Raw genomic sequence first — 69,892 nt, 5'->3', positions numbered from 1 at the left:
CTCAGAAGGGCACGGTCCCTGTTGCTGTGTTTTACAGGGGACTGGAGAGCATGGGGTAAGTAGAAGTTGGTTTAAAGGAGCTTATAGTAGTTTGTTTTTATCTCTTTGTGGAAGTATAATGGACATACAAGGAACTGCACATATTTAAAAAACAGAGTTTGGTAAGTTTTGACATGTGCATACATATACCTGTGAAATTGTCACCACAATCATGATAATTAATGTATTCATTACCCCAAAAGTTTTCTACTAGTTTTTTAGCTAGCATTTTTAAAGCATTTACTATGTGTCAGCTTAATGCTAAAGATTTTTCATCCATTTTGTGATTTGTACTCACAGCCACACTAAGAATTATCAGCCCCATTATACAGATGAGAAAACTGAGGCATAGGGAGGCAAAAATGAAATGATTTGCCTCACTTTCTGATCACACCCTTTCATATGTACTCAGTTCTTTTTTCTTTTTCTTTTTTTTTTTTTTTGAGACAGAGTCTTGCTCTGTCATCCAGGCTAGAGTGCAGTAGCACAATCTCAGCTCACTGCAACCTCTGCCTCCTGGGTTCAAGCCATTCTCCTACCTCAGCCTCCTGAGTAGCTGGGACTATAGGTGTGAACCACCACACCTGGCTAATATTGTTTTTTTTTTAATAGAGATGGGGTTTCGCCACGTGGGCCAGGCTGGTCTCAAACTCCTAACCTCGGGTGATCCGCCCACCTCGGCCTCCCAAAGTGCTGGGATTACAGGCCTGAGCCACTGCGCCTGGCCACGTGTATTCAGTTCTGACAGTTTTTTTCACATTGCTAAAATTGGAATTTTGATGAAATATAGACTAGAGAAGCCATGATTTTTTCTTTTTTCTTTTTATTTTAATTTCTTGTGAACCCAAACTGACAGAAAGCATGATTTTTAAATGTGTTGTTTTGTAAGTTTTTAACTTTTATTCTGAAATAATTTCCAACTTAACAAAAACAGTTATGAGAATAGCACAAAGATTTCCCATATACTCTTTACCTCGAATCACTCATTGCTAACATTTTGCCACATCTATTTTAAAATTCTCTCTCTCAGATAAATAGATAGTGTAAACGAGAAAAAAAATGCTAAGTCCCCCGCCCCCAACCATCTGAATGGACTTCCCCCTCAGCCAGGGCTCTTCAAATTTAACTTGAGGGACTGTTTTGGGACGTGATGGGAAGTGGGAGTCGAACATGCCTCCTTATACCTCCCCGGCATTAACATCAACACAGACTTTAAGTCTGATAAGAAACATTTTACAACCTGTTCTCTCTCAAGCCTGCTTCCTGAAGGCTTCCTCTGCAAATAAGAACTTTGGTCTCCACAGTATCTTAACCCAGACATTCATTTCTATTGATCCCAGGTCTTTAGATAAACTCAACCAATTGCCAACCAGACAAATTTTAAATCTACCTATAAGCTGGAACACCCCCCTACCCCAATCTCTGCTTCAAGTTGTCCCATCTTTCTGGACCTAACCAATGTATTTCTTTTTTTTTTTTAAACCATGAATATATCCAGTTTATGATATTTTGGGTGATTTTCATTGTCTTTTTGTTGTCTTTATGCAGTAATTTTTTATTGTTATTTTGTAAAATTTTAAAAAAATGTATTTCTTAAATGTATTTGATTGAAGTCTCATGCCTCCCTAAAATGTATGAAACCAAGCTGCACCCCGACCACCTGGGTCACATGTTCTCAGCACCTCCTGAGGGCTGTGTCACGGGCCATGATTACTCATATTTGGTTCAGAATAAGTTTCTTCAAATATTTTACAGTGTGACTCTTTTCATCCATGATTGATTGGTAGATAGATAGATAGATAGATAGATAGATAGATCAATCTGAATCATTTGAAAGTAAGTTGCAGACATCATGCCTCTATTTTTCTAAAGATTTCAGATGAACAAGGATCTAGTCTTTTGTAACCGTAGTATAATTATTAAAATCAGGAAATTTAACAATAAATAATATACTATTATTTAGTTTATCGTCCACGTTCAAGTTTTGCCAACTTTCCCAATAATGTCCTTTGTAGCAAATCTTTTCTAGTGCAGTATTCAGTTCAGAATTACATGTTTCATTTAGTTATTATATATCTTCTGTCTCCTTTAAACTGGAACAGCTCCTTTCTTTTTCTATCTTAGAAAAAGGCATTTTTTAAAGAGACAGGCCAGTTATTTTGTAGACTGTCCCCAAACTTCAGTTTGTCTAATTGTTTTCTCATGACTAGATTATGTACTTTTGGCAGGAATACCAGAGAAGTGTGGTTTGTCCTGTTATTGGTGATATTAACTTTGATAACTCAGTTAAGGTGCAGCCTGTCAGGTTTCTCCACTATATTGTCATTTTTTTCCTTTGTAATTAATAAGCTGTTTGGCATTCAACTTGTAAGGAAGAGTTCTCCTTTGCTCCCATTTATTTCTTTATTAACAGCATAGACTCATGGATTCTTATTTTATTCAGTGTGTAATAATGTATTACTATCATTATGCTGATGTTTCATTGTCACAAAGAGGCAGGATTTGAACCCAGGTCTTTCTGATTCCAAAGCCTATGTTCTTAATGTCTGTATTAGTCCGTTTTCACACTGCTATAAAGAACTACCTGAGACTGGGTAATTTATGAAGCAAACAGGTTTAATTGACTCACAGTTCCACAGGCTTAACAGGAAGCCTGACTGGGAGGCCTCAGGAAACTTACAGTAATGGCGGAAGGTGAAGAGGAAGCAAGGACTTTCTTTACATGGTAGCAAGAAAGAGAGAAAGAGTGTGAAAGTGCTACACCCTTTTAAACCATCAGATCTCGTGAGAACTCACTCACTATCACAAGAAAAGCAAAGGGGAAATCCGCCCACATGATCCAATCACCTCCCACCAGGTACCCCCCAAACACTGAGAATTACAATTTGATGTGACATTTGGGTAGGGACAGAGACCAAACCATATTAACATCTATGCTACTTGCAGCTGTATTACCTTGAGCAAATCACTTAACCTCTCTAAAACTCAGCTTTATTGGAAGAGGCATGTGTGGTGGATGACAAAGATCCTCAGGGGAAAGTCTGTGTCTTTTACGCTCAGCTATTCTAGGACTAACTCCCTCTTCCCTGCCAGGACCTCAGCACAATTCTGCTCAACCACCTTCAAGCTGCACCAGCCCCTGCCTTGTCCATTGATAGAGGCTTGCCACACACCAGTGAGTCATACCCAGCCCTTGCCAGATCTGAGGCTGCTCCATCAGACTGGGTCCCAGAGTAAAACAGCATGGAGCAGATACCGCTGAGCTGCAATGCACATGTAGCATGAACGAGAAAGAAACATCTGTCGTCATCGGCCACTGAGGTTCTGGAGTTGTTTGTCCCTGCAGCATAATTTCATCTACCATTCTCTGTGCTAGGTTCTGGAAGTACAACAGGAACCAAGACAAACAGCCCCTGCCCTCATGGAGCTTACAGTCTTCTTGGGAAGACAGATGTTAATCAAATGAATAATTATTAAGTCACAATGATATTAAGGGCTACAAAAGAAAAGGACCTGGTACCCGGACAGCATCTGCCAGGGATACCAGCTTCATCAGGAGAACCAGGTAGGGATTTTAAGGAAGCAACATTAAAGCTAAGACCTTAAAAGTGAGCTGGAGTCAGCCAGGCGAAGGGCAGGCAAGATCCTCCAGCAGAGGGAACAGCATGTGCAAAGGCCCTGCAGCAGGAAGAGAGCCTGCTGGGTTCCTGAGCTTTCCAAGTTTGCTTCTTCAATTGCCTCTCAATTCCATGAGCCCTAAGGTCCTGCTGATACATTTCCTTTGTACTTAAATTATCTGTTTTCCACCAAAGGAATAAAATGGGTACACTTAATATTTTAGGTAGGAATTTGGGGCCACATTTCCTACACACTTTTGTGGGAATCACATTAACCTGAGTCTTTCAAATAAATTTCCACCTCAATGGACTCATTTGCCAGAAAGAAGTTCCTATTCTAATGCATCTGTGGGCCCATCTGGCTTCTCCAAGAAATAATCAAAAGTATCCTCTTGAGCAATAAATATTGAAAAGCACTCTGATTTCTGTTATTCTTTTGTTGACTCTTCAGAAAGAGTCATTGGCACTATCCCATACAATGGCCAGGGCAGCAGAAGCCCAGGGGTCTCTTTGAGCAACACTGACACCTATTACCGCCTCCCATTCCTGTGTCAGGGGCAATCTCCTGGGATAATCTGAGACAAACAGAACAAAAAGGATTCTCCATCCTCTGGGCAACTGAACTCAAGATAGTCTGCCTAAATCTGCTCTTCCCTAGGTTTTACTCATTTCAGTAAATCCATCTATTTTTCAAGCCAAAATTCCAAGATTGATCCTTGAGTCCTCTCCTTAACCCATCAAAGATAAAGGAATCTGAGGGAGCACAGATGTAAGCCATCATGGCTGTTGCAGAGACCAAAACAGCAGGTCAGTGTGACTGAACCTCTGAGAATGAGAAGGGAGCAACTTGGGTCATGGTCATATCACACAGGGTCTTACAGGCCAAGGAGAGGAGCAAAGGATTGATTTTGTTACTGGTGGTGAATCCATATGGGTCTGCAGCAACTTCAGTTCTTGCCTCCTCAGAAGACAGAACTCAATCCAGGTGGCATAAGTGAGAAACCAAGGCAAGTTTCCAGAGCAGGAGTGAAAGTTTTGTAACTGCCCAAGGGGTTCACCTTGCCTGCTGCCTAGACAGAACCGATATCAAGACACAGGAATTGAAATTGAGAAAGTAATTCACGCGGAGCCAGCTGTGCGGGAGACCGGAGTTTTATTATTACTCACATCAGTCTCCCCGAGCATTTGGGGAGCAGTTTTTAAGGATAGCTTGATAGGTGGGGGGAAGCCAGTGAGCCAAGAGTGCTGATTGGTCAGAGATGAAATCATATGGAGTCGGAGCTGTCTTCTTGGGTTCAGTCAGTTCCTGGGTGGGGGCCACAAGATCAGATGAGCCAGTTTATTGATTTGAGTGGGGCCAGCTGATCCATCAAGTGCAGGGTCTGCAAAATATCTCAAGCATTGATCTCAAGAGTTCAGAATCTTGAGCCTCCAGCTGCATGACTCCTAAACCATAATTTCTAATCTTGTGGCTAATATTAGTCCTACAAAGGCAATCTAGTCTCCAGGCAAGAAGGAAGTCTGCTTTGGGAAAGGGCTGGTACTGTCTTTGTTTAAACTATAAACCATAAACTAAGTTTCTCCCAAAGTTAGTTCGGCCTACACCCAGGAATGAACAAGGACAGCTTGGAGGTTAGAAGCAAGAGTCTGTTAAATTGGATCTCTTTCACTGTCTCAGTCATAATTTTGCAAAGGTGGTTTCAGGTTATTAAAAAGCTTCAGAGCAGGAATGAAAGGAAGTAAAGTACACTTGGAAGGGGGCCAAGCTGGCGACTTGACAGAGTCAAGTGTGTGGTTTGACCTTTGACTTGGGGTCTTATACGTTGGCATGCTTCTGGAGTTGCGTGACTTCTCCCCTGATTCTTCCCTTGGGGTGGGCTGTCTGCACGCACAGGGGACTGCCCACACTTGGGACAGGCCGCATGTGCAGTGTGTTTACTGCAGTTGTACACATGCTCACTTGAGGCGTTCTTCCCTTACCATTGGAGTGTTCCTAGAAGGCTACGTACCACTTAAACCCCACCATTTTGCCTCATAGTACGCATTCTTGAGCCCACTCACCCAACTCCTGTGATCTTATCAGGAAGCTGCTGATCACCAGTTTCAGGTGTTTCAGTCTACCACCTTTTCTGATGCCAGCGGCAACCAATTATTATTTTAGAGAGACAGTTTTAACAACCACCTGACCATCACCTGATGGTCGCCTGAGAATCCTGGTGGGTGGGGAGGCAGGGGGAAGAGCTCTCCTGCCCTGACCATGTCTGACTAACTACCTACTGAACAATTTAACCCATCAGCAAGTCCTGACAGCCCTGCCTCCAAAGAAAGTCACAAACTAGCCTACTTTCCTATATCACCACTGCCTTCATGCTTAACCAGGCTACCACCACCCAGACCTGCCTCCACCTCCCCACCACCTCACCACTTCCTCTCTCGCTCTCCAATCCATTTACATCAGCTACAGTGATCTTTTAAAAATGGAAGTCGTGGCCAGGAACGGTGGCTCACGTCTGTAATCCCAGCACTTCGGGAGGCCGAGGTGGGTGGATCACCTGAGGTCAGGAGTTTGAGACCAGCCTGAAGTCTGGCCAACATGGGGAAACCCCGTCTCTACTAAAAAAATAAAAAAAAATTAGCTGGGCATGGTGGCAGGCACCTATAATCCCAGCTACTCATGAGGTTGAGGCAGTAGAATCGCTTGAACCCGGGAGGTGGAGGTTGCAGTGAGCCGAGATTGCACCATTGCACTCCAGCCTGGGCAACGAGAGCGAGACTCAGTCTCAAAAAAAAAAGCAAGTCAGATCAGATCACTTTCCTCTTTAAAACCTCCCACTGACCCTCCCATTTCTTTAGGAGGATTTAGATGGACTGGAGAGCAAGAGAAGAAGTGGGAAGAGGTGGTGGGGAGGTGGAGGCTGGTGTCTGGGTGGTGGTGGCTTGGTCAAGCATGGAGGTAGTGGTGATATAAGAAGATGGGCTAGGTTGTGACTTATTTTGGAGGCAGGGCTGTCAGGACTTGCTGATTGGTTAAATCAGTCAGCCTAAGCTGTGAACTAAGACAGTTCACACAGCTTTCAGTGTCTGGCACATGGTAAGAGCGTGATATATAGTTATTGCTTGTACTATTAATAGGTTGATGGAAGTTTAGTAAGATCAGGCAGTTCCCCATTTTACCATTAGGTGTCACCACAGACCTGGCTAAAATAGCACACTTGCTTCCCATCTGAGAAAGCCCTGAGAAGTGTGGAACAAAAGGGCTTTAGAGTTGGGAACATTTCCCAAGGTCAGGAAAGTAGGTCAGGGATTTAAACCCAGTTGTCCTGACACCTTAAAAGCCATGGTGGGGAGAGGCCCTCCCTGCCAGGGCTCCCACAGTGCCTCCAGTCCCCAGGATAATTTTACATATTTGTAACAATAGGTAATTAAGGGTACTAACTATGTAACCCGTGCTAGTCTTTTATTTTTTGAGGTGGAGTTTTGTTCTTGTTGCCCAGGCTGGAATGCAATGGCCCGATCTCTGCTCACTGCAACCTCTGCCTCCTGGATTCGAGTGATTCTCCTGCCTCAGCCTCCCTAGTAGCTGGGATTACAGGCGTGCATCACCACACCCGGCTAATTTTTGTATTTTTAGTAGAGACAGGGTTTCACCATATTGGCCAGGCTGGTCTCGAACTCCTGACCTTAGGTAATCCACCTGCTCTGGCCTCCCAAAGTTCTGGGATTACAGGTGTGAGCCACTGCACCCGGCCAATCAGTGTTATTCTAAGCATTTTATAATACAAACTCATTGAATTCCCACAAATGATCACATGAGGTAGAGTCAAATGTGTCCCCATTTCACAGATGGAGAAACTGAGGGACAGAGAGGTTTATTAACTTGCTCAATGACATACAGCCAGTAAATGTGGAATGGAAATGAACCCTTGCATTCTGGCTGCAGTCTGCGCCATCCTGGAGCTTACTCCATTCTCTGGTCACCTTTGTAATAATGTTTTTTATCCCTTTTAAAATCTTTTGATATCACATAGCTTCCTTAGTGCTTTAACATTTAACTATTGTTCCATTACAGGTAGAATTTCCTGAATATATAAGTATTGGTAAGGAGATAATGTTGATTTTTTTTTAAAGTAATTGTCAAGCAGACTGATGTATAGGAAAGTAAGTATTATGATTTCACAAAACATTGTTCTATTCATAACATAACCATTTCCTGATTCTTTATCATTTAGCCCCAAATTTGCCATCCAGTCCCAACTGAATTCCATAGACCTGGTTACCAGCTGAATCAGAGACTTGGAGGATACATGACAAAGGGAGGAGCTCGGTCTAGTCTTTCAATCATTCACTTATTCATTCAACAGTTACCGCCTCTTCCTTCCTACCAGACCCAAAATGAACCCTGCCCTCCAAGAGCTCACGGTCTCATGGGGGTTAACAGACAGAAAATGCACATGCATTGGCATTGCATAATTGCCCATCTCTCCAGACTGTCTGTAGTGTCTTTTTAGAAAACATCTATATATTCTTTTTTTTTTTTTTTTTTTGAGATAGGGTCTCCCTCTGTCACCCAGGCATTGTCACCAGGCACTGCACCCAGAGTGCAGTGCCATGATCATGACTCACTCGCAGCCTCAACTTCCCGGACTCAAGCAATCCTCCCACTTCAGCCTCCCAAGTAGCTAGGACCACAGATGTGCACCACCACGCCCAGCTAATTTTTTTATTTTTATTTTTTGTAGAGACAAGGTTTCACCATGTCGCCCAGGCTGGTCTCAAACTCCTGAGCTCAAGTGATTCACCTGCCTCGGCCTCCCAAAGTGTTGGGATTACAGGCACGAGCCACTGTGCCCAGCTCTTATTCTCTTTTCTATCTTCCATGCCTAGCACAGTGCCTGGCACATTTTAGGTAACCAAAAAATATTTGATGAATGAATGCAAAGGCTTCATGGAGGAGGTGGCATTTGATCTGGGCCTTTAAAGACTGGGGAAGATCTTGACAGATGAGGACAGGGGACAGGGGACACCACCTCAAGAAGCGTGACAAGGTCATTTTACAAAGATCATCCTGGGCCAGGCATGGTGGCTCATTCCTGTAATCCCAGCACTTTGGGAGGCCAGGCAGGCCGATCACCTGAGGTCAGGAGTTTGAGACCAGCCTGTCCAACATGGTGAAACCCACCTTTACTAAAAATACAAAAATTAGCTGGGCTTGGTGGTGCGCACCTGAACTCCCAGCTACTTGGGGAAGCTGAGGTGGGAGGATCGCTTGAACCTGGGAGGCAGAGGTCACAGTGAGCTGAGATCGCACCACTGCACTCCAGCCTGAGCTACAAAGTAAGACTCCGTCTGAAAAAAAAAAAGAAAAAATCATCCTGGGTGGAAGATGAAGGTTCTGGGTGAGACAGGCAGCAGAGGGACCAGTGAGGAGGTTGCTGCAGGGTTCAGGGGAGAAGGGATTGTGGGCTGGACCAAACTTTGGCAGTGGGGACAGAAAAGGCCTAAAGGAAATTCAGGAGCAATGGGCAAGAGTTGAGGAGTATGGAGCAAGAGGGAGCAGGAGTCATGGGTGACTCCAGGTGTCTGGTGGGTGGGAGCAAGTTGGGGAAGCCTTGGTAGGAAGTTGAGTTTGGCTCAGCAAAATTTTAGGGCAGAATGACCTCCCAGGTCTCTCAAGTCAAAGCCGGTGTTGATGGTGTTTCCACAGCCTGGAACTGAGCTGGGAAGGTGAAGCAATCTTGAGGACAGAGGGGAAAGGGTCCAGCTGAGCGGGAGCGAGTTCCATGTGCATTAGAAGCCCTGCCTCAGCTTCCCCAGTTTTCTGGGCCCCAGGGAGAAAGGGTTGGCCACTGAGGCCTTGTACATGCTAACACAGCCTGAAGTTACTGGAAGGTGGTATCCCCACAAAACAGACCTGATCCTTGTTTAGCAGCATGTCACATTCCATGGGATGGCAGGACCCCTTCCTTTCTTCAATTTTTCTTGTTTTTGTTTTTGAGATGGAATCTCGCTCTGTCGCCCAGGCTGGAGTGCAGTGGTGCCATCTTGGCTCACTGCAACCTCCACCTCCCAGGTTCAAGTGATTCTCCTGCCTCAGCCTCCCGGGTAGCTGGGATTACAGGCGCGTGCCACCACACCCAGCCCATTTCTTCTATTTTTCTTGAGGTATAACATACGTAAAGTATATAAAGCCCCCAGTCTTTTTTCTTTCTTTCTTTCTTTCTTTTTTTTTTCCCCGAAACAGGGTCTCATTCTGTCGCCCAGACTGGAGAGCAGTGGCACGATCTTGGCTCACTGCAGCCTCTGCCTCCCGAAGTCCCCTAGTCTTATGGTGAATTTTTACTTGATGAATTTTCACTTACATAATCACCAGCCAGAAGAAGATATAATCCTTCCAGCACCCCAGAAAAGCTCCTCTTGCTCCTTTCCCATCCCTACTCCTGACCTGACCCAGGTAACTACCATTTTGATTTCTAACCCTATAGATTAGTTGAGCTTTATATGAATGGATTCATATGGTATGTACTGTTTTGTATCTGGCTTCTTTTAGTCCACATACTATATGTGAGATTAACTGGTGCTATTACATGTAACAGTAGTTTGTTCTTTTATATGTAAAACACAGTATTCCATTGCATGAACATGCCACAATTTATCCATTCTCTGGTGAACTATTTCCAATTTGAGCTATGAATAAGTCTGCTATGAACATTCTTGCACAAGTCTCCATGTAAACATAGGCACTCATTTCTCTCGGGTACATACCTAGGAGTGGAAATTCTAGATCACAGCATAGGTGTATGTTTAGATTTTGTAGATACTGGTTTTCCAAAGTGGCTGTACCAATTTCCTCTGCCGTCAGCACTGCAAGAATTTGTTGCTCCACAGCCTCTCAACATTCAGCTCTTTTTCTTTTTTTGTTAGTTTTTATTTCATAATCATAAACTCTGCAATCCACCTGGGCATGGAAGGGAACAAGGAAAACATGAAACCCAAAGGGAACTGCAGCGAGAGCACAAAGATTCTAGGATACGGGGAGCAAATGGGGTGGAAGGGTGCTCTCCTGAGCTACAGAAGGAATGGTCTGGTGGTGAAGATAAAACACAAGTCAAACTTATTGGAGTTGTCTACAGTCAGCAATGGTGATCTTCTTGCTGGTCTTGCCATTCCTGGACCCAAAGCGCTCCATGGCCTCCACGATCTTCATGCCTTCTTTCACCTTGCCAAAGACTACATGCTTGCCATCCAACCACTCAGTCTTGGCAGTGCAGATGACAAACTGGGAACCGTTTGTGTTGGGTCCAGCATTTACCACGGACAAGATGCCAGGACCTGTATGCTTTAGGATGAAGTTCTCATCATCAGATTTCTCCCCACAGATGGACTTGCCACCAGTGCCATTATGGCATGTGAAGTCACCACCCTGACATATAAATCCTGGAATAATTCTGTGAAAGCAGGAAACCTTATAACCAAATCCTTTCTCTCCAGTGCTCACAGCACGAAAGTTTTCTGCTGTCTTTGGAATCTTGTCTGCAAACAGCTCGAAGGAGTAGGGGCCTAAGGGCGCGTCGTCGACAGTGATGTCAAAGAACAAGGTGGGGCTGACCATGGCTGATAGTATGGGGATCCCAGCGGCATCTGCAAAGCCAGCTCTCTCTTTTTCTAAACAAGAGCTTCCACTACAAGACTCCTCTTGTCATTCAGTGTTGGATACTGGGTGTGGCTGCCATGGATGCATTGATCCTTTAGCCTGTAAGCAGCAGGATGGTGGGAGGCCACATTCAGGCCTGTTTTGAGTCTCAGCTGGAGGAGAAACGGACATCTCCTTGCTTTGGATGTGACCTCAGGAACTGGATAGCCATCTTGTGGCCATGAGCATAAACCAGCACAAGGACAGAAGATAAAATGAACCTCAGTCCTTGATGACACTGCCTAGCCACTGAGAGGCAGGCTACTTATTTTTTTAAGCCACTTGATGTAGTTGTGTGTTTAACTTGCAACATAAAAGATACAGTCCACCAACCTTCTTTATTCCCAAACCCCAACGGCTCCATTTCTGTTCTCTACAGCATTAGCCCCACTGAGCACTCCCTCCTTCCTGAAACCTCCCCTCTAGAACCCACACTCACTTGGTCCTCTCTCTACCCCACTGGCCACTGCTTCTTAGTCTCCTTTCCTGGATCCTCGTCTTCTTTTCTCTCCACCTTCTTTCACTTGCATTCTCACCCAGCACCATGACCTTTGTATTGATGGCCCCCAAATATGTATCTCCTGCCCCAGCCTCCGTTCGCAGCTCCTGTGTCACATAAACCTGCCTACTCACCCTCTCTGCCTGCATGTTGCCCCGACATTTCAAACTTAACTTCTCAAAGCCGAACTTGATCTTCCCCCTCAGTCCGTTCCTCTTTCAGGCTTTATTGTCTTGGTCAAGGAATCTTTTACCCTTTCATTTACTCAAGGCTAAAACCTAGCGAGGAGTTATTGCCAATGCCTCCACATCCACCCACGTCCAATCTTCCACCCTTTCCTTCACCTCCCCAAGCCACCACCCTGTCTGAGTCAGCATTGGCTTTTGTCTGGAAAGCTGCAACCACCTCCTAACTGGTCTGCCTACACCCACTCCTGAGTGCTTTTCAAGCCATGCGGCCTGGGTGGCCTTTCAGAAATCCAAATTTGCTATCCTTTTCCTGATGAAAATGGCTTCCCCTGACTCTCAAGAGAAAAGCCAAATTCAGTATGTAGCTGACCTGTTTTCTTCCGTGCTCACCTCACCCCAACTCTGCCGCTTCCCAGCTCCAGATCTGGGACAAATGTTCTTTCTGCCTAGAACATTTCCCCTCTCACTCTTACCCTAATCGACCTTTCTTTCTCAACCTAAATGCCATCTTCCCAAGGAGGTTCCACCCTTTCCCTACATTAGTACTCCATTAATTTCTCCTAACACTCTCTACTTCTTCTCACAGCACTTCCCATGATGTGTAATTATGTATTGATTAAAGTCACTAATATACAGTGATCATATGACTGTCTCCCCGCCTACCCGCCATTAGACTGGCAGCGCCTTGAGGTCAGGGACAGACCCAGGTTACCGACTCTACCTGCCCTTAGCACTGCGCTTGGGTACAGTAAGCGCCCAAGGAATATGCTTAATTAGCTAATAAATGACTACACGGACTCATTCAAGCCTCATAAAAGCCCTAAGGTGGGCATTTCATCAGAAGCCGGGTCGGAGTGGGCGAGGGGCTCGCTGGCCCAAGGTACCGGGCAAGTAGGGGAGCCGGGGCCTGACCCAAGGCAGTCCCAAGTTCTGAGCCCGGACCTTTCAGCTCCTGAGCCTTGGCTGCATGATGAAACGCTAGGGAGGGGGTGGACTTTGAGCCACGAGAAGGTTTTCCCGGAGTCCACGGACCATCCACGCGGGCAAGAACGAAGCTGGTTCACCAACAGGAACACAACCCGGCCCGCCCCGTGCTCACGGAGTAAGGATCACAATCTGCTGCATATGCATGAGGGGACCCGGCCGCGCTTCGGGGCTGTCCACACTCCGCCTGATAAAAATTATTCGGGCTTGAGGACCTCGGGGCTCCCAGAGTTTTGTAAAAGTGCGTACAAAGTCCTCAAAGGTGGTCTGTGGCGGATATTTATGGGAAATGGGGCGAGGGTGAGCCCCCTCTTCGGGCCGTGTGATCAGGCGTTTGCGGTAGACAGCCCAATCCCAGGATGGGTCCTCGGCCGGCTAGACTAGAAGACTAAGGGGGCGTCTCCCCGGCTTCCTGCGGCGTCGGTGGCGAGCTGAGGTGGAGGCAGGCTGCGGCAGACGGCGACAGTGGCGGCGGCGCCATGGCAGGGCTTGCAGGTACCGTGGCATCAACCTGCTTGGGGCGGGATGAGAGGCCCTCCATGCGGCCGCGCCGCCATATTGTCCCTTCTGGGTCACCTTAGGCGTCGCCGGGTCCCCGTCACTGGGGTTTTCCTTCCGCATACCCCGGGAAGGCAGGGCGCCCGTGTCCGGCTTCAGGTGATTGCCGTGATTGGACCTAGCCTGGGCCTTGGGGGTCCCTTCCCAGCCCGGAGGTGGGTCATAGTACTCCTGGGTGCTGTCTCTGGCCTTGTCCAAGGTCAGCGCTCTTGCAGGATGAGACAGGCAGAGCCGGGGGCACGGGGCTGGGAGCGCGACCACCATTTCTGCGGCCCCGGGTTCCACGGCAGGGTGCCCAGCTTGTGAGAGGCCTGTCACTCTGTCCCCATCAGTTTAGTTGCGTTGCTTTAGTTGCTTTTTTGGGGGGGGGGGAGGTGGGGGGACGTGGGGGTGAGGGGAGAGAGGGTCTCCTGAGGCTCCGCTTCGGTGTCTGGGGTGATAGGCTGACGCTCTGCTAAGAGTCGCGGGCGCTTCTTACTCCCTCCAACTTTACATCAAGGGTGGACATCCCTTCCCTTTCCTTCTATAGACGTGGGGAGTGGCCCTCAAGGGCAGCTGAAGGAACGGAATGCCTGGCGCACTAATGGCCTGGAAAGGAAGCATGGGGGATGGGGGACAGTTGTTTTTTCCTTCCCCTTTCCAAATCTCCTTTAGTTTCCTTCCAGGCCTCTGTGTCCCATTTCATCGCTGAATGTTGGGAGACTGGGGTCTGTCCTCGGAAAGAAACAGCCTTTCTGTTTATAGGTTTGGATCGTCTATCCCTTTCAGGGAACTGGTGTGTTGGGGACGGCTTCTCTGCCCTGCCTGACATGGTCCAGTCATCCCGTCAGCCTTCTGGACGGCAACACCAAAGCTGGGACCAAAAAAAAGTTCCAGCTTAAGTGCTAATGCCAAGTGTTAGATCTTGTTTGCTTGTTTGTTTTAAATCAGAGACTAATTAATGTCAAGCAAATCTGTTAAAAGATTTGATCACGGGAAGCCTGGTCGGTTTCCAGTGACCAGGTCAATTCCATATCTGAAATTAGTCTTGTTAAGAGTTGCTGCCAAAAACAGTTTAACCTTTAATCTGTAATATGTTGTTTCAAAGAGGAATCTGGGTTAGGCTGTCTTTTTTTTGTTGTTGTTCTCCTATCTTTGAAACACATGCATTCCATTTCAAGCCTGTCCCTGTGCGATATACCAAGAACCACGCGTTGCCTGCCTCTCTGACTTCCTGCTCTGGAAATGCTCAGGAATCTGGATCCTGCTGGGGCACGCATGGGCCCTGTGGGAGGGCAAGTCGGGGAGGGGAGGATAAACAGGATCACTCCCAGGGAAGATGGTGACAAGGTGTCTCTGGGGCATATAGAGGAAGTCAGAGGTTACGGGGGGGGGGGCGGGGGAAGAGATTGTTGTTTGACTAGTGTTTTGTGTATGTGCATGAGTGCACACGTTTAAATCTCTGAGGCGGGGTGGGGGCGGTGGGGGGGGGGAAGTTAACTGCAAATTCAGAATCTCCCTTTGGGGTGTTGGCTCCTGAGGAGATACACATTTCAAAATAGATATCTAGTAAATGGCTCACAGCAAACTGCTCCCCGATCGAACAGTAATCCGTTGCCCAAGCTCAAGGAACTTGCCCCTGCCCTTCCCTGACAGCAGACATCCCTTCCTTCAGTGACAATTCAAATATTCCACAGATAAAGGTAACAGTGTCACATAGCACCCTGCACCCCTAAAAGTCATGGTACCTAAACACCTCTGGACTTAACTTCAGTTCGTTAGGCTAAGAAACTAACATCCTGGAGTATTAGTCTCAAGGGTCTCTCACCTGTTGCTGGAGTCCCACAGAGCTATTCCCAAATCCTTCCCAACCGATCTGCTCTGTCCTTGGCCTTGTGGGGGCAAAGTCTTCTGGGAGCAATGATGGTTTAGGCAAAGGGGACATTCAGCACTGTGACTAAGGGCTGTGCAGTAAAACACTAGTCATTTTCAATTCTTCGCATTGCTCTCTATCAGAATAAAATGTTTGATGGTATAGTTTGTGGAAAAAATTTTATAAACAAGGTGTGTTTGGACCATCTAGGCATTGCATGGCATTGCACTGGATGGAAAGTGAATGCACTGTCTTCTCTGGTGGGTTAAGTTTGCTGCCAGAACATGAGGTTTTGTGGGTGGAGGATGCAAATGGGGAGTGGACATTGCACATTGAAGCCCACACGTGCAGGTGCAGGCCACCAGGGCAGCCCTTGCCTGGAAATCTGTCATCTCACCTTGCCACACTCACAGCCCTGCTGATGGACGGATGGAGGAAAAGGGCTTTGCCAAGATGATATGGAAAGCTCTGGGGCTACCAGCAGCCTCTTGTCTTCTAAGTGGGGGCACAGGAGGTGCTGTGTCCAGAGCAGCCAGCTCTTACCATTGCTGCTTTGGCCCACCTCCCTGAAATCTGCTACCTTGTCACTTGGGCTGAGGTTAGAGCAGCAAGGGCAGTGGGGCTATGGGCATACCCCTCAAAAGCTCCAAAGGGAGGGTCAGCCTTCATGGAGAACACATGTTGGTATGTTCATGATTCTGTGGGTTTAGTGTGGAAAACCACAGAAACTCCCAGTTTTGAGGCCTGCCAAGATACGGGGTTCAGAAGGGAGGAGATTGGGCATTGCCTGCTGATGAGTCACACTGGGGCGAGAGGAGACCTGCCTCACCTTCAGGCTATGGTAGCAGCTATAGCCACCCAGCCTAAGAAAGATGAAGTCTCAGATTGCGCATCCTCTTCAAGTCCTGATGAGTCCTGATTGCCACTGCGATGGCAGTTTCTAGCGTGTTAGGGTTTACTGGCATCTCAGAGGCCCTCTTCGAGAGGGAAACTGAAGATGAAGGGTACAAGGTGACATGTCCAGGTTCCCTAGGCTGATTGATGGCAAAGTCAAGACCAGAACCGGGATCTGCACCTCCCCACCCCTATAATTCTCTGATACCGAATGAAGTTTTAGATGCCTTTAGAGGTGCTGGTGATTGGGCTAAGAAACTTAAGGGCTTGCTTAGGGGAGGGAAACATGATCAGGCTTAAGGGGGCAAGGTACTTTGTGCTCCAGAAGTATTTGTGACAGCTGTGACTAAGGGATTCGAAGAAGTGGCGGGAAGAGAGATTTATGGCCCTCCAACTCCCTCCCTTGGTGTTGACCCAGCAACAGGTGTGTAGTGACAGGGACACATAAAGCCAGAGACAAGGCTGAACAGGCGGCAGGGCCATTTGGTGAGACAGTCAGCTGACCCCGTGTAGAAAGAGCCCTGACTCACTGGGGAGTGGAAGAGGAAGACAAGTCCGAGGCCGAGCACTGCCCACCCTGACGTGATGGCAGGGGAGAGCCCAGGGCCACGGACCTGGTAAGCGTCCCTAAGAATAAGGAGGCTGGTGCTGGGAAAAGCAGAAACCCAGTATTGGGGAGAGAGGTTTCTGGGGTGAGGTGGGGCCAGGAGACCCTGCAGAGTAGCAAGGCCAGGCAGATTGTCTTTGTAGTGGTCCTGGTGGATGTGGGGCCTGCAGCATTAAGCTGGGTGAAGAAGGTGCCACGCTGCACCTCTTATCCCATACTCATTGTCTAAGCCACTGTCCACCCTGCCCAGTACTCATTTCCTTGGGGCTCCTGGATGGAGACCTGAAGTAAGGCTTTGTGTTCTGAAATCACCCCCTTGGTCCCTAGTACCTCTTTGGAGGGCTACTCCCACCTTTTTCCCCTCCTCTTATCTTTCCCAAAGTGATACCTGCTTTGGCCCCTTATCCTAAGACCACAAGTAAAGCACCTATCCCTTTGGGGAGGGGGAAGTGGTCCCTTATTCCAGGACCACAAGTGAAGATGTCAGCCTTTCTCTTTGGGGAGAGGGGGAGATGGTCCTTTATCACAGGACAGCATTGAGATGGGGTTGGGTGTGTGAGGGGCCCAGCTTATTGCAATTTTGATGGCCCTCCTTTTCCTCCCTCCCCCAAGCAGTGTGCCTGTTCCACAGTGGGCACATCAGCTGAGTCTTAGAAGTGTATGTTGATGCCGCTAAAGAAATCACAAGAGACAAAGTTTTGGTGCGCCTCCACTGCACCGCAGGGTCCTGGGACACTGTGCGAGACAGGGGAGGTGCTTTTTTTATTTTTTGTAGAGGTGGTCCCTGTCCTCCAGGAGCTTACAATCTAGCTGGGGAGACACAACTAATGCACACTTAAACAATCAGTACAATTAGCGATTACCACAATATTGACCACAACTGCATGAGACCAGGGAAAAGCAAGATCAGTGAGGGGCAAGGGGGGTTCAGAGAAAGTGTTTTAGTAAAGGTGGGATTCATTTACTTTTACTGCTTGAATAGTTCCAAATCAAGTGACACATTATTTTGGAGTAGGGTGGGCTTGGGAGGCAGTGAGGAGGAAAGGGGAATCGAGAGAGCAAATGCAGCAAGGCTGGAATGCAAGTGCCCTGGGCAAGGGACAGCGAGAGGGCCCCACTGTATTTCTTAACCACCCTCCTTCCTCAACTGTGCCCTCCAGTCCCGCCACACAGGCACGCGGTTGGTGCTGCACCAAGATTCAGGGCGTTGGCTGGCGATGTCAGAATGTCCATTCTGCTGGCTGGTGTGGTGTTTTGATTTCCATGGTGGGGCCTGCTGGCATGGCCCTGGCTTCGGGGCTGGGATGGTGCTGTCCCGACTTTGTCCAGATCAGAATGCGGTGCCTATGCCCAGATCTCAGGGGTCTGCTCCCCCTATCCCCCCTCCTCTCTCGACCCTGCCCCTTAGTGGGACCGGTGCAAAGGGGTTGGGAAGGGATCTGGTATCTTCGTCATTGTCGGTACTGCTTCTCCGGGGGTCTACTGGCCCCTCACTGACCTTGCCAAGTGCTCCTCTGGCGAGGGAACACAGGGGACCCCACATTCCTGCGCGGCACTGGCTCCCGTGCTGGCCGAGATGCACAGGAGCACCTGATGATACGGCCGCCCAGGGCTGGGAGCTGGGGCCTCAGTTGGGGGCTCGCTGCCTGCGCTCCCCCAACACCTGCCGCCCGGTCCGCGACACCGTGTATGCCAGCTTCTGCAGGGAGTACCTGAACACCTGCGACGAGAAACCCAGGACCCACCCTTAGTGGAGAGCACCCACAGCATGTCTGTGGTGCTGCCGTGCCCACCCCCGCCCCACCCCCTGCCCCGCCCGCCCATCCAGCGTAGGCTGGAGAGGCGGGCGCGGGCGCAGCTTGTCCACGAGTCAGGGCAGCTGGAGCTTTTCCAACTGTGCTGAGAGCTGCATGGCGGCAAGCTGATTGGACCCACAACTTAGGTATACCTCACTTCTCGCAATGGGCTGTGTCCCTGGAGGATTTCGAAAAGCGAATCCTACCCAGTAAATGCAGCATTCCAGGAACACCTTGAAGGAAATATGCGATTCCTTTGGCAAAGGATTCCTTTAGCAGGGAATTCTTCCTGCAAAGGGAGCTTTTAGGGTAAATGATTTTATGGGCAAAGCGCTTTCTTCTGATTTATCTCTTTTTACACAAAGCGCTTTTGCCTCTTTTTGATTTTTTTTTTTTTGTAAAGCAATTGTCCTTTTTTGGAAGTGCTTTTTTTCCCCTTCTATTTTTCTCTCGAGGGGCTTTTTCCTCTAATTTTTTTCTTTAAAGCGTTTTTGCCCGATCCATTTTTTTCCGTTATCTCCCTTGTCTAATTTTTTTCTGCAGTGCGTTTTTAATCTAATGCATTTTTTTCTGCCAAGTGCTTTTCTCCGATTTATTTTTCCTGCAATGCGCGTTTTTCTGTTTTCCTGTGAACTACTTTTTCTCTAATTCGTTGTAGGTTTTTTTTTTTTTTTTTGCGAAGTAATTTATTTTTTCTGAGAAGTGCCTTTTTCTAACTTATTTTTTGTTCCACCCCCGCAAGCGCTATATGTTTTTTTAAATAAAATTTCTCCGCAATGCGCAATTTTTTAAGGTGGAAAATTTTCATTCTGCGAGCTGTAAAGTCTTGCAACACAGTAGTGCCCCGCCTCCCTCCTGGGGTCGAGTCCTGGTGTAGCGGGTTTTTCTTACCGCGTAGGTCTCTAAATGCCTGGGTGATCGTCCGCAGCGGTCGCCCGCCGCGCCCCGAGTCTTTGTTCCCGGGCAGGCGCGGGCGCACTAGGGAGGGTCAGCGCGAGGAGGACGGCGCAGGGAATGGGCAGGGGGCGCGCGGTGCCGGCAGCGGCACTTGGGCAGGCAAGGATCGCGGCAATCGGAATAGGACGGGTCCGGGAAGCGGCAATCGCGATGCAATCTTGCGGGTTCTAGGGGCGCGAGTTGGGAACCCTCTCCCACCCGAAACCCCGGCAGACTTACCTGCAGCAGCACGCGGAAGATGTACCAGCCGATGATGAGCAGTTCAGCCGAGGCCGCCGCCACTGCCGCCATGGTTCCAAGAATGGTAGGTGGGTGGTCGAGAAAAAGGGTTTGCCGAGATCCGCTGGTCTCGGAGTCCGCTGTTGGGCGCACTGCCGCAGCCGCGGTGGCCGCGCCTTAAGTACCCGCCCGCCACCTAAGTGCGCATGCGCGCCTTGGGGGGTGTTTATGAGGAGGGGTGGCTGGGGGCCCTCCTCATTCGCCAGGAGAGGAAAAAAATAATCCATCTGCTCTTTCCATACCGACCCCCGCCTCTTGAGTTCCATCTTAGCCCCCTTCCAGAAGATTCCGCCGTGCTTGCTTTTGGATTTTGCTTTAAAATGGGGGGGTACCACGACTCTGGGTAGAGTACAGGGCGAGGATGGGGGTGCAGGTCTCTTAGTGTGGCGCCCTTCTCCCCAGTCCCTGGCCTGCAAATTTGAGCCCAGTCTCCGGTGCCACTCCAAAGCCTACCTTGGGGATGGATGGAAAACCGAAATTAGGGAGGGGTCATCTGCCCCATAGAGCAAAAAACGTGGTGCCCCTTTCAGAAGCTTTGGCATAATAGGCCCGTGCTCGGCGCTCTTTTCCTAATACTGAATGAGTTTTAAGCCCAGGTCCTTTGCTTCATGAGGGTGCCTGAGCGCGTAACCCGGCTGATTCTTTACATCTCTCTTACGGTAGCGAGGAGATGAGAATCTGCGGTGGAGGTCGCTAGTGTAGGGAGCTGAGCCAGAGCACTGCGCTTTGGGCGCAAAAGCAGTAGTCACCCGGTATCTGTGGGAGGGATACAGGAAGGATTGGCGCCCTTCGTATGCACGGAAGGAATGAGCTCTACGGAGAAGTGGTTGGAATATGCTCGGGGATAGTTTTCTGCTGGACAGGTCGTTTCGACGTCTGTCTTCCGCTCCCCTCCCCCAAGCCCTGGTAGGTCGGCCTTAGCCAGTGGGGTTCTTTGTACCCGTTGCGCTGTGCGGCTGGATCACTGAACGGGGTTACGCTACCGCTACCGGAGGGTTGTGGCTACCGCAGCCCCGTTTCCAAGTGAGGCGGTTCCCTTTCAGACCGCCAGTCTTGTGGGTCCCTCGCACAGCGCGGATTTTCGGGCGGGAAGACCGGAATGCGGTTTGTGAGTGTGGTCCCCGCGCACCGGTAGCCAGCCGAAAGCACCTCTTTCCAGCAAGCTACCTGGCCCAGGGACCAACTGGCATTTGCCCGTATGTGGATAGAAAATTAATTTTCATTAAAAGCTCCCAGAGGTCAGGTTCTATACAGTGCCAGCAGCAGATGGAGGTGTAATGATCCAAACGAGTTCAGTTTGGACAAAGTAGCATAGTGACTTTTTTTCTACATTGACTTTCGGAGAAGTTGGCAGATTCTGGCAAAGTGACGCCGGGCTGTTTGAAAAAGGCAAGCTTAGCCTAGGCTGCCATCTTAAAATATTTCGAGGCTGTAGCTGCCTCAGGATCCTTTGCCTGTGGTCTGGTGGCCGGCAGTGCCCCGCTAACAGCTGTAACTCTGCACTTAGTGCCTGAGCACCTATGGCTGTGAGAGATGCTAGATACAGAACCCTGTCCTTACCACGTGGGGGCACAGCAGGGAGCCCTTGGTCGTCCTTTGGCAACCACTGGGCGGTATTGTGAGGTCTGGGCCCCTTGAGGACGGGCTGCAGCCCCAGGAGGCGATACATGATCTCTGCTGGGCAGGGCCCAGGCAAAGCCAGCCCACTGTGTGAAACCGTGCCAAAGAGCCCTCTCCCCGATCCCCCAGGAGAAGCCCCGGGGAGACATCCCAGGAAGCTTCCCGAATTAGTGACTTGGAAAGGAGTAGAACTTTCACGGGTGGGCAGGGAGGAAAGGGCATTTCACATTTGCTGTTGTTAACCATGATCCATTTTCCCAAATAAGTATACATTCTGTTCCTGTTTTTTTTTCTTTTTCTTTTTTTTTTTTTTTTTTTTTTTTGTCTGTCTGTCTGTTCTTTGTCTGTTTGTCTGTTGTGTTGACTTTTCTCTTCAGGATCCCTGCTGCCTTGGTGATCCCGGGCTGACAGCCAGAGAGCACAGCGGCTCAGCTCCTGGAGAGTGAGGGTTGAAGAAAGCGGAGGGCAGCCGCCTGCGCCCGCTGGCTCCCATTAGGTCGGTTCCTGCAGCGGTGCCCGGCAGCCTTGGTGAAGGCCCTGCCCGGCAGAGATCATGTATTGCCTCCAGTGGCTGCTGCCCGTCCTCCTCATCCCCAAGCCCCTCAACCCCGCCCTGTGGTTCAGCCACTCCATGTTCATGGGCTTCTACCTGCTCAGCTTCCTCCTGGAACGGAAGCCTTGCACAATTTGTGCCTTGGTTTTCCTGGCAGCCCTGTTCCTTATCTGCTATAGCTGCTGGGGAAACTGTTTCCTGTACCACTGCTCCGATTCCCCGCTTCCAGAATCGGCGCATGATCCCGGCGTTGTGGGCACCTAACGGCCTGCCCTGTTAGCTTTCCAAGGAAGCAGAAGACGGGAGGGGAGGCATTGACATAGGTCATAAAGCATTGGAGTTTCAAATCCCGCAGCCTCGCGGGTGTCACATTCCTGAGGGCGCCTTTTTGGCCTGTGATGTTTTATCCTTACAATGTGAATAATGGCACTGACCGGTGCTTTTATTGTAAAGTCCTATAGTCGTGGGTGGTCTTGTGGTTGTGTGTGTTCTGACCCCATCTAGGTCTTGGCTGGCCGCATGACCACCCCTCTCGCCTCATTACTGCGAGGAGTCTGGGTCCATCCTGGTCAGCCGCCCCAATGTGACCTGGGGCAGATAAAATGCCAGTCTCATTGTCACCTCTGTGACCCCTCCTTGTCAGGGTCTCCTTCCTTCCCAGAATGTTACTGACTCCTCAGTCCCTCTTCTGGTTTCCCTTTATTTCTCTTCTACCCTTTTCCTTTTTTGGGGAGTACCTGTCCAAGACAGGGCTCATTTTTGCACTTATCTCGAATTTGAAGAGATTGCTGACGCCCGAGAGCCTCGCTTTTTCATCCTTCTTTCCTTGTTCAGCAGGCTAGACAGAAACATGTCTTGACTGTTAGTTGTCCACAAATCTTCAGTATTTTCTCCACTTCATTTTTAAGAAAGGAAGCAACAGATAGATGTTGCTCTTTCACCTGGGTGTCTGGGCTCAAGCTTTCCCGCCCAGCCTCACTTCCTTTGCCCTTCCTCCTGCCTTTCTCAACTGTCCCAAGGAGGGGGCCTCATCGTGTCTCCCGTGCATGCTCTGCAGCATTGAAGTATGGTGTGTTCACGTAGTTCTAGCAGTCCCCAGCTGAGTGAGTGGGAGAGTACCTGTGTGTTTTGTAATGGCCATGATCCCCTTGATAGATGTTTGGATATTTTTTGGTGTGCCCTGTGCGTGTGTGTTTACAAATACATGTGTATATTCCTTTTAAAGAAGCTTTATCGAACGTGTTCTGATTTTGAGGTTTAGCAATAGCTAGCTATATATGGTAGGTGCCGCTACAGTTTTTATTTAGCATGGGGATTGCAGAGTGACCAGCACACTGGACTCCGAGGTGGTTCAGACAAGACAGAGGGGAGCAGTGGCCATCATCCTCCCGCCAGGAGCTTCTTCGTTCCTGCGCATATAGACTGTACGTTACGAAGAATACCCAGGAAGACTTTGTGACTGTCACTTGCTGCTTTTTCTGCGCTTCAGTAACAAGTGTTGGCAAACAAGACTTTCTCCTGGCCCCTGCCTACTGGAGATCAGCATGCCTGTCCTTTCAGTCTGATCCATCCATCTCTCTCTTGCCTGAGGGGAAAGAGAGATGGGCCAGGCAGAGAACAGAACTGGAGGCAGTCCATCTAGGGAATGGGACTGTGAGGCCATACTTGTGAAACATTTGGACTGCTATTCTAGAGCTTTTATTTGGTGTGTTCGTTGCACAGCTGTTTGAAATGTTTAATAAAGCTTTATAAACTTTACTTCGTGGTTTTATGTGGCTGCAGTCCATTTGGGTCGTGGTGTTGGATTTTGGAGTTGGTGGGGGGCAGGGAGAAGCATGGAGGGGCTGAGTCTTTGGCGCCAGAGTACCTTAGCCTGAAAATTTGATCTGCTTTCTGGAGAGCAGATGGTGGGGATGGGGGAGGGGGAGCAGGGGGCAGGACAGGCGGTGAACAGGAGGGAGTCTGAAAGTTTTCAGAGATGAGACATTTGCGTTTCTCAGCTCCCATGGCTTCTCGCCTGAAATTGTTTCCCTCCATAGGAGATTTGAGTAACCGATCCCTTAACAAACAACTTAAGACAGCTGGAGCTCTAATCATCAAGGATTTTTATGGTGCTGCTTTTGAAGTAAAAATAGTGAAACCCCTTATGGCATTTCAAGTGGAAAAATAAATAAGACTGGCTGTCCAACCAGCCGGATGTAAGGTGATGGCTGGAAGTGCCGAGAGTGGTGTGGTTCCATGTTGTAGGTATGCACGTGCTCCCATGGCCATGACCTTTGAGACAGTGTAGGCTAGTTTGTCAGGTCCTGTGCTGAGTATTCACCTCTGAATCTCCTTCTTCTAGAAAGCATGGTAGGAATACTGCCTGTCCAAGGCACAGGGCTGTCGTGAGGTTTTATTGAGTCACAGTCGTGAAGGGCTTTGGTAATTTCATAGAAGATCACCTGTTCTACCTAGGCTTTAAATTTGTTGCTATAAAATTGAGTATGGTTTTCTCCTGTTCACTTAAGTCTCCCCATTGTCACTTTATTCCTTTTTTCCTTCAAAACTTGCCAAAGATTTGTCTATTTTAGAGGTATTTTCAAAGAACCAAACTTTTATTGATCATATCTGCTGGGTAATTTTCTTATCTGATTCTTTTATGCTTTTATCTCTGAATTCTTCTTTTCTGTGTTTCTGGATAGATTTCGTGGTTCTGCAAAGTCTTGACAAGCTGAGGAGTCATACCTGGAAAGGATGGTTTGTTCAACAAACATTGAGACCCTGTACTAGGCTTGCTGGGGATTTCAGGGGCAAGACTCAGGCCTGACTCTTCAGGAGCTCATGATTGTAGCCTAGTGGGAAGACTTAACAAAATAGACAATTGCAAATTCCAAAAACAAAACAAACAAAAAAAGGCTTTTGTGTCCCTACTCTCCTGTGGCGACACCTGGATGATAAATGAAGCCAAGATTATTGCTTATTTTGCTCTCCCTCGGAAAGCAGCTTTCTGTTTTAGGTCAAGCCCGCTTAAGAGTCACAAACAGGCCTCCCTCTGAAAGATTTGTGGCCCTTTCCAGCAGGGAGCCTGCAGCCCACCCCTTCCCAAAGTGACTGCCAAATCAGCATTCTGTCACCCCACAGTGCTTCCTACCTTGCCAGGCAACCGCCCCCTCTTCCTGAACTGCCTTTTAGGAAAATGAAAAGTAGATACCTTTTCTGGAAAAGAGTAGGGGCAGCAGGCCTTAGAAAAACACACAATTACATTGGTCACTGTGGCTCAGTGTGAGATGGTTGCCCACATGGTACCTAGTGACCACAAGACACCATAAGGCCTAGGTCTGGGCTTCTTTAGGAACTGGTCCTTACCCTGCTGTGGGCCCCAGTTTCCAGAGAGGTAAAATGTGGTCTTTGGAGCAGACAGTTTTTCTAGTCCTAATATCCTGGGAGTTCTTTCTCCCAAGATCTGGGGTCTTCCTGGACCCATTTAAGGATGTTACCTGGGCTCTGAGTAGGTGGCAGTGCACTTTCAGGATAGCATGGGCTTTATGCTTTAGTCAGTGTACCACGTGAGCCCAGGTACTTCCTCTGTCAGGAAGCTTCCCTGGGTTTCTTCTCCCTGGGGATCTACTTGACTGGAGCATTTCACTCAGCCTTCTGTTGAGTGCTACTGCTAGTGTTACGCAGACTTCCCCTTCTGTAGCGACTGAGTTCATGGGCTCCTCTTGTCTCCCAAGGGGGCCTGCATTGTCAGTCATTTGGCTGGTATTTGGCAGAATCCCATGGAGGAATAGGCCTTGAGACTACAGGGTGGACAGTTCCTGCCATTAGGGAGCCCTCCAGGCTAATGGGAAAGGGCACAACATTGAGCAGATAATGCCAGCGATACACAACCATGGACTGTGTCAGCTGCTAGAAGAGAAGGTCTAAGAGGGGACCCAATGTAGGCCTGGAAGGCTTGACTTTCAGGTGGAGCCCTGAAGAACAAATATAAAGGTTTGAGCAGTGAAGTAATGAATGAGATGTTATTATTATTTTACCATCTAATCAAGCATCTCTGCTTACAGATAAAGAGACTGGGATGAAAGTAAAATGAAGGACCACGACTATCTGGCTGCCCTAGAATCAGAACCCAAAAAGGCTTTTTGGGATAAAGAGGTCAGTCTATCTAAAGCTAGCAAATTGTTGGGAGATACTAAGGAAATCTAAAGCTGAAATGCTATTGGCAGGCCCCTAAACTCAGCCCTGAGAACTCTTCATTTCCATCCAACTGGGAACCATCACAAACGAGGATCTGGTGGGAGTTGGGGAGTAACCCAGTCAGAACAGCCTTTGAGATGGGATTCTGTCAGCAAGAAACAGGACAGCATTTGAGTGGTGAAAGTAGCAGGGCCATGGAGAAGGCTACTGGCTTCTCTAGATCACTGGGAATGGGGAGAAGTAGACATAAGGAGTGAGTGTGGGTGAGGCAGGGACACAGGAGAAAAGGTAGGCTGGGGAGAAGGAAGAAAGATGATAGAAGGAAAGCCAACTCCTATTGAATAGCTGCAGGAAAGGAGGCCAGAGAAGGGCTGTCACCTGTGTCCATTTGGTGGGCAGAGCCAGAACCCTGTCTTCTACCATCCAATGCAAAGTTCACTCCCCAACGCACCAAAATGTGTGAAAGGGCCACTGTTCTGAAAAGAGGAATGACTGAAGAAGTGCTCTCCGTGATGGAAGATGGTCCTGCCTAGGGAGCTTGGCCTGTCTCAGCCCAGCAACCCTCCCTCCCCAGTATCTTCCTAAAGTCCCAGGAAGAACACAGTTTGATCTGCCAGGCTTCAGGGGGAGAATGAAGTATGTTGAGAAAAACTTCTATTAGGCAGGCTTGAGGTAAAGAAGAGAACCTGGCTAAGCAGCAACTGAAGGCTTCAGACAGAAGCCTTGGGTCTCCCTTTGGGATCCTGGAAAAGGGACTCAGAGGCTGGGCAGAGATAGACTTTAAGGACTGAAGAACCTTGATGCAAGGCTTGAGGGAGTCCCAGCGCTTACGCCCTGCCTTTGTGACTATACCTCACCTGTCTCATAGAGAACGCACCACCACTACAGCATCTGCCCCAAGGCACAGTCTCCATAAATGTTATTTCCTCTGTTTTATGGCTCCCTGCCACTGGCCTTTACTAAGCTCCAGCCTGTTAGGGATGTGATCTGATCCCCCGGCTCTCCCTCTTATTCATTCATTTGAGGAGCATTTGCCAGGCTCTTTTCCAAGCTCTGAGAAGCTGGTGCAGAATGACTGTGCCCTCCTTGAGGAGCTCAGATCAGCAGGAGGGAGGGCAGAGTAATTCTTGTGGGTAGATAATACCAGGTTATTAGGGCTTTAGTGGAGTTAGGTAGAGATTATTTGGGAGACCATATCTCAGTACCTCTGTGTGAAGTCCATTAATTATTTTTTACCTTCTGCAAAGGCAGTATCCTGAAAAGGAAAACACCAAGGTGTAGCTTTCTTTCCGGGAGACCAAAGTCCTCAGTTTGAGCCCCTACTTAGCCACCAGTTTACCCAGCAACCCTCCATGGATTTCCCTCTCTTGGAGAGTAACCCGTGTCTGTCCAGCCTCCTCCCAACGAGGAACCAGAGGAGGCATATATTTGAGAGCGCTTTGTCAAATATCCCAAAGGGTCAGATATGAGTCTTCTTCAAAGACTAATCTTCTGGGTGGTTCTGGCCTCTCACTACTTTTCCTGAGCAGCTTGTGTGGAGCCTGTACTTGGACAGCTCAACACCTTTTCCAAAGCCAAACCCTCTGCCAGCCTCCTGCCCCACACTGGTAGTGGTGACCCTCCAAGGAGGGGGCAGGCAGGCAGGTGCTAAGGCCCTGGGACTGATTCCCATCCATTTTCCATGTGGCTTTGCTCTCCTTACTAGTCTCTAGGCCTCTGTTTCCCCATTTATAAGTCAAGGAGGGGGCTGGACCAAGATATCTTTAACATTTCCAAAGCTGTCTTCTGTGAAACATCAGTGACATTTATCTCCTTGTTATTTTAGTCTTAGAGATAGTGGTTGAAAGAAAGTGTATTAAAACAATCAAGTGTTTAATCAAAGGATCTTTTGCATTAAAAAATAAACTTGAAGTCTCTTGGGTGAAGAACTGTCAAGGATCTTAGCTTAGAGCCAAAGAAGACATGGAAGTGTCTATGAGGCAGGAAAGACAGACAAAGCCCTTCAGTAATTCCATATTGTTTATGGGCCCAATCCCTTGGCTTGGTCATCAAGGCCCTGCACAACCCTTGAAGATAAGGGGCTTAGTCTTTGTTCCTTGACCAAGCACAGAATTTACCTGACCAGGCCTGGCATAGTACCTGCTGGTTGGCTGACCTGGTGGCTAGATGAATAGGTGGTTCAATCAATTGCTAAGAGTCCCTAAGTAATTGGGTGGCCCAGTCTTTCCTAGAAGGAAAGGAACTCTGCTTGCCTCCCAAATCTCTTGGCAACTCTGAAGTGACAGAGATTATTTTCCAGCCTCCAGACTAGTATTGTGAACAAAGATATGCGAGAAGAACCTTATAAAAGACTGCCCAGCCTGGCATCCTCGCTGTGGCAGCAGCTCACATGTGGTTTAGGAGTAGCCCCACCAGGTGGTAGACACCCTGTAAGGTCTGGATGTAGGTGGACTCCTGGGTCACTTGTAAGCCAAGGGGATTCCCTCTTCTTCCCTCCCTCTACCTTTCCCACACCCTAACCCTGCATATGGGACTTCCCCAACTTTCCCGCTTTTATGAATTCCTCCCCATAGGCTGGCAGGCAGGTGAGCTTGCAGGAGTGCAGATCGTGAACTACTGTTTCACAGAGAGTTGACCGAAGCTCTGCTGAGAGGTTTCTTGACTTGCCCAAGAGTTCACAGCTAGGCCAGGCTGGCCCTTGATTCCTGAATTCTGATCACATCTTAGATGGTCCTCTGCCTTGCTCATTTTCCCATTTCCATCTCCTCTTCCCCTCCTAGATCATGAGTGTCCTCTTTAGAATAACAGTCTGAGAACTCCCTGCAGCCGGGCCCCACCGCCACACACACCCATATGAGCCCATCACCGGGATTTAAGTCCTTTCGTCCTATTCTCTCAGACCATTCCGGGGAAAAACTGTCCTCAGTCCAACCCCCAGACTCCAGCTACAATACTGTGGGGGTTAGACTACTATTCACAGATGGAGTGGGCCATTTGGGGGGCTGCTTTTTGGTGGTTGGCTTTTGGTTTTGTTTGTTTTTACTTACTGGCCAAATAGGATCCAGTTCTTCTTTCCACCCTCAGAGCCATTTTTATGAATGCCATATGGTTCCATTTTGTACTGACAGGAACTGGGGACCACAGGCACATAGCACACACCACAGCTACTGTGACTAATAGCCCTGGCAGCTGTGCCCTCCTAACAGTCTGGGTGTGCAGTATGAGTGATGTCCAAAACCAGCAAGATTGGATTGGGCCTCCCGATCCCTGGTCGTGATGACACCACTGCACCTCTAGTCTTGTCTCTCTGGTCCCTTGATCTTTCCTATATCCATCTCCTTCTTTTAATTCAGATCATCTCTTGCTGAACAGTTGCACCAGATGTCTCTCTGCTTTCAATCTTGTCTCTTTCAACCCATCAACCTAATGGCCACCATTGGCCATCTTTACCAGCTTGGGTCATGTTCTGTGGCTCTTGGCTTAACTTCGTCCTTCCCTATTGCCTAGAGGATGGCATTCTCTCTGTTAATGGAGCAGAGCATTTCACAGCCTGGTTCCCTACCCCTAGGTGTTCCTGCTCTGCTTCTGCAGGTGCCCAGCCAGAGGAGCCCACCCGTCCTCCCGGAAGAGATGGCCCCTTTCACTTGAGATTCCAGGAGATTGCCCAGGGAGAAGGTGTGGAGGGAGGGGTTTTGAGAAGGAATATGAAGCCTCCAGTGGTAAGCAGCACCAGCAAGACGACCAAGAAGAGGCAGTTGGGTTGGTCAGTTAGGAGGTCTTGTCATCCATCTTGGGGTTGGCAGAGCAATAGAGACAGACATCACATCACCATGGGAAGAGAAGAGAATAAGAGGAAGAAGTGGAGATGAGAGGAACAGGTCACCTCTTCCAACTATGAAGGGAAAGAGGTGGATGAGTGGAAGTGACACGTTTGGACTGTTCTTTTTTTATTTAGCTAATATTTGGCCGGTGCTTTTCTGGATCAGGCCCTGATGAGCATTTTGTCAACAATATCTCCCTGAAACCTTAAGAGAACATCCTAGGGTTGACGTGGTTTTGCCCACTATACAGAAGAGCTTCAAAAGATGAAGGCACTTTCCCAAGATGGGGGGCAGAGCTGGGATTTGTGTCCCATTCTGTTGTCCTTCAGAGCCTCACTTTCACCACTGTCCTTGTCTTGCCTGTAGTCATGAGGGGAAGAAGGAGGTGGAGGGCTGCCTGCAGTTAGGGAGCTGGGGCAAAGGCACCAGGGAGGCTCCCGGTGCTCAGACAGGACTGGAAGTCTGGGACACATCATTTTTCAGACAGGGAAGAGGCCAGGGAAGAGAGAGGCTATTTTTAATAGCCAAATAGATATGAGCCCATTAAAAACCAGGAGGAAAGGAATAAAATGTTTAATAAAATCTTTAAGTATCTGAGTGGAGGACCTCTCTAAGCTGAAAAGCAATGAAATGACATCAAGAAGAGAAAGGCCAACAGCGAACAGGGATAAGTGATGGCCTGTGTCCCAAGTGGCCTGGAGTGGACGGCACTAGATGGACAGGTAGGGGCTTAGCCTTGGATAGCAAGCATGCAACGACCCACCCACCCAAACCTGGGAGGCTTAGCACTCGGCAGGTGACCTCATCTGTTCTCAAGCCATCACTGGGAGGTGCTCAATAAATATTTGCTGGGGTGAGATAACTGAAATGGGAAATTAGATCAAAGAGGAAAAATACCAGCATTAAGCTATTGATGATAGAAGAAGAAGAAGTGTCCAGGTGCCGTGGCTCACGCCTGTAATCCCAGCACTTTGGGAGGCCAAGGCGGGTGGATCACCTGAGGCCGGGAGTTCGAGACTAGCCTGGCCAACATGGCAAAACCCCATCTCTACTAAAAATACAAAAAATTAGCTGGGCATGGTGGCATGCACCTGTAACCCCAGCTACTCGGGTGACCGAGGCATACGAATCACTTAAACCCGGGAGGCGGAGCTGCAGTGAGTCGAGATCATGCTGCTGCACTCCAGCCTCAGTGGCAGAGCGAGACCCTGTCTCAAAAAAAAAAAAAAAAAAAAAAAGATGATAGAGGAAGGCCAGGAACCACCCTTGGCTAGTTAAGTCGGGCTGCCTGGAGTATCACCCTTGGCTAGTTAAGTCGGGCTGCCTGGAGTATTGAGAATTGACACCTACATGGTGGCCAGTACTAGGATGACCAGCCTCTCCTATGGGCACAGTTCTGTACAGTTTACAAGGGTTTTTTTTTCTTTCTTTTTTTTTTTCGGGGGGGGTGGGTCTCACATACTCATGGTATTACCCATTTAGGGTCTTGAGGTTTGAGGACCCTATGTAGACTTACCCTCAGTCTGTTGGGTGAGTTTGCTTCTATCATCTTGGATTCTTGATTATCCCTATTTTTTAGAGGAGAGAACAAACTTCAGTTCTTCCAGAAAGAACTGGCAAAAATAGGCCTGTACTCCTCTGACTTCACTGTCTTCTTTACACACCATGCCACTTTCCTGAACAATATACAAGTTTACCATGTAATTATTTTAGAACCCAGGGTCCAAATATTTTTGTGGTCAAGATTCGACGGGCAAAGTCCTCACACTGAGTTTTCCCAGCAAGGATGTTTTCCCCTCACTTGCTGGATGGCTGTGGATCACCTCCTCTCACTGGGCCTTGGTTTCCCCATCTGTGAAATGAGGTAGTTGGATTAGATAATTCCACAGTTCCCTTCCAGCTCTAGCATTACCCTCAGATACCCTGGTGCCTAGAGCAGTAATTGAACAAGGAGCATGGGGACCCAAGGTTCTGGGTCAAGAACTCATCTTGCAGCATGGAGGAATCGTGATGATGGCTGCAGCCACCAGAAGATGAACTTGGCAGGAGCTGGCTGAGATGATTTTTCTGCTGATGGTGAAATGTGCTGGCAGAGTCTATACAGGTAGGTTGGTATAGGTGAGGAGTGGGGTGGGCACTTTGTCTCTTGTGACCCCGAATAATGTTTCCTTGCAGAATTGGAAGCCTCTAGGACAGGTGGATGCCAGCTAGATTTAGCCATTCACATTGGCAAAGTAGGTGATCCATCTTTCCACACACTCTTCTGTCAGGCTTCCAAAAAGGCTTTCTGCTCCCATCCCTTAAACACCTCCCTGTGTTTCACTGTCACTGTGCCTGGAATCATACCTTCCTGGAGCCTTCCAGTTCCTGTTTAGGTGTTATGTGCTCTGAGAAGGCCGGGACCATAAATGCTGTAATCAGCCAGGAATAGCTAAGCTCAGAGCCAGAGCCAAGAAGGAAAGGGTTACCCAAAATTGAGGCATGAACTGTTGATTCACTAAAAAGAGAAAAAGTCCATTCCAACTTCACCTCAGAGCACACACCCAAATTCAAAAATTATTTTCAAAGGTCAAAAGGAAAAATGAGCCCATTAAAAACCAGAGGGAAAAGGAATATTTAACAAGTGACTGAATGAGGGAGCCCATTTAAGCTAAAAAGCAGCAAAATGATGTCAAGAAGGCAAAGGCCAACCAATTTGACTACATTAAAACTAAATATTTTCAAAGTCAAGTAATATCACAAACAACCAAAAAGCAGAGTGGTTGCAGATTCTTAATGTATAAAAGAACACACCCAAAACTTTAATAGTAAAAGCAAAACAGGTAAATGTGTGTAAGTCACCTAAATTGAGTTTACAGGAAAAGAAATGGAATTGACTGAAAAACTTTTTGAAAAAACATTCAACTTCACTAATAACCAAAGATCAACAATAAAAACAACAAGGAAATACAAATTTTCCCTAACAAATTAGGGGAAGAAATTTAAGAATACCCAATGTTGATGAGGATAGTGGAATAGGCACTGTTTCACACTACTGGTGGTAATGTGAATTGGTGTACACTTCTTGGAAAGTTGGAAGAAGAGAGAAGTTTTCAGAGAGAGTAAGTGGCCTGTAAATTTACTCAACATTTATTGAGTATCTACTTTGCGTCAGGCATGATGATAGGTTTTTAAATATTGGCCAGGCACAGTGGCTCATGCTTGTAATCTCAGCAGTTTAGGAGGCCAAGGCAGGAGGATTGCTTGAGCTCAGAGGTTCAAGACCAGCCTAAGCAACATAGCATGACCCTGTATCTATAAAAGTACACACACACACACACCTGAAGATAAATTTGATCCTTGCCCTTGGGAGTTCAAAGAGTTAAGAAAAACACACAAACAGACACTAAAATGATACATAGGAAGGAGAAGGCCAGAGAGGTGCCTGGGACATGGAAGCATGGGCAGCTGGGGTTGGTGGTGCAGGTGTGAAATTTCATGGGAATATCCAAGGAGGTTCCTAAGAGGTGACTGGATGGGTAGGAGTTACTCAAGTAGAAGGCAGAGGCAGAGGTGAAAGGCATCATGGATGAACTCAGACAGCTGGGGATTGCTGAAGCATGAAATGAGAGGCTAGGGGTGGAGAAAGCAGAATCAGATCACATAGTGTTACTATGTCTAATTTAAGACTTGGGTCTTCAATTGCAACAGGGAGCCCCTGAAGCATTTTGTGCAAGCAGGTGCCATGGTAGGATTTCTCTTTTGAGGTGATTACTCTGGTTGCTTGGAGAAATTTGGAGGCGTGTGGGCCAGAGAGGAGATGATTGCCTTGGTCCAGGTGGGTTCCAGGAGGGATAAGGGTAGGGGCCAAGAGGATGGAAGGAAGTGGTCAGATCCAGGAGGTGAAATTGGGAGAATCTGCTGACTGGTTGGTTGCTGGTGTTAAAGAAAGAGAGTAAAGGATACCTTTCCTGTTTTCTGTCGTGAGTGACTGGGTGAATGGAAGAACACCTAGGAGAAAGAGCAGGTTTGGGGGCTAAGAGAAAATTATTGAGCTCAATTTTGGACAGGTTGAGTCAGAGGTGGGCATCCAGGAGGAGGTGGCCTGCAAGGAGCTAGATAGAGGGTCTAGATCCAGCAGGAGATTTAAACAAGAGATTTGGATTGAGACTATGGTCATTGTAGCCATGGGCTTTGGTGAGCTGGCTCTAGCAGAACGTGTCAGCTGAGAAAAGAGGGGTCCAGGAACAAGAAAGAGCCTTGCCCCCATTTAAGGGGTGGGCAGAGAGAGGGGAGCCCACAAAGGTGAAAAAGAAGTCAGAGAGACATAGAAAAAGCACCTGTAGCCTATGTTGGCATGGAAACCTGGGGATGTGGAGCACTTCCAAAAGAGAGCCAACAGACAAAAGAGAAAGGCCAGCTAGACAGGGACCGAGAGCGCACTGGATGTAGTAATTAGGGGCCACTAGACCCTCATCAAGAACAGTTTTCTGTGAGAGATGGGGCAGAGGAAAATGAAAGGGCAAGGAAAGCAGGCAGCATGGCCACCTCTCAGGGAAAGCTGCTAGAGTAACAGTTTGGGCCAGGGGACAATTTCTGAGCTGGCTCTGGACTGAGATGACGTAAGGATAGATGTGATAGGAGCAGTCCAGAAGGCTATCACCTAGAGTCCTCCCACCTGTCTAAGTCAGAGGCAGGAGCAAAGGGTGAGGGTGGGCAAGGAAGGAAAATGTGCATAGCTGGCATCAAGTAGGAAAGTGTATGTACCTGTACCAGTTGGGAACCCACCAAAGAAGGGTGAGCATCTCAACAGGGATAGATGAAGAACCAGAGATGCACTCAAAGAAGGACAAGGCCAGAAACAAGTTCGTGACATTTTAGGAATGGGTACAGGAAGAGAGTCCTGCTGAGGAGACTGAGAAGGAGGGGCCAGAGGAGAAGACCAAAAACATGGGGTTCCTAGAAGCCAGAGGAGAGTTTCCAAAAGGACAGAGTGGCCACTGGTGGGCCACATGCACAGAGGTCAGTGGAGGCTCAGGCATCTCCTAGACCTGGCCTTTGGGGACTTTTGTCACAGCAACTTTGGGGCACAGGGCAGAAGCTCCTCTTGGTGTGGGGGGAATGAACTGGGTCTGGCTGAAAAAGGAGGGAGGGAGAGTTGGAGCAGGCAGCAGGTCCAGGAAGGAGGTGATTCTTCCAGGAGACATGGGAGGGAGGAAGCAGTACAAGCCCAGTTGGAAGGGCAGGGCGGGGCGGTGAGAGGGGCCCTGGAGCTCTGGGATTAAGTGTAGAGGTGAAGGGATTAGCAGTGTTGGTGAAAAGGGACAAAAGTAAATTATGTACATATTAGCAAGTAACCTGATCTCCACGTTCTTTGGGAGGCCTTTTCTCTGCCCTCTGGGTACTGACTCCAGCTCTAATTAGCACGGGTTTGTCTGCCTCGTGGCTAGGGCCATGTCTTTCTCATTTTCTTGTACCTTTCGGCACCTAGCAACAGGCAGCCAGCTAGGTAGGGGCAGAATAATTATTTTCTGCTTGAAATCCAGTGTCTGAAATAGAGATTCAGAAATTTTTCTTTGTATCAAAAAGACTTTGTGACAATATCCAGGGAGCGATGAAGTAGGTAAGGTCCAGGTCACAGGCTTGAATGGGACATTCAGGGTCTCAGTAGCAGTTCTATTTGTTGGTATTGCCTAGACATCAAAGAATTCTATTTCTTCCCTATTTGGACAGAAGTCAAAGTCCAGAGAGAGGCTTGGTTTAGCTGGCTGAGCTTGGGCCTTGTGCCATCCCCGATAGGACCTGGGTGGTAAGAGGCAGGACCTGGAGGAGGGGCCTCCATAGCTTCCATGTGAGAGAACGGCCCAGGTCCCACCACAGCCACATAAGATGGAAAATTTCCCTAAAAGTAATAAGGGGCTTCAGGGAGGAATAAGGCATGCTAAAAAGCCAAAACTCCCAGATATCCATTAGAAGAAGTAGCCAGCTCAGAGGCAGGAGACTTCCAGGTAAGAGAGGGGAAGGCCTGAAGTAGACCAGTGGGGATGGAGAGAGATCAGAACTTGTGGTAGATAAAAACCAGAAATAATTAGTGAGTACTTATCTGTGAGAGTGAGAGAGAAGGTCAAGCCAAAGGTAATTCCCATGTGTCCTGGTTTTGTTTGTTTGTTTGTTCGTTCATAGAGACAGGGTCTCACCATGTTGCCCAGGCTGATCTCCATCTCCAGGGCTCAAGCAATCTTCCCACTGTGACCTCCCAAAGTGCTGCAATTACAGGCATGAGCCACCATGCCCAGTCCCATGTATCTTGAGTGGAGTCCTGGGTGGATGGTGGGTAGGCCCCTGGGGTGGGGAACACAGCATGGAGAGCCAGTTTGAGGTACAGGATAGTGGACTCAGACACAGCCAAGTGGGGCCCAGCAGACACTTAGATCCTGGTGTCCAGGGCTCAGGACGAGATTTAGCTGGAAGCACTAGCCCAGGGCTGTCACCACTCAGAGTAATGGGGACCCTAAGCATAAGTGAGATTACCAGGGAGAGTGTGTAGAGAAAAAATGGGAGAGGGCTCAGGGCAGAATCATGAGTCATAGTGACATTTGAGGAGCCAGGTGTGGGCAGGCAAAAAAGGAGAAAGAAAAGGAAGGGCCTGAGAGATGCGACAAACAACCAGGAGAGGGGGTTGCCATGACAACCAAGGTAGGGAAGAGTTTCAAGGAGAAAGTAATCAACACTGTCAAATGCAGCAGAGAATTCCAATAAGATAGAGAATTTTTCCTTTGGATTTCATGATTAGTAAGTTTTGATGGCCTTAATAAGAGCATGTTGAGGGAGTGATGGCCTAGGCTGGAATAATGGTGAGATGTGAGAGGACATGGATCTGTCACTAGGAGTCCTCTAAGGAGTCCAGAAGGGAGATTTGGAGATGTGAAGGGTAGGGGCTGGGAGGCTGAGGCTAGGAAAGATGAGCAGGTGTATAGGCTCAGCTCCCAAAGTGTTAAGCATCCATTGTTTAATACGAAAGTTGATACATTCCACATAATTCTCTTTTAGCACCTAATTGTGTGCCCAGCCCAGCAGTGTGCCTAGCACTGTGGATACTTGGGTGAATGAATTAAAATAGTCAGAATCCCTGTTCTCATGGAGCGGGCATGGTAGTAGGGGAGAAAGACATAGTCAGATAGTCACATATGTAAATGTACAATTTCCAACACTGATAGGCACTCTGAAGGAATGGTACTGAGTACTGAAGGGTGTGCCACCAGGGGACCTGCCCTCATCTGACTCTGGGAGGCTTCCCTGAGGAGGTGATCCTCCAAACCAAGATAGAAAGAAGAGAACAAAGTTGACAAAGCAAATTGGAAAGCATTCTGAGCAAAGGGCCTGACTAGGGAGGAAGGAGAGGTGAGACCAGAGAGACAAGCAGTTCTGGCTATACAGAGCATTGGAGACCAGGGCTGAGCTCCTGCCAACATCCTGAGAGCGAGGGAAGCAGGGGATGTGACCTGCCCTGGTATGTTGCTGTAATCTGCCTGGGACTCTGGCTGTTCTGTGGAGAAATCATTAGAGCAGCATGGGTAGACAGGGAGGCTAGTTCGGAAGCTTTGTTGTAGTGGACAGGATTTGGACATGATCTGCATATTCTGGTTAGTCTTGGTGCTGGATGGAATGAAGAGGGGCTGGAAGAGGGCAGCGTTCAGGATGACCCCTGAGCTTCTGGTTTGCCTTACTGGTGAGATGGCAATGCCATTTTCAGAGCTGGGGAGCCCTGGAAAGGGGCCAGGTCTGTAAGGTAGACCCCAAGTCCAGTGGTAAAAGCTGAGACATCCCAATGCAGATGGAGAAGAAACAGCTGAAGGCACAGCTCCAGAGCACAAGGTGAGAAATTATGGAGACCAGTCCAGGGCTCCAGGGGGCTCCCAAAATGGAAATATGGATCCAGATGTTGACAGGCTTCTGGGGCATTTTTAGGCGAGGGGATGGCTGAGGACAAGGAAATCAAGCCCAAGGAGCACCAACATTTGGAGATTAGAAAAGAGAAGAAGAATCCTCTGAGAGCACTGAAAAGAAAGAGCCGGGAGGTGTCTCAGCAGAAAGACAGGGTGGTCAGCAGTGGGTGTGTGCAGAGAGGTCAGGAGGACCAGGGCAATCCCTGAACTCCTCCAGTGTGCACCTGCACAACCTCCGTGGTGCCTCTGGAATTGGGTAGCATGGTGGCCCTGCTGATGAGCACCCCAAGGGGCCATTGGGGAACCTCTGAGAATCTCTGCCAGAGCAGTTTGGGTGGGAGTCGATTAAGGAAAGAAGCAGCAAGATCCAGGACTTTTAATCTTAAAAGAGAGAGAAATGCTGGCAGATGAACATTCTGAGGATAAGGAGCCTGAGTAATTGAGCGATTAGGGATGGAGACAATTAGTGAGATGAGCTCCCAAAGGGGCTGGGATCAACTATGGAGGTGGATAAATGAGTTTGGGGCAATAATGTGTATTTGACTGAATGGGGCAAAATTAAATTATGTACCTTTTAGAGAGTAACTTGATCTCCATGTTCTTTTGGGAGCTTTTATCTGACCTGTGTACCGACTATAGTTCTAATTAGCACCAGTTTTATCCTGTCTTTTGGCTGGGATTATGTCTTATTGTTTTGTGTGTTTCTCAGCACCTAGCAACAGGTAGTAAGCTCCTTGGGTGCCGAATCAGTATTTTCTGCCTTGGAATCAAACGTCAGAAGTCAACACTCAAACTTCTTTTGACCAAAAAGATTCTACGACAATTATCCAGAAGTTACAATGCAAGGAAGAAGAATTGGATGTTAAGTCTTGCATAGCAGGGGTTATGGGGAGTGGATCAAGACAAAGTAGAGGTATCTGCTCCCCTCATCCTTGTAAGCTCCATGCCATTTATCCATGCTCACATTGATCATCTCATACGAGCTTCACATTTCCCCACAAGAAATGGAGCGTTACCCTATTACCTACTCATAGAGGAGGAACTGGAAGCCAGAGAGGGAGATGCCTTATTGACACAGAGCACAAGTGGCAGGAGCTGGCTTCAGACCTCAGTCCATCCGGTGTGGCAGTCCCTCTTCCCAGGACCAGGTGGAGCTGGAGAGAAGGAGGAAGAGGAGTCTGTGAGGTCCAGATGGAGATGCTCGGCAGGCCCTTTTCAAAGGTGGGAGGTGAGGTCGGCCTGGAACCCTACTGGATGCTTAAGTGTCCTGCCGCACTGCTGATGAAAGCAGGTCCCCACCGCAGTGTATATACATTGTGTGTTTGCATCTAAAACGTCTATAGTTGTTTGAAATGTTTAAATCTTTAACCCATCTGAGATGTATTTTCATGTATGGTGTGACACAGAGCTCTAATTTGCTCTTTTTCCAGATATCCAGTTTGCTAAGCACCATTTATTGTTCCAACACCATCTTTTCTCTCAATTCCCTGTCTAGATTCCAGTTCTGTTGATCTATTTGTCTATTTCTGAGCCAATAGTACATATTAATGAGCAAAGCTTAATAAAGTGTCTTATGGCTTGATAAGATAAGCACTCCACCCTTCCCCCAAGGCCTTTATTCCTTTTTTTCTTTTTGAGATGGAGTCTTGCTCTGCCGCCCAGGCTGGGGTTCAGTGGTACAGTCTCCGCTCACTGCAACCTCCGCCTCCCAGGTTCAAGTGATTCTCCTGCCTCAGCCTCCTGAGTAGCTGGGACTACAGGCACGCGCCACCATGCCCGGCTAATTTTTGTATTTTTTGGTGCAGATAGGGTTTCACCATGTTGGCCAGGCTAGTCTCGAACTCCTGACCTCAAGTGATCCACCCATCTCGGCCTCCCAAGGTGCTGGGATTATAGGCATGAGCCACCGTGCGCAGCCCCTTATTCTTTTTTAAAATTGTCTTGGTCATATTGCACATTTACTTTTTCAGGTACATTTTATAATCAGCTTGTCAAAGTTCTGTGAACAAAATATCTGTTGGAAGTTTGAGAAGAATTGCATTGAAGGGGAAATTAACATCTTTAGAATATCAGTTCTTCCCATTTGTGGACATGGTGTCTGTCTCTTTTTAATCAGAATTGTATTTGTTTTGTTTTGTTTTGTTTTTAATGCCTTTTAATAAAGGTTGGTTGCTTTTGTCATAAAGATTTTTCACAGTTCTTAATAGGTTTATTCCTGAAAACCTTATTAGTTTTGTTGCTTTTGTGAGTGGAAAAACTTTCCCTTTTTTCATTTTGCTTTCCAAATTTTAATCAGTTTACTAATCACTATGCTTCATTCACAGACACACACACAGCAAATGTGCTTTGTCCCTGGGCACACAAATGAAAACACAGCACACATGTAAATCAGAGCTAATTGGCTGAAAATGAATTAGAATTTTTGAATTAAATTTTAATTATACAAGTAATACATGAATACATTTTCCTTTAAATAAAATTAGAGCATTTCAGGTAAAGAAGTCTCTACTGGCCTCCCCAGCCTGACCTCAGGCCCGTTCCCCACTTTAGAGGTAGCTGCTGTTAGGCATTTGCTGTTGATCCAAAATGTTTTCCTATGCGCATTGAAACATGTCCTGTGTTCTATTGTTGCTTTTGTTTGCTTGCATAGGTGTGGTGGTGTACACACTGGAGGTGCTGCTCCTGAGCTCAGGGCGCCTTACGGGACTCTCCTCATGTCGCGTGTCACCTGCCGCAGCTGGCTCCACTGCCCCTTTCAGCTGGCCGCTGGCAACCAGAACTGATTGGGCTATGATTTATTTAGTTGTTGCTTATTGATCAACTATTAAAAGGCTTCCAGTCTTGTTTCAATAAGACAAACCTGTAACAGCATCCTTGTATATGCCACTTTTGCTCATGTACAAGTGTTTTTCTGGAGCAGATACTTAGAAACAGAATTAATGGGTCATAGAGTCTACACATCTTAAATTCTAATAGTAACTGCTAAAATGTTCTTCAAAGTACCTTTCTGATTTAATTTCATGCCAGCAGTATGTGTGTCCATTTCTCCAGACCATCTCCAAGTTTTACATCTTAACCAATCTGGTGGGTGAAAAATAATATCTTGTTTTAGTTTGCATTTTTCTGAATTACCAGGATGGCTGAAGTCTGTGTTTCCTATCCATTTATATTTCCTTCTCTGCATTACTTGTCCAAATCTTTTGCCCATTTCTTTTTTTTAGGGTATGTTGTCTTTTCCTTATTGATTTTTTAGAAGTTCTTTATGTATTTTGTATACTTTATGTGTATTGCAAATATTTTCTGTATTGTGATTCTTGTCATTTAATTGTATTGTGTCTTTGGAGAAATCTTAAATTTTGATACAGTCAAATCGATCTATTTTAATTTTATGTCTTTTTTTCAATTTTATTTAAGAAAGCCTTTCCTGTATTGAGGTCATAAGCATTTTTCCTGTATTTCTTCTCTAACATTTATCATTTACATATATGTGTGTGTGTGTGTTTATGCCTTTTTTACCACATGCAAAAAATAAATTCCATATGCATACATGAATCTTAGGATCTAACTTTAGTTCCCTCTCATCTCCCCAACAATGGTTAAATAATTTTAGTCCCAGTACTACTTGTGGAATTCTATATCATTTCCCCACTAATTTAAAATTGCTACCTTTGTCCGATACTAAATCCCAGTAGGAAATCTGGTCCACTGATCTATTTGTCTGCTCCTGAGCTTGATAATATGCTTTGCTAACTGGCAGGACAAATCTCACCCTCTTTGTTGTTTTTGCAAAATGACCTTGGTCATTCTTGCATATTAGTCCTACCACATGAATTTTAAAATAAGCCTTTCAAGTTTTGGGAAAATTTCTGCTGGGATTTTATTGGCGTTACATTGAGTTTATGGATAATTTTTTTTTTTTTTTTTTTTTTTTTAGATGGAGTCGCGCTCTGTTCCCCAGGCTGGAGTGCAGTGGCATGATCTCAGCTTATTGCAACTTCCACTTCCCCGGTTCAAGCGATTCTCCTGCCTCAGCCTCCCAGGTAGCTGGGACTACAGGCGTGCGCCACCATGCCCGGCTAATTTTTGTATTCTTAGTAGAGACTGGGTTTCACCATGCTGGCTAGGCTGGTCTTGAACTCCTGACCTCGTGATTCACTCACCTCAGCCTCCCAAAGTGCTGGGATTACAGGCATGAGCCACTGCACCTGGCCTGAGTTTATGGATAAATTTAAGGAAAACTGACATCTTTATCATATAGAGTCTTCCTACCACGGCACATTGCTCTATTCTCAATTCAGGTCATCTTTTACATCTTTCAGGACAGTTTTACGGTTGTCTCTGGTTAAAGTCTGACATATTTCTTATTGAATTCATTCCTAGGTATATTATAGGTTTTGCTATTAACTGTGAATAGGTTGCCCTCTGCTCTTATTTGTTTGGCCCTTGTTTTTTCATATCCCATTTCAACCTGTTTACTAATCACTGTGCTTGATTCACAGACACACACAAAGTAAACGTTCTCCCTCTCTGGGTACAAAAATTTGAGCACAGCCAGACTCACAGAGGCAGCATAATTGGCTGAAAACAAATTAGAATCTTTTCAAATTATGCTTTAATTAAACAAGTAAAGTGTGCATACATTCTCCTTTTTAAAATAGGACAATATGAATATAACTGTAGTCCCCTTTGGCCACCCTCTGGAGTCCTCATTTCCCACCCCTTCCACAGTTTTATGTGTCTCCATCCATAGTAACACATAGTCCTGATGTATTTTCAATGAGTCATACCACATTATAGCGATTTTACTATAAGCTGCAGGTTTTTTTCACTCAGTGTTAACATTTTTACAATATATTCCTATTGCTACACATAGCTTGCTTTTGCCTTTAATAGCTATGTTGTATTCATTCCCATGAATGTACCACATTTTATCTTCTGTAAGCTCCATGGACATTTAATTGCTTCTTTTTCTTTCCTCCATCATGAGCAGTGCTGCAGAAACCACATTGCATGTTCCTTTGTGGTGGGATATCTCTGGGAGTGATTGGGAAATGGAATGTTGGGTCTCAAGATGTCCACAGTTTTAGTTTTAGCAGATACTACCAGTGTCCTCCATGATTTCTGTACCATTTAAGCTTCCAGCCAGAGGGTATGAGAGGGCTGTAATCCCCACACCTATAGGCGGTTGTTTTAAATATTTGCCAATCTCATGGGTGAAAAATTGAATCCTTTTTAAAATTTGTATTTTCCTGTTTGCTTGTGAGATTTTCATATGTATATTGAGCATTTGTATTTTCTCTTTTCTGAATTGCCTGTTATTTTTTCTCATTTTAAGTATTAGGTTGTCTTTATCCCACTGGCTTGTGGAGTTTTGTAATATAATCTGGATATTGATCTTTTGTAGATATGTGACAAATATTTTCTTCCAGCTTGTCATTGCCTTTAACTCTTTGTAGAATCTTTTGTTAGAAGTTATTAGTTTTGACATAATCCAATTTATCAATCTTTTCCTTTGATCCTTTTTTATACAGATACCATGTTTAGTCCTTCCCTACTCCTAAGATTTAAATATATTATTTCTTCTTTTCTAATAATTTTATAATTTTGTTTTTATTTGGTTCTTTATGCATCTGGAATATATTTTGATTATCATATTGATATATGATCTAACCTTTCTCCAAACGGGCAGCCAATTATTGCAGTATGAGGGGTTGACTAGTTCTTCCTTTCCCCTCTGACCTGAAGTAAAACTCCCTGATATTCTGAGTCAGGTGGATCTGAAGCCCCTGTTTTTCCCAACAATCCATTTATTCCTTTCAGTACAAGACTGTTTTCTTTGCTGTCCCACCTTTTGGTATCTGTGAAGTCAAATGCCATGTTTCGTTGTGCTTCCTTCTCAGCTCTCTTAGCTAACTAGTACCGCACACTAACTCCTCCACATGAATTGTAAAACCGGCTTGTCAAGTTGGAGAAATTGACATCAATACAATACCGAGCCTTTGAATTCATGAATACAGTAGAGCTCTACGTTTATTCTTATTATCTTGTATGTCCTTCACTCATGCACTGTTGTTCTCCCCATAAAGAACTTGCCCATTTCCTAATGGGTTTATTCCTATAGTTTTTATTATTGTTGTGAATTAGTTTTCTCCAGCCCTCTTTTTTGTTTTGCTTTTGCTTGCTACATTTCTTTTTCATCTGCTTACTAATCACTCTACTTCATTCACAGGCACACACAAAGTAAATATTCCTCCTCCCTGGGCACAAACACGCAAGCACATCCAAACACACGGAGCCCACGTTATTGGCTGAAAATAAATGGTAATTTTTTTAAAATTGAAGTCTAATGACACAAGCAAAACATGAATACGTTCCCCTTTTTTAAAAAAGAGAACACTGCAGATGAAGCTGGAGTCCCTTTTGGCCACCCACTGCCACCCTATTCCCTTCCTCCTCTCCAGAGGTAACCACAGTAATGGGCTCAGTGTGTACTTTTCTAGACGTTTCTAAAAACTTACATATATAGATACCCAGAGGAAATATACGGTATACTTAAATAATGAAAATGTTATCTTTCTAGTTTTCATTAATATTCAACTTTTGTATTGACCTGAATTTTATTATGGTTGCAGAATAGAATGTCAACATTATCATCTGTCACAATGTGAAAGTAAAGATATAAAAGTTGGGAGGTAGCAGTGAAGGGAAGAGGGTAGGAAGGTTGACAGGGACAATAGTGGGGAGGCAAGAGCTTCTGTGGACATGTGGTAGAATAAGGAATGAAGGGGCAAGTAGGTTTCTTAAAATTAAAAAGATAACCAACAGAGGTACTTAAAGACTGCTTTAGGAGAGGTAGGGATAGAGGGGAGTAGTTTCCAAGTGACCCAATGCCTAATCCACTGGGACATCAGTGGATCTTATGAACTAGAAATGGGGTGTAGCAGATGCTGTCTAGAGGGCTCCCATGACCCAATTTTGACTTGGGACTTGTAAGGGGATATCTTCAGGCAGTTTCAGGGAAACACTTTCCTCCCTAATTAAAGAGATGCATGTGTGGCCAGGCACAGTGGCTGTCGCCTTGTAGTCCCAGCACTTTGGGAGGTTGAGGCGGGCAGATTGCTTGAGCCTAGGAGTTCGAGACTAGCCTGGGCAACATTGTGAAGCCCCATCTCTACAAAAAATACAAAAGTTAACCAGGCATGGTGGCATGCACCTGTGGTCCCAGCTGCTCAAGAGGCTGAGGTGAGGAGATTGCTTTAGCTTGGGAGATTGAGGCTTCAGTGAGCTACTACCATGCCATTCTACTCCAGCCTGGGTGGCAGAGTGAGACCGTGTCTCGAAAAAAGAAAAAAAGAAAAAGAGGGATGCACTTGGAGAAGTTTCTTGGCTGCCCCCTTTCTTTCTGCCTAGGTGCTGTTGAGTGAAAACATAATGCTTGGAGCCCTGACAGCTATCTATCTTGTGACCAGGAGGGGAAGGCCAGGAGACTCATGGTTCTCTGTTCACTCAGATCTCAGATACCTAGAACCACTGACTTTTGAACTTTTCATTACTTGAAATAAATGTTCTTGTTGTTTAGCCACTTTTAGGTGATATATTACGTTCTGGTGAAAGCATTCTTCCTAATACAAGCTGAGAGCTTACAGCTAGGAGACAACCTCCAGGAGCAGAGATCACACACTCTCGGGTAAGAGTTTGGGGTTGGGAGAGGGTCCATCCCGAACTTGCCGCTCTTCATCAAAAGCCCTTCTATTCTCTTGGATTAAAAAAAAAAATTCTGATAAGCCAGGCACATCATGCACATGTATTCCCACCTACCTGGGAGGCTGAGGCAGGAGGATCACTTGAGCCCAGGAGCTCAAGGCTGCAGTGCGCTATGATTGTGCCTGTGAATAGCCACTGCATTCCAGCCTGGTCAGCAGAACCAGGCACTGTCCCTAAAAACAAACAATTCTGATAAAAAGTGTGTCAAGATGTGAACAGTGGTTGCCTCTGGGTACATTTGGATACTTTGCAGTTTTCTAAGATGTTGTCAAATGTTCTTAGGAGCTGACACATAAGAGAAGCTAAGTTTTGACTCCAGAAAAGGAAGGGCCCACAGCTGGTGAGACTGCCTGGGTGAAATCCTAGATGGATTCAAGGGGCGTTAGAGCTGGGGATGAGGAGCAAGCTGTGGGTGGATCTCACCTCACCTGATCCTGGAGGGCCAGCAACCTTCCTGGGTTCTTAAGGGAACTGCAGGGAGTCCAGCCGATTTGAGACACACAGGGTTGGGGGCATGGGTGTGGCAGGAGGGAGATCAGTGACAGATCAGGCTGGCTGCACCTGCAGTGCTGCTGTGTCATGACAAGAAGTGAGCTTCTATCCAAGGGTAATGAGGAACCAGTGGCCGTTTTTTCTTTTGTTTTGTTTTTTAATGGATGGAGTCTCACTCTGTTGCCCAGGCTGGAGTGCAGTGGCATGATCTCGGCTCACTGCAATGTCTGCCTCCCAGGTCAGCGATTCTCCTGCCTCAGCCTCCCGAGTAGATGGGATTACAGGCGTGTGCCACCACGCCCAGTTAATTTTTATATTTTTAGTACAGACAGGATTTCACCATGTTGGCCAGGATGGTCTCGAACTCCTGACCTCAGGTGATCTGCCCATCTTGGCCTCTCAAAGTGCTGGGATCACAGGCGTGAGCCACCATGCCTGGCCGTGGCTGTTCTTAAGCAGGGAGACAGGTGTGATCACTTTCATTTAGTTAAGTTTCTTTGCCAGTGAAAGAAGCTCAACTCAAACCAGCTCAGGCACAGAAGGAACTTAATTGGCTTCTATACGCAAACCACAGGCCAAGCTAGGTTCAGTTGACCTTCCGGTCCCCTGGGGCCAGGGACTTAACTGGCAGCCTGCCCCTCTCCCATCTCCATGTCTCCACGTCTCTCTGCCTGCCAACTCCCTCTCTCAGGGATGCCTCTTCCACACACTGGCGTTCGTGACTGCCAATGTTTCACTCCTCTCAGGTTCATGACCACAAAGAGATCGAGGTAGGAGCGCAGGAACTTGGTTAAGCATCAGGGCTACTTGCTTACTCATTGTTTTGTCTGATTTCTCTGTCTTCAGTGTCCTCACATAGGAAATGGGGATAACAACAGCACCAGCTTAATGCTGTGAGGGTCAAAGGAGATGATGTCCATCAAGTACTTACCTCGGGGATGGACACTAAGTGCTCCATACATGTTATGAGCTCTCTCTGTTCCCAAGTCCAGAAATCTAGACAAAAGCTTCCATTGGCCCAGTTGAGTTGGGGTTCACCTCTGGCAAATCAATGATGGCCATTAAAGTGGGTTGTGCAATAAATGAGAAGGTGAATTTCAAAGCAAATAGGTTGGGGTGCAGAATGATTTCCAAGAAGGATTGGCACAGTTCTAGAAAAAGAACAGAGGTCATCCCTCTGGCTGCCAGCAGAAAAGGGTTTGATCAGGCCCCAACAGCCTGGAGGTAGGGAAGTACCTAAGAGGCACCACAGTTGTCCAGGTGAGAAATAACGCAGGTCTGAGCTAAGCAACAGTGCAGATGGAGAGAAGGCGGAGGCAAGAGAAGTTTTGGAGGTAGAAATAGGGGGCATGGTGCCAAGTGCACGGGACAGATGAGACAGAATGAAAGGCTGACGGTGGCCCCAGGTGCTAGCCCAGAAACCTACAAACAGAGCCTCTCCAAAATGTCACTTCATTACTCAGGTTCACTCTTCCCAACACCACCGCCACTCCGTTCTGCTCAGTAGCACAAACTTAGTTGAAGGTAAACACAGCCACATCTGGACATTTCAAAAGACTCTCTTAAGTAGATTCTTGGTCCACTTCCAGCTCCTCTGCTTCCCACTGCTCCTTCTCCTTGTGGGTAGTCAGTGTTCTGGGAGCTTCTATTCTGACCTGGCACCAGGGGCATACAAGTGATTCAGGTCTGCCAGCAACTATCACTGCCATCCACTGAGCCACAGAATCCCTACTAAATCTTTGTCCTGACCATGAGGCACCTCCAAGTCTACCGGCTACACTCACCCTCTTCTCTACACCCTCACCATCACCACCGTGTTACAAAGACAAACAGGACCCTGGAGGACACCTCCCAGCCACCTTCTCCCACCAGGGGTCCTCAGCCTCTCTCCAGCCCATGCCGGGAGCTTGTGGTCTCCCAGGCAACACCTGAGGAGCCAGGCAACAGTCCCTTCTGCTCTGGGATACCTCAAATTTACTCTGGGAGCTCTAGTATCTACTATGAGCTACATCTCTTTGTGATTCCTTTATTCCCACTAGCTGGTCAAACTTTTATTTCCTTTTAGGCAGAAAAACAGCTTCTGTATTCTTCCCTGTTTACCATTCTGGCATCAATTTCAAGTGCTCAGTCCCTCAAGCTCTTTCCTCTTTACAAAAGCCCGGCTACTGCAACAAAGCATCCTGTCTGCTGTAAGTTTCAAGAGACTCTTTGAAACTACTGACCATCTTTCTCACTGCATTCATGCTGCAACAACCCAAATCCTGCAAAGCTCTGACTGAATCAGGAAAAAGTGACCTTGGTAGCTAGTCTCCAAAGATGGCCACCACCAATACTTGCCTTCCTGCGATATATATCATACTCCTTGTATCAGGAAGAGAAGTGTAATTCCCTCCCCATGAATCTAGGCTGGCCTTAGTGACTTTCTTGGCCAATAGAATATAGCAGAAGGGACATTTTGGGATTTTTAAGACTAGGTCGCAGGAAGCCTTATGGCCTCTGCCAGGCCTCTTGCAGTGCTTGGCCTTGGAACACTCCCTCCTACAAGCCAGCTGCCATGCTATGAGAAGTGCAGGTCATGTGGTAAATCCACATGTGGTCACTCCAGTCAACGGTCTTAGCAAGCCCCCAGCTGACTGTCAACTATGTGAATGAGCCTGCAGATGACTCCAGCCCCAGCTGCCATCTGACTGCAGCTGCATGAAACACTTAAGCAAGAACCACCTTGCTGAGCCCTATCAACCCTGGAACCATGAGGAATAATAAACTGTTTTTGTTTTTGTTGTTGTTGTTTTTGAGACAGGGTCTTTCTGTGTCATCTAGCCCTAGTACAGCGGCACAATCATGGCTCAATGCAGCGTCGGACCTCCTAAGCTCAGGCAATCCTCCCACTTCAGCCTCCCAAGTGGCTGCAACTATAGGCGTGCACCACTACACTTGGGTAATTTTTGTATTTTTGATAGAGATGGGGCTTCCCCATATTGTCCAGCCTGGTCTCAAACTCCTGAGCTCAAGTAATTTGCCTGCCTCGGCCTCCCAAAGTGCTGGGATTACAGGTGTGAGCCACTGCACCTGGCCAATAAATTATGTTTGTAAGCCACTAATGTTTGGTGTAGTTTGTTGTACACCAACATGGTGATGGGCAAGGAAATGTGGTGGGGGGTGGGGAAGCACATCAAATAATATATAAAATATGATCCTACTACACAGCATTTAAATGGATCATCATAGTACAGTATGGTAAGTGCAGTAATGAAACATAAATATGCACAGAACTTTCCAGAAGAGGTGACCATTGGTCTTAGGGTGACTTATCTCCTTAGAGATGAGCAGGAATGAGCAAGCTAGAAGGAACTGGAAAGACCTTTTAAACAGAGGGAACAGCACAAGCATAGCCTTGGGAATGAGGAGCAGCAAGAGTGAGCTGGAGGGTATTTGGTGTTCCTGGACTATGACAAAAGAAGGAGGGGATGGGAAGAGCAAGATGAAGTGGACAGAGACCAGACCCTGCAGAGCCTTGGATGCCCCTGTGTCAAGGAGTTTGGACACTGTCCTGCAGTCACTGGGCACTGTTGAAAGTTTTTACACTAGAGTGATGCATTCAGATTTGTTATTTGGGAAGACCACTGAGATGGTCAGTGTGAAGACTATATTTGGAAGAAGATAGTCTCTAGGCAGGGAGACCAATTTAGAAAATAAAGTCAGAAATGCATAAGGATTGTTGGCTGTTGGGGTGAGAGAGAGGGTAGAACCAAGGGTGATTCTCGTGTGTCTTTGGGTTCCTTGGCAGATGGTGAGGAGGTGCTTGAGATGGGGAACACAGCATGGTAGCCAGTTTGGGTGGGGGGAATGGGCTCAGTCTCAGAGAAGTATAGATGAGGGGCCTGGGGTACAGCCAGGAGGAGGTTAGCAGACAGCTGGATGCCAGAGCTGGGACTCAGGAAGAAATCTGACTGGAGGGACCAACCTGGGGACAGAGGTTAATGGGACTCCAGGAATGAGCAAGACCATCAGGCAGAGAGTGTAGAGGGAAGATGGGAGGTGGAGAGTGTAGAGGGAAGATGGGAGAGGGCTCATAGCAGCATCATGAGTCCCGGAGACATGTGAGGGGCTGACGGAGGTGTGGGTGGGTGACAAAGGAGAGAGGAAAAGGAAAGACCTGAGCAATGAGACAAATAACTAGGAGAGGAGGTTGCCATAGCAACCAAGATAGGGAAGAGTTTCAGGGAGAAAGTAATCACCACAGCTCGATGCCCCGAATCTCAGAAAAATAAGAAGCAGAAAGTCCTTTGAATCCAGCAATCGGGGGCTCCTATGAACCTTGGCAGGAACTGTTTTGGGGGCAAAGGGGTAAAAGCTAGCTTCCCCGGGGTCAACGGACTGAATAGGTGGAGGAGTGGCAGAACCTTCCTTAGAGAAGTTTGGATGACTAGGGAAGGAGTTGAATGGTAGCAAGAAAAATGTGGGCGATCAAGGGAGGGTTTTTGAAAACAGGAGAAACCCTAGAATTTCCTGGTCTTGAAAGAGGATGAGGATGAAAAGAAGAAAGACTTGTAAGTGAGCTGGGATCTATCCTCTGAGCCCGGCTGAAAGGAAACAAGTGGGTCTGATTAGAGATGTCTCAAGGGAAGAGAGCAAAGCATGGAAAAGACCTTTGTGGTGCACTTTCTGATCCTGAAAAAGTTAAAATTGATTATCAAATTCTGTAGGGTGGTTAAGAAAGGAAAAGGGTGCATTGAAATGAGTAGCTAGGAGGTCATTTGGTGACTGGTCTGGATAGCCTTTGCTGTCCCCTCCAAGAGCCATACTTTATCCTCCATCCTGTTCTGTGCCTGGGAGGCCAACCTTAATACTACCCAGACTCCACGCCTTCTGGCTTCTATAGAGGGTCCCTGACTTATGATGGTTCAACTTACAAGTTTTCAACTTTATAATGGGTGTACTGGGGGTATTAAAGCATTTAATGGGCCTGGCACAGTGGCTCAAGACTGTAAGTAATCCCAGCACTTTGGGAGGCCGAGGCAGGCGGATCACTGGAGGCCAGAAGTTCAAGACCAGCCTGGCCAACACGGAGAAACCCCATCTCTACTGAAAATACAAAAATTAGCTGGGTGTGGTGGCGCATGCCTGTAGGCTCAGCTACTTGGGAGATTGAGGCACTAGAATTGCTTGAACCCGGGAGATGGAGGTTGTATTGAGCCAAGATCACTCCATTGCACTCCAGCCTGGGCGATAATGTGAGACTCTGTCTTGAAATAAAACAAAATAAAAGCATTTAATGACATGGTGTTTTTGACTTACAGTGGGTTAATTTGGATGTAGCCCCATCATAAGTCAAGAAGCATCTGTAGTTGAGTGTGACCAATGGAGGAAACAAGGAGACGCTGGAGAGAGGGAGGAGAGTGAGCTTCTCTGGCCACCTTCCTTTGGCTTTGGGTTGGCAATGTCTGCATTCCTTTTCGTATGGCCACAGGTGGGGTCTCTTTCTGAAAGCAGCAGCTTTCTCTCCAGGTTCCGAAAGCCCATATCCTTCTCTCATCTCTTCAAACCTAGAAGTGTGATAGCTTCCAGCTGTTGCTCATCCCTGGGTGCTTGATCAACCCTGGAGCCTGCTACACTCTGTGAATGGTCCTTTCATTAAATTAGCTTCACTTTAATCCTTTGGAATGCACTGTCTCTCTCCCCTACCAGGTCCCCGGCTGAGTAAGTGAACTTGTCTAAGCTCTCTGGCCTTCACAGTGGGAGGGTACACAATGGTGAGCAAAAACAGCCCTAGGCCTTGCCTGTGTAGAGCTGCCACACCAGTGGGGGAGCCAGATGTTAATCAAGCCAGTAAAGAGACCAGGCACCATGGCTCACGCCTGTAATCCCAGCACTTTGGGAGGCCGAAGTGGAAGGATCACTTGAGGCTAGGAGTTCCAGACCAGTCTGGGCAGCATAGTGAGATGTCGTCTCTACTAAAAATCAAAAAAATTAGCCGAGTGTGGTGGCACGCACCTGTAGTCCCAGCTACTTGGGAGGCTGAGATGGGAGGATCACTTGAGCCTGGGAGATGAGGCTGTAGTGAGCTATGATTGTGCTACTGCACTCTAGCCTAGGTGACAGAGCAAGACTCTGTCTCAAAAAAAAATTATTAAAAAAAAAAAGAAGTCCGTAATTTTAAACTGTGATAGGTGGCATGGAGGAACCCTGCTATATCAGAGAACTAACATTCAACCAGGGGCATGGAGGTTAATGAGGATGAGAAGGACACATGAAGAAACAGCAGGGGTGAAGCTCCATGGAAGGAGGGTGGCATGTTCCAGGAGCCAGAAGGCCATTAGGGCTGAGGCACTTATCAGCAAAAGTGATTTTGACACAAGTGGCAGAAAACCTAACTCAAAAATGTTTGAACAGTGAGAGATTTATTGTCACATATAATGAGAAGTCCCAAGGGAGACAAATGTAATGTCATTAAGGACCCATGTTCTGTCCATCCTTCAGTTCTCCCAAGCTCAGCATATGGGCTCCTGTCCCCACAGTCACAGGATGGCTGTAGTCACTCCAGGCATTGTGTCCACCATGCCAATGATCAGAAATGAAAGAAACGGGCAGATAATGAGGTCAGGAGATCGAGACCACCCTGGCTAACACAGTGAAACCCCCTCTCTACTAAAAATACAAAAAAATTAGTCAGGTGTGGTGGTGGGCGCCTGTAGTCCCAGCTACTTGGGAGGCTGAGGCAGGAGAATCGCTTGAACCTGGGAGGTAGAGGTTGCAGTGAGCCAAGATCGCACCACTGCACTCCAGCCTGGGTGACAGAGTGGACTCAGTCTCAAAAAAAAAAAAAAAAAAGAATTTGCTTATGGCTGGAGGACAGTGAGTTGGAGCACCCAAGGGGGATGGAAGAGACAGACAGGGCAGAGCAGGTGAGTCTTGCAGGCCTTGAGAAGGAGACCAGAGTTGGTGCTAAGGCCCATGGAAGGTCACTGAAGGCTGGTGATATGAAGGAAAATGACATGATCCTATTTACATCTTAAGAAGTCTGCTCTTCATTGTGGTAAGTGGATGGGCAAGGAGGAAGAAAAGAAAGTCGTGAGGCCATCACAGTAAGAAGATGAGAGATGGGAGGTGGCTGGAACCAGGATGGGGCAGTAGGGTGGAGAGAAGGCTATCTTGGGCAAGATTCCCCAAAGACAGAACTGCCAGGATTTGCTGGGATTGGATGGGAGGGGAGAGGACGATGGAAGAGCCAAGGTGATGCTGAAGAACCTGGTTTGGGAAACTGGGTTGAAGGTTGGGCCGTTTGCAGAGAAGGGGAAGACAAGTGAGGGTGGGAGGTGGAGGGAGTAGTTTTGGGGAGCAGTTAACATTCCGATTGAGCTGTCATGGGGTAGTTGGGTATGTGGTATGCCCTTGAGAGGGCAGAGCTGAGGGCATGAAATTGGAGTCATTAGTAATCACTCAGGATGAGAATACAGACAAAGATGCAAAGAGGCTGGGTGTGGTGGCTCACACCTGTAATCCCAGCACTGTAGAAGGCCTAGGCAGGTGGATCACTTGAGGTCAGGAGTTGGAGACCAGCCTGGCCAACATGGTGAAACCTTGTCTCCACTAAAAATACAAAAAATAGATGGGCATGGTGGCACGTGCCTGTAATCCCAGCTACTCGGGAGGCTGAGGCAGGAGAATCACTTGAACCTGGGAGACAGAGGTTGCAGTGAGCTGAGATTGTGCCACTGCACTCCAGCCTGGGCCACAGAGCGAGACTCTGTTGAAAGAGAGAAAGAGAGGGAGGGAGGGAGGGAAGGAGGAAGGAAGGAAGGGAGGGAGGGAGGGAGGGAGGGAGGGAGGGATACAAAGAGCTCAGACACAAGCCCCGAGGGAATTCAACATTTACATAGTGGGCAGCAAGTGGCGGAGAGGCAGGAGCAGCAGCCACTGGGGCAGGAGGTTAACTGGGAGATGTTGGTGTCATGGAAGCCAAGGAGAGCCACTCCTATGAGGGAGTGGTTGGCTATGGCAGATGCTCCCACCAGGCCAAGTGAGTTAAAGACAGAAAAGTCTGTTGGATTGGGCAATGGAGTTTATTGGAAAGAATAGCAGCAGTGAACAGGTTGAGGGAGGCCAGGCCACTGGGCAGCGTTGCATCAGCTGTGAAGAGATAGGCCTGTGTGGGGTGAGTAGTCCTAGCCCTTCCTCCCCTGCCAATCACATCTCCCGGTGCCCAGCCATGAAATTAACCTGGTGACATTTCCAGCCCTCCAGCCCTTCCATCCCCATGTACCCCAACACCTCCTTCCCTGTCATCTCACTTCCTCAGGGTTGTCACAAAGTATTTTTGGTACAAAGAAAAACTTCTGAATCTCCATTTCAGACAGTGGGTTTCAAGCAGAAAATAATTATTCTGCTCCTACCTAGCTGGCTGCCTGTCGCTAGGTGCTGAAAGGTACAAGAAAATAAGAAAGACATTGCCCCAGCCATGAGGCAGATGAAACCAGTGGTAACTAGAGCTGGAGTCAGTACCCAGAGGGCAGAGAAAACGCCTCCCAAAGAACATGGAGATCAGGTTACTTGCTAATATGTACATAATTTACTTTTGTCCCTTTTCACCAACACTGCTAATCCCTTCACCTCTACACTGAATCCCAGAGCTCCAGGGCCTCTCTCACTGCCCCGCCCTGCTCTTCCAACTGGGCTTGTACTGCTTCCTCCCTCCCATGTCTCCTGGAAGAATCAGCTCCTTCCTGGACCTGCTGCCTGCTCCAACCCCCCTCCCTCCTTTCTCAGCCAGCCCCAGTTCATTCCCCCCACACCAACAGGGGCTTCTGCCCCTTGCCCCAAAGTTGCTGTGACAAAAGTCCCCAAAGGTCTAGGAGATGCCTGAGCCTCCGCTGACCTCTGTGCATGTGGCCCACCAGTGGCCACTCTCTTTCTGGAAATGTTCCTTCATGGGCTTCTGGGACTCTCTTTCCCTGTCTTCCCCTCTTTCTCAGGCTCCCCTTCCCCTGTCCAATGCTGGTGCTGCCCAGGGCTCAGACTCCAGCCTTCCCTCTCACTGTGCACCTTTTCCCTCAACTTCATGCATCCTTGAAGCTTTGCCTCTCTCCTAAAGGCTGATTCCCAAAACTGATAGTCCACACTGGGCTCCTTTAAGCTCCAGTCCAACACACCCATCTTCCTCTCTACATCCTCTTCCAGATCCAGCCCTGATCTCTCGTCTGAGCTCCAGAACCTGATGGCCAACCATCTCAGACATCAACAACATATCCCAAACGAAATTCTTGGTTTGTTATTTTTTCACTTCATTATGCTCTTTAATTCAAATTCCTAATCTTTCTTCTGCAAATTTGTTCTTGACTGATGTCTCCTATTTTGGGAGACACTTAGCAGTCCCCTAGAATCTCTGCCTTCTTCTCTTGCAACATCTCATGGAAAGGTCAGTTGATCTTACCTCCTAACCAACTCCATCATCATGACCAATGGCTCAGTCCAAGCCGTCATCTCTTGCTTGGTCACTGCAGGTACTTGCTAACTTTCTTCCCAATAATCCAACCCCACAGAGCAGCCAGAGTAGCCTTTATTTGTTTTGTTTTGTTTTGTTTTTGAGACGGAGTCTTGCTCTGTCACCCAGGCTGGCGTGCAGTAGTGCAATCTTGGCTCACTGAAACTTCTGCCTCCCAGGTTCAAGCGATTCTCCTGCCTCAGCCTCCTGAGTAGCTGGAATTACAGGCGTGTGCCACCACACCCAGCTAATTTTTGTATTTTTAGTAGAGATGGGGTTTGACCATATTGGTCAGGCTGGTCTCGAACTCCTGACCTCAGGTGATCCGGCCACCTCAGCCTCCCAAAGTGCTGGGATTACAGGCATGAGCCACCGCACCCGACCCATAAGCAAATTCTTCTAGTCCTCCAGTGCACCAAGCTCATTCCTCTCTTAGAGCTTTGGCTCCCATTGCTCCTCATACTTGGAAACCACTTTCCCACCACCCTCTTCTCAGACTTTTGGGCTCAGCTTAAATGTTTCCCAAGAGAGACCCTCCCCAACCACCCATCTAAAGTGGGGCTCCTACCCCACGCTCTCCCTCACATTCTGTTTGCTTCCCCCACAGCCTTTGCAATCACTTCTTTGGCAACTGCCTTTTCCTCTGTTTTAGAGGACTCTCCGCTAATAGACTGTAAGCTCCTTGAAGGCTGTTTCTTCAGAGACAATTTCTACCCTGCCTGCTCTTTTATCCCTGGCACCTAGCACACATTTGTTGAGTGAAGAATAAGGCTGTATTGACATTCTCTATCTCACATGGTCTTGACAACCCCATTTCACAGAAAAGGAAGCTGAGATGTCCCAAGACAAAGTAGCGTGGGGAGGGCCCAACACAGTGCATGACTGGCAGGGATGTGGCTCAAAGCCACATCTCCTGACCCTGCCTCCAAGATTTCAGGACTGAGTGCACCACTGGCCTGCACCTATGGAGCACAACAATACCACGTGATCTCCAGGGAGAGGAGGTAGCTAGAAAAACATGTATTGTGTAAAAAAGTCATGCTATGGGAAACTCAAGGTTAGATTACCAAAAGGGAAATTGGGTGTGGGAGTTAGATGCTTGAGGAAGCGATCTGATAAGAAACAGAGATTTCAAGGGTTCTAACCCTAACAGACATTGCAGAATAAAACAAAACAAAATAACCATTATTTTGTAACAGAAAGAAAGACATCTCAATGAAACAGAATAGAAAGCCCAGATGCAGATCCCTAGAATGTCTAATTCTATGACTTATGAGAGCAGAGGCACTGCAAATGAATGGGGGCAGGCAGGGGGAATGAAGTGATTTGTCACTTAGTGAGACTGGAAAATTATTTTATCTATTTCAGAAACGAAAAGCAATTATTTATCTCTCTTTATACCAACCACCAACATCAATGCCCTGTGATTTATTTAAATTTTTTTCAATTTTTTTTTGTCTTCTTTACTTTTTAATTGATGTCATCTTTTCAGTAAGTGTCAGGTGATTTTTTTTTTTTTTTTTTTTTTTTTTTAGACAGAGTTTCACTCTTGTTGCCCAGGCTGGAGTGCAATGGCATGATCTTGGCTCACTGTAACCCCTGCCTCCTGGGTTCAAGTGGTTCTTCTGCCTCAGCCTCCCAAGTAGCTGGGATTACAAGCACCTGTCACCATACCCGGCTAATTTTTTTTGTATTTCTAGTAGAGACAGGGTTTCACCATGTTGGCCCGGCTGGTCTTGAACTCCTGACTTCAGGTGATCCGCCTACCTCAGCCTCCCAAAGTGCTGGGATTACGGGCATGAGCCACCATGTCCGGCCATGTCAGATGATTTAAATGCAAAAAGAAAAAAAAAAAAAAAGCATAGTGATAACTAGAAAAAACTGGAAATGATTCATTATCCAAACTATGGTCGAGGAAGGCCATTGTAGCATTTACAGCAATACAGAGAACTGTGCTGGAAAATACAAATATAATTAACTATAGGAAATGTAAAGCTTCTGTGTGTTGGAAATTCTCATAAATAAAACATTCACAGAGGCAGTAAGAATTTTCATAATGAAACATTGGGGTGATAAAAGGCTATAAGAGCCCATTTATGAAAGATGAAGTTCAAAAGTCAAATTCAGTTGAAAATGTTGAACTTACTCATAATAAAATAAATGTAAATTTGAATGCAGGGATACCACTTTTGGCCCATCGAATGAGTACTTTACAAAGCAAGAGTTCACAGAGCTCATTCAGCCCCAGTGGCATGGGCCCTCTCTTGCACAGCTGGCAGGACTGTGAAGTGGCAAAATCTTTCTACAAGGCAATTTGTTTAAGATGTGTGAAGAGCCTCAAAAAGGTTCATACTGTTTGACTCAGTAATTCCATTTGCAGGAAGTTCATCCCAAGAAGTGCTCTAAAGCAATGCCCAAAGATTTCTGCAGAAAGATGTGCACTGTGGCTTTAGGTATCATAGCAAAAAAGAAAAAAGGAAGTTATCAAAATCTTCAGCTCCAGGAGAACGGTTAACCAAATTATGTTCCATTCATTAACTGGATTATTAGGCAGCCATTAAACATAATAATTACAAAGGATGTTGACTAATATGGGGAGATGTTTAGCACATAATCAGTGGAAAAGGATGGTGCAAAATTACATACAATAAAAGCATCTATTGTAAATAAATGCATTAAAAAGGCTAAGAAGAGATGTGCTTTTCCAGCGCATTTTTACAGAACTTGACAATGGATGTTGGGATTCTTGTCAAGACGTTTTAGTTCTTCATGACTTACTTCTCTCCAAATTTTCTGCCATATTTGGATATCGCTGTTTTTATGATAATATATTTCATTTTTCCCTTATTTATTTTGCTTAGACTGTTAGAGAAATATGATAATATATTTCAAAAGTGCAGAAGAGAACAAGAATAACATAATGAATACAATATACTCACCATCTAACCAATATAATGAATACAATATACTCATCCATCCATGTATTTCTTTTTACAATAGAAAAAGAAGAAAAAAAATAAGAGCTAGGTCTTAAGGAAACGGTACCTGCATCAGGCAATTTTTGAAGGGGTGAGGGCTTGGAGGGGTTGGGCAGGAAAGGAAAGAAAATGGTTCTGCATGAGGAGGCTGCCTGGGTGGGCCTTCTTCAAAAAACCTCAGAGCTAAAGAACAGGGAGGGAGCTTCAAGCTCCTGGTGACCAATGTCCATCATTTGAAATGCCCTTTCTAGTATATGGCAAATTCCCTCTGGACACAGGTCAAATCCTGAGCTCCTCAGTTCTGTAGGTCAGTGTGTCTATCCCTGTGCCATTGCCACACTGTTTAATCCTTTTGTTGCTTTGTCGTATGCTACCTAGTAGGGCAAATCCAGTCCTTTTTCCCCTACTGTGTTCCACCACTTGTTTTTCTTTCTCAAAATTATCTTGGCTATTCTTGCCCATCTCCTGTACCATATGACTTTTAGAATCAGCTTATTAAGTTCCATTAAAACATCCTAGTGGGATTTTGATGAGGAAGACATTGAATTTCTAAATTAATTTTGAGAGAATTGACATCTTTACAATATCAAATGTTCAGGACCCTAACATTTTAAGGGTGGTTGAGTCAGAGGTTCTGATTAATGAGACTGGGAAGGAAAAGTCGTCATAGAGACGGGTTAAAAACAAGGAGAGGGTGTTGTCATGGAAACCAAGAGAGCCCAGCATTTCGAGAAGGCGAGAGTGATCAACAATATCAAACCCTGCAGAGAATTCCAATAAGACAGGGTTGGAAAAACACCCACTCAAGTTGGTAATTAGGAGGTTATCGGAGCCTTCAGCAAGAGCAGTTTCAGGGGTGTGATGGAGCAGAACCCCGACTGCAGTGCCTGAGGATGATAGATAGTCAGTGAAGACAGCCCTTTTACAGAAGTTTAGATAATTAAGTTTTGATAATTAGAAAAGTTTAGAGAAGGATTGTCTGGGAGCTAGAAAGTGAGATGTGGAGTCAAGAGAAAGTTTTCAACTCAATTCCACACATATTTTTTGAGTACCTCTTGTGTGCTGGCTAGTTGTTGCTGAGACCATGTGAAAAAGAGACACACATCCCTGCCCATGTGGAGCTTATTGTCTAAAAGGGGCTCCTGTTGCTTCCCCTAAAAGGGGAAACAGATGTGAATTAATTACATGAATAAAAGGATAATTAGCAACACTGATACTCATGAAGGACAAGTGTGTGGTGCTGAAAACAGTGAGGAGACCCCCAGAAGGGATCTGAAAGATGAGTGGGTATCAACCAGGCTAGGAGAAATCAGAAAGAGCGTTCCAGGCAGAGGAAACAGCCCAGACAAAGGCCCAGCAGTGGGAGGGGCAGAGTGTGTTCTGGGAGGGGAAGAAAGCCAGTAAGGCTGGAACACGGTGGATGAGGGGAAGCAGGGTAAAAAATCTGAATGGAAGAGCCAGCCAGCTGGAAAGGTTTGGGGCTTTATTCCAAGAATGCTAGGGAGTCTTTGGAGACATTTAAGCATGGCAATGACTTGTTCCAATTTGCATGTTGAAAGTATCACTCTGGGCTGTGCACAGTGGCTCATGCCTGTAATCCCAGCACTTTGGGACACTGAGGTGGGTGGATCACCTGAGGTCAGGAGTTCGAGACCAGCCTCGCCAACAAGGCAAAACCCCGTCTCTACTAAAAAAATACAAAAAAAAAAAAAATTAGCTGGGCGTGGTGGCACATACCTGTAATCCCAGCTACTCAGGAGGCTGAGGCAGGAGAATCACTTGAACGTGGGAGATGGAGAACGCAGTGAGCTGAGACCATGCCATTGCTCTCCAGCCTGGATGACAGAGTGAGACTCTGTCAGAAAGAGGAAGGAAAGAAGGAAAGAGGGAAGGATGGATGGAAGGAAGGAAGGAAGGAAGGAAGGAAGGAAGGAAGGAAGGAAGGAAGGAAGGAAAGAAGGAAGGAAGGAAGGAAAGAAGGAAGGAAAGAAGGAAGGAAGGAAGGAAAGAAGGAAGGAAGGAAGGAAAGAAGGAAAATGAAAGAACGAAAGGAAGGAAGGAAAATGAAAGAATGAAAGGAAGGAATGAAGGAAAGAAGGAAGGAACGAAGGAAGGAAGGAGGGAAGGAAGGAAAGAAGGAATCACTCTGGCTTCTAGCGAGGAAGCAATGGCAGGAGTGCAGGAGGGGGTGGAGCTGAAGAGAACTGGAAGGGCCCAGGAGCCACTGGGAGATGAAGTCTCCAGGCTTGAGGCTGGACTGTGGAGGTAGGTGGTGAGAGCCAGTGAGCTGTGGAGGAAGATGCCAGGCGTCTCCTGGGTCTACTGGCTGGTGGCATCTCTCCATGAGATGTGGGACTCTGGTGAAGCACCATATTTGGATGAGAAGAGTTGTCTGTTGAGTCAGTTGAGCATGAGGTGCCTTTGGGACTTGTGGGTTCTGGAGTCCATAGGAGAACTTGGGCTGGAATTGGACATTGCAGAGGCTTTGGGTCCAAGCCGGGGTGGAGGCGGTGTTGAAGCAGCTCAGAGATGGGTGAGATTAAGGAACAGAATGCAGAGGAATGAGCAGACTACAGAGGCTGAGCCCAGGCAAGCACTCGGGTTCAGGTGGCTGGGTAAGGGAAGAGGACACCAAGAAGGAAGGACCAGAGAGGAAAGCAGCAGGGGGGACTCCCTGGGGCCCATGGAAGAGAGTTTCCAAAAGGACCCAGTGGCGGTGGCAGGGAGCTCAGGGGAGGTAAAAGTTGATTGGTGACCCTGGACTTGGCCTTCAGGGCCGTTTGTCAGTTTTTCGGGGATGCGGAGGGGTGGGTCAGGAGCAAGGTTGATACAGGGTCTATCTGTCAAGAGAGGAGAGTCAACAAAGGGGGGCAGAATTTTTTGTTTCATTTTGGTTTTAATAAAAGGGCAACATTTGCATATTAATTTTCCCAAAGGAAGGTACCTGTGGGATATGAGTTACTGTGGAGCAGAGGCAATTAGCTAAATGAGGCCTCCAAGGAAATGAGGCCACATGGACGAGAGGGATCCACCCTGGCGGTAACACACATCCAACCTCCTGGGACAGCGCTCGATTGGCCTTTTACTGAGTAATCTGCGTCCCACTTTCTGTCTGGGAACTTGTATGTGACCTTTGTGTTTTAACTGTGTCTTCCTTTGGCAGGAATTTCATCCCACTCCATGGCCAGGACCCTGTCTCCTTCGTTTTGGAATCCTCCCCAGTCTGGAGCAGCCAACTGGGGCTGTTGAACAAATATTTTCTGATTTGAAATAAAATGTCTGAAATGGGAGGTCAAAAATTTTTAGCCAAAAAGAGTTTGTGATTATCGAAACAAACAAATTCCGTGTGTTTGCTAAATTTTGCAAGGCAGAGTGAAGGAGGGGCCAGGAGAGTTGGAGGAGGAGGTTGTGTGGTTGGCATCCTCGTCATGCAGGGATGATGGGGTATGGGACAGGAGGTCTGCTCAGGAGGGAGAACCAGGATCACCCACCCCAGCGTGGGCACAGAACTTCACAGTTTACACAGCTGAGTCAGAGCTAAGTTTTATATGATCCTCACAAACCCCACGAGGCTGACAGGGATTCCACGGAGAAGCAAAGCAGGAAAATGAGACTCTGCACAGGGCACTAGCTGTGGAAGGCCTCAGGGCACGCTAGTGGCAGGTAGCGGACTCAACCTCTGTGCCTCTTGCCTCTGACTCCAGCGTCCCAGCCCCTCTACATCCCAGAGTAAGCTCCAACTAGGTTCATGTCCAGAACTTGACTTCGGGGTGAATCTGGTCCACAATCATAAGTCAAAATTATGAAAGATGAAAGCGGAGTTTGCAGGTCATGAGGAGAAGGCATTCACCAGAAGGCTGTCTGGAGTGGGAGGTTTGACCAGCCTTCCCAGCTAGCAAAATATAACCCCAAACCACATCAATGAGATGACAGTGGCAGGGTGCAGGTCCAAGCTCCAGGACTCAGGGAAAGGCGACTTGTGTGTGATGGGCGTGAATGCCACAATGTCAACAGGACACATAGACTGCTCTGCTCTGCCTGGCAGGATCTTGCCTCTTCTGGTCCCATCCTCACTTCCTGGTAACCACAGGCTCTGTCTCCCCGAGTTTGGCAAACCCTAGCTTCCCTGGGTCGGCAAGCTCACTCTCGGCCCCAGCCAAGCCCAGACACCCTCCAGTGCCAGCTCGGCTCCACAAGGCTGCTCAGGGAATTCTGCTGCCTTTGCTCCCCTTGATGTAACCACCAGGTTAGACTTAAGGCTTCTGCTCTGGAATCCCCCAGACTTGTCTGGGACCCCATCATATTCCTCCTTGGGATTCAGTTCAGGGGCTGGAAGATGAGCCTCTTCTGGGGGATCCAGCCAGTACTAATATTCTGCTTGAATTTCCTTGGATTTCTCTCCTTCTGCCCACAGGATGAACTCTTACCCCCTTCAAGGGGCTCAGGCTCCACCATCATCGTGAACTGTCTTTTCCATCTATTGTCTGTGCATAAACTCTTTGCCTCTTCCTTTAGCTTTAACTCCAAATCCTCCAAGCTTTGTAGAATCTAGAATGTTTCCTTTCTCAAGTCCCAGCTCTTGTCCTGAAAAGCTATGGCTTTCATTCCTGTAGACTCCCCTGTGGACAATAGTCCAAACAATTGTGGTTTGTGCTACAGATTCACAAAAGCCCACAGAAGAGCTCAAAGGCCAAGCCAGGGACTCTATGTAATGTCAGCACCCCAAAAACCGTGCACCCAGGAAGCTTGGACAGTGGGGCAAAGAATGAGGGTGGAGGATATTAAACCCATACACAGTATAACAGAAAAATATTACCATACTCCACAGAGCTAAGAAGGGACACCATGAAGCAGTGAAGAAAGAAGGGATTAGTTAATAAATGGTGTTGGAACGATCGCTAAGCTATTTGGAAAAGCAAATCCACTCATTCTTCACTTCATGTCATACATCAGCATCAAGTTCAGATGGATTAAAGATTTAAATTAAAAATCACACTTGAATAAAGTAGAAGTGAATATTCACCCCAAACTCTCGGTGAGCCTTCTAAGCTTAAAAGCAAGGGAAGCAATCACAAAGAAAATAAGAAGAAAATACATTAAAAATTTTAGATTTAACTGTGTGGAAAATGAAAACAACTTCCGAGGATGTCACGCAGAGGGTTAATATCCTTGGTGTTTAAGAATCCATACAAATTGAGTTTTAAAAATTCAAATCACTGCTGGGTAAATGTGAAGGGATGAACACTCAATTAACAGAAGATTAATTTTTTATGGCTCACAGGTTGAACCCATTTTCCAATATCTAATTATTTTTTAAAAAGTAAATTAAAACAACAGTGAGATAACACTTTTTGCCCATCACAGAGTGAAGAAAAAAATTTTAATGAGAATACCCCATGCTGGCTAGGGTGTGATGAAACAGACAATACTGCTGATGGGAATGTAAATTACTACAGCCTTTGACCCAGTAATTACACTTATGGTGCTCCATCAGAAGGAAATAATCTCAAATCGACAAAGATTTATGTACAAAGAGATGTAGTATGCCCTTGTTTCTAATAAAAAATGGAAGCAACCCAAAAAACCAACTATAGGGGAAATGTTAAGCAAATTACTTTATATCCACTCAAATGGACAATTATTCATCCACTAATTGTATTTTTACAAAAAGCTCAAAAATTCTTATAATATAAAAAGTGGAGCAGCAACTGAGAAGCCAGGGTGCAAATTATATGCAGGATATAATCTCAGCTGTGGAAAACAGAAAAGAACATCCAAATAAAGGCTGGGAGGAAGTGCACTGGGACCCTGAACCTAAGGGCACGGGGCTCAGGATGGGTCAGCTTTGATGGGGGAAAGAGAAATAAATGGAAGATGCTCAAGTGGGGTCCTGGGTGTAGTCTCACATAAAAAACAACTTCATATCCGGAGGAGAGGGGGAATGGAGTCTTGCTTCAGCCTGGCTGTCTGTTCCAGCCTGCCCTAAAGCTCCAAGAAAGAATTGCCCTGGGCATTGAGCTCAAGGAATTGCCATTCAGTGTGTACATCCAGAGCACAGGGCACCATGAGGGGCCAGAAAGGAAAAGGGTCGGGAATCAGGCCAGGAAGTTCATGCAGGCCCTTTGAGCCATGCTAGGGAGTTTAGGACTTTTATCCCAAGAGCAATGAGGAGCCATTGAAGGTCTTTAAGCTTCACCTTTCAAATAGATTACAATATTAGCAGGGTCTCCCTTCTTTGCAATACCAAAAACCCAACTATAACTCAGGCATAAAAATATAAGTAAAAAATAAAAAGGGTAAAACCAAAATGATAAAACTTCTAGGATAAAACATATAAGAGAACAACCTTCATAACCTTGGGTCAGGCAAAAATTTCTTAGCCACAACACCATAAAAGAACGAAATGATAAAAGCATGATTCATGAAGCAATAAATTGATCAACTGGACTCCATCAAATTTTTTTTAAAGTATGCTTTTTTAATTGCTGAGAGAATGAAGGGACGAACAACAAACTGGGAGAAAATATTTGCAAATCATATATCTGATAAAGAACTTGTATCCAGAATATTTATAAAGAAGTCTTAAAATTCAATGATTAAAAAAAAAAAACAACCCAGTAAGAAATGAGCAAAAGATTTGAACAAACACTTCCCCAAAGAAGATAAACAGATGGCAAATTAACATACAAAAACATGCTCAACATCTTGGACTTAATCTTGTAGGCAATAGGATGCCGTGGAAGGGTTTTGAGCAGGTAAGAGCCACAGGCAGATATTTGTCTTATGACGATCTCACTGGGACTTGGAGAAGCAAGTGGATCAGGGAGGGGTAATGGCCACAATTCAAAGTTGACTTTGTGGGGCCTGCAGACACCTGGGGGAGATGGCCAGCGGGAAGTCATGGCCAGTAGGAAGTCATGGCCAGTGGGAAGTCAGGTCCAGCAGTCTGGTTTTCAGGAGGACATCTCAACCAGAGCTGCAGAGTTGGGGCGGCCATGTCTTGGGGAGACTGAGAGGTAGGGAGAGTCCTGTTGGAATCTAAGGACCTCCAACCCATCATTTCAGGGGCTGGCAGAGCCTGAGGCACCTACAAAAGCAATGGAGAGAAAGAAATGTCAGTGCCACGTGGCCACGTGAGCAGAGCTGGAGAGCAGGTTGTCATGGAAACTGGGCTAGTGAAGCATTTCTAGGAGAGCAAGATCAGCAGGACCAAATGTAGCAGAAAATCCAAACCGATGAAGGCTGAAAATTTCTTTTGATTTGGCAATTAGTGGAACATTGATGAGCTTAACAAGAGCAATTTCAGGGGACCACGGGCCAGGGAAAGGGTGGAGACGGAGAGAGATTTAGGAAATAAAATGGGCCAGAGTTGGGGATGGGGTGCACCCTGGGGGAAGAGAAGCAGAGGAGGAGGAGGAGGAAGAGGAGGGCAGTGTCAAGCAAGACCCCTGGGTTTCTGGCATTCAGAATGGGTTGAATGGCAGCGGGAAGGGAAGCTGCAAGAGGATAAGGTTTGCAAGAGGAAAATCAGGAGTTCCATTTGGGACATTTTTATCCAACAAATGCATTTTAGTATTTACGATGTGCCAGACAGTGTTCTAGGAGTGTTACTTAATGTTAATTCATTCATACTTACAACTATCCCATAAGGTAGATACTACCTCATCTATCATCATTTACACACAAGGAAACAGAGACACAAAGAAGTTGAGAAACTTGCCCACAGCAAGGAGGTGGCAGAGTTCAGACTTGAAGCCAGCCCATCCAGACGTGTTGGTGTGAGGTCCCTGAAGTAAACAAATGAGGTGTCAAGGAGGCAGGTGGATCCGGGATCTGGGGCTCGGCAGGGATGGAGGGGTAAGAGTGGATCCAAGCAGGGAAGGACCTGATTTGGTGTGGAGTGTACACTGGAAGTCACTGGGTCCAGGAGGGTGTCGAAGCATCAGGGATGGGTGATACTGCGGGAGAGAGTCCAGGCAGAGGCCCAGACCATGCCAGCATTTGGGGGCCCCCCAGGGAGATTGAAAAGGGAGGGCCAGAGGACAGACATGAGGAGGAGACACACAGGAACCCAAGGAGGAGGGTTTCCAAAAGGTGAACTGGCTGGCCATGGGCTGTGTCCAGAGAGGGCAGAGGAGGTGACTTGGCCCTGGGGAGGCTTTGGGGGGATCCTTGTCGGAGCAGCCTCGGGTGAAGGCAGAGGAGCCGTAAAAAGGGAGGCAGCGAAGGCTCTAGCTACAAGGGAGAGAGGGACAAGGGGGAGAGACAGGGGAGCACGGTCCCGAAAGGTATTATTTTTAAGTGGAAACAATTTTTTAATTTTTAAATGTTTTTCATTAAATCAGAAAGTACATTTATATGGTTCAAAATTCAAAATCCACAAAAGGCCACCCAGAGAAAAGTCTCCTTCCTGTCCGTCTCCTCCAGCCCCTCAGGCCCCCTTTGTAAAGGCAACTGGCATATCCTTCCAGAGACAGAAAAATGAAAATTGCAATGTGGAATTCTGGAAATAGAAAAGCAGTTCAGAATCCCAAGATTCTTAAGAAGAGGACGGTGTTCGGAGTGAGAGACGAAACAGAGACACAATCAAGCTGGGGGCAGCAGGAAATTAGCTTTGGACAAGAACATGTGTTTCGGTGAATAGAACAAAATTGAATCATTTTCTTTCTGCCAAGTAACGTGAGCTCGGCATTCTTCTGGGGCCCTCTCGCCTGTCCCTGGGTCCTGGTGGCAGCTGGCATCACAGGGACTTTGTCCTGCCCCACAGCTGGAGACACCAGCCCTCACCTTCACCCTCAGCACCTGGCGACTGGCATTCATCCTGGCGGCTGCTGAATTCACATTTTCTGACATGAAATGCAAATGTCTGAAATGCAGTTCAATCTTTAAAAAAAAAAATGATGAAAACCAATTGGGGTGTCAAGGAAGACATAGTGAGCAGAGGCTGGGTTTGGGGGAGGGTAGGTGTGGGGTAGGGGAGAAGAGGCTGTTGACAGGGAGGGCTCCTGACTCCTGGGGTTCCTGTGGGATCAGGAAATAAAGGCTGCATGCAGTAGGACTAGGATTCTCAGGGCAAGTTTTCCCTCCCTTGCCTCAAAAGCCCCCATCTCTGGAGGCAGGTGCTGGACTAACAGGAAGCCCATGGGGTTATGGGATGGGCTCAGGGCAAGGATCACTTTCAGGGTAAAGGCCTCAGGGGACAGAGCGACCCCTGCCTCACCCCATGACTCCAGGCAGATGGCCACCCCTCTCTGTGCCTCAGTCTCTGTGTCTGTAGAAATAGTGGGCAGGTGGTTCGGGGAGAGCTCGCACAGAGCCACCACTCCCTTCTTCCAGCAATTTGGGCCCTGACCACGGTGGACTCTCGGGATCCTTAGGCCACCTTCCCTGTCTATAGCGGATGCCCTGGAGGCCACTCAGAGCCCTGTTGTCTAGTATACATCACAGTCATGGAACCAGAGCAAGGGGGCTCAAGGGGTCAGTGGGCACCCCCAAGACAGTCTCTGGCAGTTTGAAGGGGTGGGAATGGGCCCTGGGGTCTGCCTGAGCCTTGAGAGGTACATCCTCGGGGAGCCAGGTAAAGTTCTCAAGTGGGCCTTAGAACAGCATCACCGTGCAACAAGAGGGGCTGGCCAGGCTACTCCCACCAGCACCATCCCTGCCACCTTCACGGCACCTGGACCCTCAACTCTTGCTGCTTTGGGGAGTGGCCTTCATGAGTCTTGTGAAGGGTTTTGACCCCTGAGAAGGGGAAAACTGCCGTCAGACACTCACACTCTTTATATAAACTTAATTTTTTTTTTTTTTTTTTTTTAGAGATAGGGTCTCACTCTGTTGCCCAGGCTGGAGTGCATTGCTGCGATCATAGCTCACTGTAGCCTCGAACTCCTGGACTCAAGTGATCCTTCCTCCTCAGCCTCCCAAGTAGCTGGGACTAAGGTGTGTGCCACCATGCCAGGCTAATGCTAATTTTTAAAAATTTTTGTAGAAACGGGATCTTGCTATGTTGCCCAGGCTCGTTTCAAACTTCTGAGCTCAAGTGATCCTCCCGCCTCAGCCTCCAAAGCACTGGGATTACAGGCATGAGCCACCATGCCCAGCCTGAACTTCGATATTATAAGTGAAAAATTAATACATTTATGGATGTAGTGTCCCCCTCCGTCCCCAGAGGCCACCACAGCCACCTGGATGTCATGAATCCTTGAGGGCTTCAAGGAGCTAGCATTAGGGTGGAGGAAAAGGGTTGGAAGTGGGGGATTGAAGGTGCACAGGATGAGCTGGCCCATCAGATGTGGGGTACAGGAGGGAGAACAATGGGATGCTTGTGCCCAGGTTCCCACCCAGGAGACCTGATGGGTGTTTGTAGTATCCCTTGCAGGAGGCGAACTGAGAGTCCTCCATGGAACATGACAGGTTTGGTTTAGGACATCTTGGGCTGGGGGACACCCAAGGGATGTGAGCATCAGAAGTTGCCCGGTGCAGCAGATGCCTCGCTCAGCTGCAGCTCCAGCTCGCCGGGTACAAACAGGCCTTTGTCCTTCCCCGTCTCTCTAGATGCTTCCCTCCACATTCCCCAGTAACTACTCCATACATTCTCGGGCTTTCCACAAAACACCGACTTCCCTCCCTGCCCTGCCTCAGGGACTGGGGCTGTTTTGTTCCACAGCATAGATTCCCACTAAATATTTGCTGATTGGCTAAAAGCAACCAAATGGAGATCTCACCTGAGAGCCCCTGTGCCAGACACGGGAGACACAGCAGAAGATGCCAGAAGCCCTGGACCACACAAAGCTCTTAAACTAGCAGAGGAGACAGACAAAAAAACCCAGGTGTGCAAATGACTACACACTCTGTCTTCCGGTGGTCATGCGTGTGAGGGCGAACATGCAGGATGAGGGCAACAGGCTGGAGGATGACCTGAGCCTGCGCTTGCAATGGGTGAGGGAAGGGGCTAAGCCATTCAGACGGGATATTCAGGGAAGACCTCTTGGAAAAGGCAGCTTTCTGTCCAAGATCTCAATGACACGAGGAGTAAGTCATGTGCTGATTCGAGGAGGGAGGCATCCCTGTCAGAGGTACTGTCTTAATTTGCTGAGGCTATGAGAATAAGTGCTTCAAA

At 47.2% G+C, this 69,892-nt stretch overlaps 3 protein-coding genes across 11 annotated transcripts; 1 reads left to right on the top strand and 2 right to left on the bottom strand.

Moving 5' to 3' along the window:
* Nucleotides 1-10,438: 10,438 nt before the first annotated feature.
* On the bottom strand, nucleotides 10,439-13,247 carry LOC129529189 (peptidyl-prolyl cis-trans isomerase A-like). The gene has a single exon (XM_055373493.2). It carries the CDS (start codon nucleotides 11,263-11,265, stop codon nucleotides 10,768-10,770), a length of 498 nt encoding a protein of 165 aa, XP_055229468.1. The 5' UTR covers nucleotides 11,266-13,247; the 3' UTR covers nucleotides 10,439-10,767.
* Nucleotides 13,248-13,379: 132 nt separating this feature from the next.
* On the top strand, nucleotides 13,380-40,243 carry BLCAP (BLCAP apoptosis inducing factor). 7 transcript variants are annotated; one of them, XR_010132286.1, is made up of 5 exons: nucleotides 13,380-13,512; nucleotides 21,958-22,076; nucleotides 26,180-26,270; nucleotides 32,129-32,237; nucleotides 38,768-40,243. XR_010132286.1 is itself a non-coding variant. In XM_004062132.4 (2 exons), the coding sequence occupies exon 2, from the start codon at nucleotides 22,134-22,136 to the stop codon at nucleotides 22,395-22,397; it is 264 nt and encodes an 87-aa protein (XP_004062180.2). In that variant the 5' UTR covers nucleotides 13,380-13,512; nucleotides 21,958-22,133; the 3' UTR covers nucleotides 22,398-23,891. The 7 variants fall into 7 exon arrangements, 3 of the variants coding, with proteins under 3 accessions (XP_004062180.2, XP_018872772.1, XP_055229470.1); XR_010132285.1 differs by having other exon boundaries at nucleotides 32,102-32,237; XR_010132284.1 differs by having other exon boundaries at nucleotides 32,052-32,237.
* On the bottom strand, nucleotides 17,622-20,026 carry NNAT (neuronatin). 3 transcript variants are annotated; one of them, XM_004062121.5, is made up of 3 exons: nucleotides 19,901-20,026; nucleotides 18,877-18,957; nucleotides 17,622-18,648 (listed from the first exon to the last, which is right to left on the bottom strand). In XM_004062121.5, the coding sequence occupies exons 1-3, from the start codon at nucleotides 19,970-19,972 to the stop codon at nucleotides 18,556-18,558; spliced, it is 246 nt and encodes an 81-aa protein (XP_004062169.1). In that variant the 5' UTR covers nucleotides 19,973-20,026; the 3' UTR covers nucleotides 17,622-18,555. The 3 variants fall into 3 exon arrangements, with proteins under 3 accessions (XP_004062169.1, XP_018872773.1, XP_004062168.1); XM_019017228.4 differs by having other exon boundaries at nucleotides 18,882-18,957; XM_004062120.5 differs by lacking the exon at nucleotides 18,877-18,957 and having other exon boundaries at nucleotides 19,901-19,983.
* Nucleotides 40,244-69,892: the final 29,649 nt, after the last annotated feature.

The sequence above is a fragment of the Gorilla gorilla genome, chromosome 21 (genome assembly GCF_029281585.2).
Source record: "Gorilla gorilla gorilla isolate KB3781 chromosome 21, NHGRI_mGorGor1-v2.1_pri, whole genome shotgun sequence".
Taxonomy (NCBI): domain Eukaryota; kingdom Metazoa; phylum Chordata; class Mammalia; order Primates; family Hominidae; genus Gorilla; species Gorilla gorilla.
The sequence above is the reverse complement of the archived record's forward strand: the minus strand, read 5'-3'. Positions and strand labels throughout refer to the sequence as shown.

What these genes read in the sequence shown, in the direction of transcription:
- LOC129529189 (XM_055373493.2), bottom strand. Translation starts at nt 11,265, where the DNA reads ATGGTCAGCCCCACCTTGTTCTTTGACATCACTGTCGACGACGCGCCC.
- NNAT (XM_019017228.4), bottom strand. Translation starts at nt 19,972, where the DNA reads ATGGCGGCAGTGGCGGCGGCCTCGGCTGAACTGCTCATCATCGGCTGG. An exon ending in TCTTCCGCGTGCTGCTGCAG is followed by an intron (nt 18,958 to 19,900) that starts GTAAGTCTGCCG and finishes ATTTCCTTCAAG; the next exon opens with GTGTTCCTGGAATGCTGCAT. An exon ending in GACACAGCCCATTGCGAGAA is followed by an intron (nt 18,649 to 18,881) that starts GTGAGGTATACC and finishes TTCTCGTCGCAG; the next exon opens with GTGTTCAGGTACTCCCTGCA.
- BLCAP (XM_004062132.4), top strand. Translation starts at nt 22,134, where the DNA reads ATGTATTGCCTCCAGTGGCTGCTGCCCGTCCTCCTCATCCCCAAGCCC.